Genomic DNA, 72,089 nt, shown 5'->3' on the forward strand with positions numbered 1-72,089 from the left:
CGTCTCATCGCCGTCCTTAGATACTTGCTGAACCAGCCCGGGATCATTGCTTCTTAGAAATGCATCCCTAACAGAACTAGAAGATATTTGAGACTGAAAAGTGGTTTCTCTTTTCTGGGTTCCCAGGGAATTGCAAGACTGGGCTTCAAAGTGCACAGAAAGTCAAACAACTTGCAAAAGTAGCATTCTGACCTCTGTCCTCGAAATGTATCATCGCCCCTGGGTTGGAAGTCAATAGAGGTCTGGCTCCCGTGACAACTCACCACGGAAAAGCTGCGCCAAAGCCGGTTCACGCCGTGCTGACTCTCCCGCCAAGCCAGGACCGAGGAATCCAGAGGCTGACCACATCCACACGCTTGCCGGCAACATATAACAAAGGGCCCGATGTGATTGGCTCCTGCAGCACCAGGGGCAGGAAGTTTTCCTAGGACGTAGGAAGTCTCTGGGATGTTTGCTGAACATAAATGTTCTTGTACTATGCCAGGGTTTTGTAATTTGGGTAGATGCCAACTGCAGCTCATTTTCTCACTGGGGAGACGGAAGGTGGCGGCACTGGTTCTACTCCAGCAACAGCCTGAAACTTATCCAAAACTTGCAAATGCAAATAGCTGGCTTGCAAGCCCCAACCACTATGCTGTAAATCCAAGAGTATGATCACCTGCCCATACCTGCTGACCTATGCCTAGCAATACTGCTTCCAGAAAAATCTTACTGGACTTGCTGAGGGTTCTGTGGCTTCCTTCATATATGGCACGTGTTCAGGCTGGGTCTCTCATTATGAATTATCAACAAGCAAATGGACTCGGTCAGCCTCTATCTCAACTTCTGCCTTGGCTGTGAGTCATCACAACGTCAGCTGGAGCTGGAAAAGGCCCGAATTGCTCTGTATAAATTATAGTCGTATATCCAGATGATGAAAGTCCCTGCATTGTTGGCTGTCGTCGATCCTAGCAGGGGGACCAAACAGCTAGAGGTGATCCCCTGATATTTAAAGTCGAAGTCCAATAGTGAGACAGACCAGGTACTCTTGCAGTGCCAACATCTCTGCTATAGATGCACAACTTTCCAGTCTCCAGGGCTGTCGACAAAGTGCTATTCCCTAGCATGAAATTCTTCTGATTTCTTTTAAAGTGGGCATATAACTGAGCACCCACATTTGAATGCAATTGCTGCACATGCCTTTTTAGCAACTCCATTGCAGTGACCTACATTATCCACTTAAGCGGTTGAGTGATTTTCTTATCCTAAGGAAAAGGCAGGAGCAGCACGTCCCAGAAAGAGAAGGGATCTTGCTATAATGGGACCCTTAAAATTACCAGTTGAACTGAAGTTCAAGTACTAGAGCCTGGGCGTGGCTCAGGAAACCAACTCCGGGGCCCAAGGAAAAGGAAAAGGAAAGCTAAAGTCATTTAGCAAACAAATCTCTAAACTACATCAGATGGCCTATGGTGAACTGCTTCCGAACGGCACAGCAAATGCTGGGTGAGATAAGCAAGGATCCACCAAGGTAGTGGAGTTAGCTCGTTGAGGAGTGGCAACATTAACATTTGCTAAGAGGTGGCATCCACGGGGATTAGGTGGCCCAGATGCAGCTGGCTGTATAGCCACTGTACCTTCAGTAAATAGCTATACCTATTGTTAATCCAGGCTTCCCTTAGCTAGACCCACAAGTAAGGAGGAGAAGGGTGTCAAGCCAAATTTGAACCTCTAATGTGCACGTATAACTCCTGCTAGACTTCTGGAGCTGGCAGGATCTCTCTTCGGTCAGAATTGGGCTCATTCAGTAAAATCCCAAGTGCTGCTCAGCACAGATGGCTCTTCACAGGAATAACAGATAAGTCATACTTATGTTTCTAAATAAAATTGGGGGGGGGGGTCATAGTGTATGAAATTCTTTGTCGGACTGCTGTAAAGATCATCAAAACAAGGAATAGTCTAGGACAGGAGTAGACAACTGTTGGCACAGGTGCCAGAGTGTGGCATGCAGAGGCCACATTTTGCTTGGCACTCGCATCTCAGAGTGGACGGTGGGAAAGGGGCCAAGCTGCGTGGCCACAACAAAGATCGGGCCTCTAGCAGCTCCCCTGCGGTCCAACCCTGGCACACCAATATCTTATAAGTTCAGGTTGTGGGTGATTTGGGCACTGTGCCCAACGTTGCCGACCCCTGGCCTAGGAGAACAAACATTGATAAGGCAAAGGCAGCAAACTTTTGCTTCCTTTAGTTGCCACTAATAGTGCTGAGACTATTTTAAACAGTGACAAGGGACATATTTTAAATGATCATTTTGTCCACAGAGGAACACAAAGCTGTGCCAGATCAGCAGCAGCTGATGAAAATTCAGGCCAACTGGGGCTGAGGTCTGTGGCCCGAGTAAAAGCTGAAAGGCTGCATTTGCTTGCTGACCTCTGCAACCGCAAGCCTGCTCTGCATAACTGAAAATGTGATCGCCCTTGGTTTTAGCTCAGCTGCGCTACATGGCACAACCTATTCCGGTTGAACAACATGTGCAGAAGTCTTGTGCACAGCACAACTGTTTTCATGTCCTCAGAGGGCCACAGGGCTAGGACAGTTTTCAGGCACAGCTGGTGATAGGGCAGGTGCAGTGAACCTTTGCTTTCTTTAGTTATGATTGCTATTGCTAAAGTTATTTAAAAAAACCAAAAAGGCTGTGCTGAAGCACTGACTTTAGAAACACGTGTGTATGCTCACTCTGTAGAGGGGTTACTTATGTGCCTACTAATTAAATGCATTATAGGTATGTATTTCATACATTAGAACAGCATTGCTAGGCATCCCACCACTGCGCAGAAACAGGTCTGCTGGGGACACAGGAATGTCTCTTTTCCAGGGTGGCATCTGCTGTCTAGAAAGCTTTCTCCATATGCCTCAAATCCTCTCCACAACCCACTAAACCATGAAAATGCAAAGAACTTGAAAGCAGAGGGAAGATGGGTGGATAGTGTAAATGTCTAAAGGGAGGGAAGGAAGGACGGATCCTGTCTTTGAGGTCTTTTCTTTTGCCCATTCCGCATTAAGCAGGAAGCAGTGCCCTTCCCAGTGTGCCATGGAAAAATTCTAGGGTAAAAAGTGGCCACCTTAAGGAATCCCAGATCAGGATCTGCTGCTGAAGTCCAGTGTGAACCACTAGTGAGTGTATGAACTAAATTACATGTGGTTGCTTTGCAAGTACATGTACGCAAAGGTGCCAACGCCAGATTGGAGTCATCTGCAGAGATTGTATTAGTAGGAAATGGAAGTGTCAGTCATACCCCTTGAAGCATATTGCCACTCACCTACCACCAACTACACTGTTGAAGCCCATGTGTGGATGCCACTTGCCACATATGACATGGGGCTTATGTATTGGGCATTGGGATACTCCCCGATGGTGAAGAGGCCACGAGGTCCTGGAGCCATTGGGAAGAAGCATTTTGTTTGCACGGGTCTCATCTGTGTGGAATAAGGTCTACACTAAACTACCTAAAGCTCCTGCCAATTTGATCAACAGGACAGGATGCGTAAGAGAGCAGGTTCTCATGTGCGCTCTACAGACAGAGGAGCTTAGGGGACCAGTGTCAAGGACTTCTCACTTATATGAAAACTAAGGAGGAAGGCATCAAAAGATAAAGGAACACAAATCTTACTGAGCACCAGTGCAAAATAATGTAAATGAAATCCTGGCCTTGCTGAAGTCGATAGTGAAGCTTCTGTTAGCTTCCATAGGACCAGGGTTTGACCCCTTAGACCTTTTTTTTTTTTAAAGAGGATTTTGGTTTCCTTATAAGTAATGACTCGCCTGATTTTGCAAGGCAAAGGTTCAGTAACTTGATTGTGCTGGAGACAGGCTGATGACTAGGACACTCAGGTAGGTAAAAACATGTCACTGTTGTCTACCAACTGCAGACTGCCACCTGCTTAGAAATCCAGACAGCTCTCTTAAAGACAGGCATCTTTCTCCAAGGCTCTTTGCTGGATTGGCAAAATGAGGTCCCAGTCCTGTAAGGTAAGCTGCCCTGAACTGCACCACAGCCGAGTGCTCAGTATCTTGCAGCATTGGCTCTGGCTAGCCACTTCCCTCCTCACTAAGAGCTGAATTTGATTATAAATACACTGACAGGTAGCGTTATTGAGAAAAGGGGTACATGACATCGGGATGTATTTTGAATGCATTTGTGGGGCATAAGTTACAAATATTTTTTTTGCTTTGTCTAGAATTTATTATACATAAATATGCCTAATGAACTAGATTCATACTTTATGAAGATAGAGACTTGTATTATAAAAATGGAAGAGCAAAAGTTTTTTTCCACTGGTGCCCTGCTTCTCAGATTAGTAGCATTTATCCTTTCAAAGAGAAAGACCAGCCCTGTTTATTACGCATGTGCTACTCCAAAGGAATAAGGGTTTTTCTAGCTGAGCAAAGCTGGCATGAGTAACACGTTATACCTTACACCCCCTAACATCAGCAAATGAGGTTATGCTCATGAGCCACCTCATGCACCAGGCACGGTATAGCTACAGCAGCGTGGAGCTCAACTCAGGCTGCAAAACCTACCACAAAAGTGATGCGCTTGGATTGGTAGTCCACACTCGGTTCCAAGCTACGAAGGCTAGACCATGGCCAGAGCCAAACCGGATATTATTAGTTTATAACTAGCTCAGATATGCCAGCGTGATGCTGCAGCAACTGTATGCTCACTCTGTAGAGGGGTTACTTATGTGCCTACTAATTAAATGCAATCTAAACATGGGCTCCAAACACTCACATCTGTCAAGACCGAGTGCCATCTTTAGACATTCACCTCTCCAGCTGGATCAGCTTTCTAGTTGAATTGCTTGGCGGGTCATATTAGATGCATTGAAAATACAGTTGAAAAGTATAATGCCCAGAAGTGACCCTGAACAAGCTGGCTATTTAGTGTTCCCATGGAATTTAAAGTTGAGCAGAGCCCTAAACAGGGTTTAAGGCTCTGCTCAACTTTACACAAGCAACGTGGATACTGTTAATGGAGAGTCAACAAAAAGCTTCCAGACCAAGACAGACAGGGGCTTGCTGCCCCATAGGCAGAAGACTGCTCAGGATGAAGTTCTCTCACTCCACTGAAACAGATTGTTTCGTATAGAATAAGTGTATATTCCTTTAAGTAGGGAGAAAAGAGTTAAGCACATGATGAGAACATGATAGCTACAGATGCATGATAACTCTGGAAGTTAAGTACACAAGGTCTAAATAAGGAATCATCATGGAAATGATTCAGAAAAACAATCCACACAAATGGTAAGAGAGCTGTAGGCTAATGTGCCTGAAAAGCAGAGGCATGCCAACCTATCTTAGATTGCATTAAAATCCAGCATTATCTGCTTAACAAAATCATTGGCTGGTTTGGTCAGAAACATTTAGAACAAAGGGTGCAATAAAAGCAATGTGACATCCATCTGTTTAAGTCAAATTTTAAATGCCAGCATGCAACATTCAGATTGCCACCTCTTGAAAGCAATTTGGTTAATGAGTCAAAATTCAGACTATAGAGAACAATCCCAAATGATGCACGTGTTAGGATGAATAGCCTTTTAGTGGCTTTTATCAGTTTACGTTACAAGCACTACAAAGAAACCTGTTAAGTAACACCCTTTAGTGCCTACTAGTCAGAAAAGCTTCCCATTTCAAACCAGCTGGGGTGGGAGGGGAGGGAAGAAAAAAGGAAGAGACCATTAGGGAAACAGCAGCACTATGTACAAAGAGAAATACAAAATTGCTGATTAAGCTATTCCTTTGGACTGAGTAAGCTGCAGAAAGCTGGAATCCACTGTTAGCTTATCCAAGCGTCTGAAACATTCAGTGTTAGGACACATCTTTTCAAGGCAAGCTGCAAAATGTTTTGTACTTCTATCTAGTTCCACAGAAAAATTGGACTACACCCTTTCCAATACCCTTCCCCCTCCCCTCAAACGCACAACTCTTCTTGATGGTCAGATTCAGGCAAGTATGTGCTTTGATGCCTTTGGAAAGAGACTGTCTTTTGGCGGCACTTTTGTGGGTAGCAAGACACTGAAAAGTATCTATGCGTCAACTTATTTTTCAGTCTATTTGGAAATGCCTACTCCAAGCACTGAACATATGGAAGCATACAAACCTAGATAGGCACCCAAATGAAGTCTTCTCTGATTTGGAGAGATTCATGTAAGATCATCTCTGGGGAGGAGGAATATGTTGGGTATAAAATGAGCTTAACACATCTTGATTTCTATTGTTATATGTAGCAAATGTTTTCCTTTCCTTGTGCGACTGAAGGCTGCTGTGCCGTAAGATGAACACAAGTAACAGGTGCATGAACAAGTCACAGGGGTGGAAGCTGTGGTATGAACGTACCAAAGTGAGAGGTAGACATTCTGTAAGTGCTTGTGCATGTATTTTTACCCCACAGTGGGCATGTCTACACGTGCCTAAACCTAACGAGCCTTGTGCGCATCTACGTATGGACGCACTAATGCGCATGAAATTTAGCCATGAATAGCCAAGTTGCATTAGTGCACATACAGACACACTAATACACATTAATGTGGTGTCTATCCACTGACACACACCACGTTGATGCGCATTGGCACGTATACACGTTTGCTAACGCAACATAGTTAATCACACATAAATATGATACCTGCTTAATGCAGGTATCAAATGTCGGCTCGAATAGCCTGAAATTGCCACGTTATAGGCACATTAAGGGCAAGCACGTGTAGACATGCGCCTTTAATGAGCCTTAAATTGGGCTAGTACACACTGTTCTACCACTGTAATCCTTCCTTCCGGTCTACTGAACCTTTCTGAAGCCCACCTTCCCTACACAAAGAATGCTTTCAGATGGTTTTCCTTTCCAAGTATTTTGAGCTTCAAAAGCAAGTGAGTAAAGCGTAGGACCTTTAGGGTTAAGTCTAATCTCTGTGGACATGCACCAGGACAGCAGCAGGGTACCACTGAAGAATATTTGCACCGATTCCTAAACAAAGCATCTTCAGTGGAAGTTTCAAAGTTGATTTCAGTAGAGGTGCTTCCATTTAGCCACACACACTCTCTGAACTTTCCAAATTGCACAAAAATGTTTATTGTTTTAGTTTAGTACATTCAGTCTTATACGGACTCGAATACAGTAGTTCAAAGTTTTTTGGCGAAGTCAAATCTTTAAAAACCCTTTTTCGCTTTTAAACAGAAGAAAAAGTTGCCATGACAATTAAAGATAATGGAACAAATGAAAGCAGATTTCATTTCTGATCAAAGCTTAACATTTATGTATATATTTTAGTGGTTTTTAATATTACTGCATTTAAACAGAATAGACGAACACACAGAAGTCAAAATATTAAAAGACATACATGTTAAAAAAAAAACTGAGGCATCCAGACATTTGAGACTTTTGGAATAGAAATGATCTGCCCAGTTGTCTCATTTGTATGCTTTTAGACCAGTGAACTGGTCTGGAATACCAGTGCTGTTTTCTGATCACCAGTTAATACTGAACGGCAACTCAGTTTCAATGCCTTGCTTTTAAAATTTCGCTGCTTCCTGCAAACAAATGTGCAGATTCTAAAATATGCAAACAACCAACTGATAAGTCTAGATGAGATATTAAATAGTCCCTCAAAACCATCCCTATTGTACTAGTCTATTGTTGAAGACAGGCAATATCCAGAACAAAATCTGAAAAAGGCAACACGTTTTGTTTTTAGTTTTGAAACACTGACATGAAAAACTGAGTAAATTAGAAAAAGGATAAAGTCAATCTTAATATAAGACATTCATAATATAGTGGGACAGGATACAATTAGTGAACAAACAATCAGCATTACAATGAGGCTTCTACATTTGGTTATTTAATGCACGTGTTCTACAATCATGACTTGCTACCACATTTTATTTTCCTGTACAGAAAATAGCAATACGTTTAAAGCCCTGTTTTGCTCTTTGTAAAGTCCCAGATCAAAAGAGGCGTTGTATCAAGTTCTTCAGGCTTCCCTCCCTAAAAGGCCATGTGTGAAGAACCATTAACAATACTTGTCAGCAATTGCAGTGTACCAATTTTTGCTGGGATTTTCAGAAGGGCATCCAGGAATTCAAGTCACACAACTCCCATGGGATGTCAGTGGAAATTGATGCCATGGTCCCTCGAGAGCCTTTTGAAAATTCCAGCCTATTTCAGCACCAATGGATATGAACACTTCTGGACAACTGCTGACTCTTCTTCAGTGTAATTTAGATGTTCGGATATATAATAGCTGGCCACCTTCCTTAATACTGCCGAGTTTTGAGAGGTCTGCACTCATTAATACAACTGTCTCTGTAGACAGCATGGGATGGGATAGGATTCTTAAAATATTTTACTGGTATTAATTATTTCTCTGAAGTACTTTTGCTTCTGTCTTTGATAAGCCAGGCTAAGTGTATTCTAGCAAGCAGAATGTTTTCACATTACAGCTTGGCAGAACTACCTTTTGAAATTCAATTGTCTTAAAACTTTCCATACAACTACACTTGTCCTAAAACCATTGGAAGAGGTATAATGTTTGCTTGTCAGTACATTATGTGGAATGTAACCAGTTGGTGCAAGGTTCTGCAATATGAATAACTGCATAGATGACAGCTGTGTGTTTTCAGTTTGAGAAATGTACTTTTAAAATTTATAAAACACAAAAAAGTTTCTATAAAAATCACGTTATATCAAGATGACGGGTGGTAAAACTAGATTTATCCGTCCATGATTCATGATTATTAAATGGCTAGTGGAAAAGTGATAGAAACCAACAAAAAAAAAAGGTACATCGTTGCTATTGCACTGACTTCACAACTTGAATCATTAATTTAGAAAATCCATGTATTAAAAACTAGATTTAAACTAGAATACAAAAATTCAGGTTTGTAAACATCAGGTAGCCAGTTCTCTAATGCGGAATGGACTATCTGTACTGTAGTACAGTATCTTGGTTATTTACAGTACTTGCTGTACGAAGAGCAATTCCAGGACACATTACACAATAGCAGTTCACAGTAAATGTGTTCAAGAACTACCAAAGTCAGTGCAGGTTTTCCTGTGCAATTTCTCAATTCCCCAGAATTCCTCAAGTCAAATAATACTGCTATACACACCTAGTGCAGGGTTAGTTTTTTTGTTTTGTATTTATCATAAATGGCGAATAATGTCTGCGGGGCTTCTGTAAAGGTATTTCCAAATGGCATAGTAATGAACTGCAGCGGCTGTGGCTACAAATATGTGCCAGATGGCATGGGCAAAGGGAATGATTCCATCGCTCTTGAAGAACACCACTCCTGTACAGTAAATTAAGCCTCCCCAGGCGAGCTCTTGAAGTCCATCAGTGTTGTTCTGTTAAATGGACAAGGAGAGGGTAAAAAAAAAAAAAAAAAAAGAGTTAGCCTCCAGGAAATGAAGCTGGACACAGAATTTCAAGAAGTCACCAAGCCTCATTAGTAAGAGGGGACTTCATAACATTCAGGAGGACAAACAGCATTATTTTGACACCTGGCTCCAGGCTACATAATATATTCTAGTTGTACAAGGGAAAGCTTCCAAGCCTTTCCAAGCAACAGCTAATGTGATTACAACAGCAGGGTAAACAGTCCTAACAGCTTATAATTTGGGCCTACCATGTCTTTCCACAGTCATCTGATTGCATTGCTCGTAAAAGATTTATACTGTTTCACCAAGTTCAGGAGTGACCATTTTTGCCTTTTCATTTATATTTAAAAATCTGTCTCTCCATATTTTTGGCAGTTTGAACAATAAGACAATCATAATAAAAATGTAGTGTTGTTGGAAGTTTTACAGTTTACTGCTATACAAACACTATCAGGGTGACATGATCAGAATTAAAGCAGGCTGAAAAAAGGCTGTGTGCCAGGGCCCCAGGAAGGTGCACATTATATTTAAGACCCAATTACAGTGTTAATTGTGCCATAAATAGTAACCTGGCCACAGGTTAAAGCCATTTTGTGGCATGTTAGTATAGCTAACGAGCCACAAAAATGTCGAACACTGCAGCTCACTTGCATCATGCCTTAAACTGAAAGGGACATAGCCATCCCATACCCAATCAATGCATTTAGGCTAGGGGCAGCATTAAATCCTGGACTCAAGAGCCCCTGCCAGATCCCTGGAGGGGGACAAGAGGGGTGCCATGAGCTTGACATCAGGGAGCATCTCCCTGATCTTGGTCTCACCATGTCTAGGAGTTTTAAGACGTGTGTGCACAGCAAGGAGCCCCAGCTACACCCCTGGTGTTTCATGCTCCCAGAGTGCCCATGGAGACAGCAGCTGAGGAGCTGGGCACTGTGCTCCATACCTGCAGGCACTGCTTTACAGCATGTAGTACAAGCAGCTGGGAAGTCAGGAGCTCCCAGCTTCTGGAACCCTGCACCACATGCAGAGCTTTAAAAAGCACTGCTGCTGCAGCTTTCCTGCCAGGGACTTTAAACTCTATGCCAGGCAGCTCTGGCCAAGCTACTGGGCATGTGGGGGTCAGAGGCCCCTAGCAGGGTTTAAAGTCTAGCAGGGGAAGCCCTTTGGCTGATCCCCCACTCCTGACAGCCTGACCTGAACATGGAATTTGACAGCCAGATGATTATCAGCTCTGATCTCAACGATCAGCTGATTGTCAGTCTGGGTCCCTGGTCTGTGTCCCCGGGCCCAGCTGACTGTTGGCTCTGCTGGACCTGCGGGAACTTCTCTTTCAACTTGATTGTTGATCCTGGGCTCCTCCTGCACTGGCATATAATAAAAGTGCGATTGAGATCTCATCTCTAATGCCAACGATCACACTGTAGGAGGCATGATTGTTGGGATTGGATCTGTTATCCAAATTTGATGTATGCAATGCTATTAACTACAGAAGTAGCATGTGCTAAGCTTTTTGCACCTCATTAAGGCTGGTTATATTGTTTCTCACAAGTCTGCATGGCTGTAATGGCAGCACTGATACTGGCAGGCTTTCGTCAGCTCAAGGCTACTTTAAAAGGCCTGGAAAAACTGACAGCTCTCAACCAGTTCCACCAATTATGCACTGGAAATTCAGTTAGGGTGCAGGGGGCACAGAAGCACCAGAGTGCCCATGTAATAAGCCAATGTAAAAATAATCAAATTTTGTTACAGTGTGAGCAATGAGTAACCACTTGAGGCTGATGTATTATTCACTCAAGCAAATTATGTACGTCTAATGGATACAAGCGGAGTATACTTTATTACAATTTCGATATAATTATTAATATGTACATAGCAAAAGTCTGGTACATGATTTTAGATATTCTCAGAGCACTGTGTCTATTAAATTTCGTAGAGTTACTCAAACCACAGACAGAGTTGTTGTGACCATTTTATAGGCCATATTGCACAACCCAGGAGGATGAAGGGGTTTTTGTTTTTAATAGATTTCCCAGTTGCCTGGTATAGGTACACTACAAACAGATCAGTCTTTAACCCATTGCATTCATTATCCTGGAGGTGCTTCTAATAAGAGCCAGAAAATCTTCCAAGTTATTTTTAGAATGGAATGAGGACCCTATTTGCATCTAGATTTTAAGCCAGACCAGGAAATAAATTGCTCAGACCTAAGACAGCTACTAAATAATCCAAACTGAAAGCACAGTGCCCTTTAGGAAGCTATAGTACCCTGTAGGAAGTCTACATTTCTAAATTAAAAGCTTTCTTCTGGCTTTCCAAGGGAAAAGAAAGCTTTAAAATAGGTTCATAAATATTAAGAGCCAAACACGTTTATGATAGAAGGTAATTGAAATACTTTGATTTTCTGCCACTCCAATACAAAAGTACCGTGTTTACATGATAATTATTTAGGAAAGAGTCTGTAAACTGGATGACATTTTACTGGACAGTTCTTAAGCTACAAGCTAAATGGATGACTTAAATACATTCGGTACTTCTGCACCTAGCATTTAGAATAGCTTGTTGGACTGAAATTAAAACCTATTCAGAAGAAAAGAAAAAAAAAAGGAACTTTAAGTCTGTTGCTACTTTTAAAAGAAAGCTCATGTTAACAGACAGATTCCTTACCATCGATGTCACAACCAAAGCAGGAGAAAATCCCATTGCTAAATAGAAAAAGAGCTCAACAATCTTATACCTGAAACAGAACAAATTAGGTAATTTAGGAAATAGACAAGGTGAACGTTTCAAGCACATTTAATCTTTTCTTCCAGACAAGATAAACATACACTTTTTACATTAACAGTTGCCTATTACCTACCAAAAAGTTTTGTACAAAGATGGATATTATCAAGGTTTCAATTAGCATAATATCAACATTCAATTTGCATAACAGCAGACTGATATTTTTCTAACTATTGGAGGAGGGCAGCATGCTAGAAACCTGGCAACACACTTTTCTAAACATTTGCCGAAGACAATGAAGTCTCTTCATCGTTTGGAGAGGTACTTGCAAGTACCAATCAGTCTCTTGCTTGGTGGGGGGGAAGAGGGGGGATGAAGGAACGCGGGGATATGAATTATTTAAAACCTTTTTCCAAATTTGCTGGAATAAGGTCAATGAGTGAGACTCAGTCAAGGAGGCAATTACAGCAGCTTGAGGAAACAACAGCGCAAACTAAGCAAACCACTAAATCAAATTGACCATTAGTAAAGTTCAAGAAGAGCTTAGCATTCTTGTGTATTGTTAGTATTCTTGCAGTTCAATCCACCTATAAAACTTAGTACTGCAATACAATCCTATCCAGAATGTTACACTAATTAATAAAGGCATCTCGATTGCCTCAATCTCTCTCTCAAATACCTCCATAAGATACTGAAGAGTAAAACATCTGTTCTAAAGATGTAGAGTTATAGTAAATTTGTGTCCACTTGATCATCTATAAAGCTCTATTGACAAGATGTAAGCTTGCATCCTTCTATTTATGTATTTCTATATTTTAATGAATTTAGTTCAATGTGAAAGATGAATAATGAACTGATGCATTGCTGCAGGAATACTTTTTTAAAAAAAAGCAAAAAGTTCAAATTGAGTGGAAAGTTAAATGCAAATTATAATTCTTACTTTTCATGGTAGAGAAATACATAAATGGTTCCTCCAGCCGCCATTAGCCAGATAAACCAACGCATATGAGATGCCAGAGGTCCAAGCTCACGAAGATTTAACCTGGAAGCGTGAAGATTACAATAAATAACAAAAGTGATGAATGTGTGGAATTTACTGATCTAAAAAAAGAGGTGTTTTTGTTTTGTATTTTTTAAATGATGTACAATTTGCTTAGATGCTAAAAAGGAAAAAGTCCTGAAAAAATCTTGGAGAGGTAGGCAGTTTTAGTTCAACTATTAGCTTACATTCTCAAATAAGGGAAGTCCATGTTCCAAAGAAGGTGTGGGTAGGGGAAGGAAGAGCACTTTCTTACTTCCAAAATCACTTTCTGCCATCCATTTAAGGATCAACAAATGGTACTGGGAGAGAGTCAATCAAAAGAATTTGGAGACGGGTATGTGTTTATTGAAGGATTTAAACCCATACCTGTGTAGCACCTTTCCCATCCACTTTTCAAACTCAAGTCCTTGCAAGATAGTCAAGTACCAATTTCAGGATGGGATTATGGAGGCATATCAGATGACTGCTCCATGCATGCAGGCAGTTAGCAAAAGAGCAGAAAAGCTGACAACAGAATTTAATACTCCTGAACCCAGGCTCCTGCTCTAGCCACCAGCTAGCTACCCTCTCCCCCACCCCCAAGCTATTTCTTGTCCCCAAGAAGTATTTCAAGAGTATTTGAGAGTATTTCAAGATTTGAACATTATATCTTTAGAGAGATTTTTTCACTGCAACATTAAGAACAGGCTACAGAAGCAGGGAGAGAAGCAGGGAGAGAGAATATGGCAATTCAGAATTTGGATAATTTGGTAACTGATAAACTGAAAAAAAAACATTATTTAATTCCTTTACTTCTGGCACTCAGAAATGTCCAAGTCTAAGAATGGGGGAACAGGGCAATCTGTGGCCCCACTTATATTCCTTATATAAGCACTGAAGTGTTGAATAAAACAGCAATGTAGTTCAAGTTCTGAGAATCTCTGTAAATGAGGATTATGAAAAAATATTAAGGAAAGTGAAAAAAAACTACATTCCCCTTGTATTACAAAAATATGGCAGTGACAGGATAGCTAGACCCTGAAGGTTTATGCCATATTCCATTTCATTCTGGCAGCGTGGTCAGTCTAATCAACTCCCCGCAAAGCTGTTAAGGATTATTTGGAAGTCACATTGATAAAACACTCAATGAAGCATTAGTTTTTGAAAATACACATCAGATTTCTTACCAAGGTGCATATGATGCCGCAATAAAGACATAGATCATCATTCTGTCACACATGTGAAAACAATGTTCCATTGTCCTAATAAAGAGAGAATAAATCACTAAGACAGAGGTTTTAGAATGATTTCATGATTCCTTTGATGAATACAAAATAGCAAGCAAGCCCTCTCTGGCATGAACAACATCAATGTTAGCTGCTTTTACTAATGGTAGGGTAACTTCCTGAGTGCCTTCCACCTCTTTTAGGACACTGGAACAGAAAGAGGACCTTCTGGCAGTACTCTGTGCCATGCTCTCCAGGCTGGGTCTGGCTCATAGCTGTACCATTTGTGCTCCACTGACTAAGGCCCCAGGAAGCTATATTCAGGCCAGTAAGAGCACGGCAGCATTTCAGCCAGGTCTTTCCCTCTCCCTACAGACTCCTTGTCAAAACACAGACGTAGAGAGCTGATGCACCATCTCTGCTACCCAGACTGACAGGTGGCAGGAAGAAATCTTAATGACAGTGCTTAATTTGTAGCCCTGTGACAGCACAGCCAAGAATCTACTCTGTTTTGCTGTTGGGAGACCAGCTTTGAAGTATTACTTTCATCTGGTCAACCATGCATTAGCCTGTAAGCATCTTGGCAAGTTATACATCTACCTCAGTATCTTGTAATGTGCCAGAGTCCCTGACAAACTCGCATTTCTATAACCAAGACTAAATCCACCTCACATTTAAACCTAGCAGTCCTCTCACACAACTCTGTATTTGCAATGCAAATTCCCATTCATGCCAGCATTACTTTCTGTTAATGTTGCTAGTGGTGTGGTTTTGTTGTACAGCCCTAGGAGGATGAACAACTGCCATGTTTCAGAGATGACAAAGATTTCATTATTTGGTTAAAAGCAATTTAGGACTGTGTGTTGGAAAGCGGTGTGTGTGTGTACACAGCTATTTTAAAAGAGTTGTTTTAAGCTTGCCCTTCTCCCAAAAGGACCATTGTTACAGGGTGTGAATGTAAAAACCTGACTAAATGTGACAGACTGATATTCTACATAAACGTCATCAAGACCTGAAGGCAGCAAAGTAATTCCTTCCCATCAAAGTAATGTCTTTAAACAACAATTACTGTTACAAGACATTTCTTGTTAATCAGCATGGCTATTTTAGGACTGTCACCTCGACATGGAAGGCTTGTGCAGAATAATAATTAATTAGGCACTGAAATGCAAACTGTCTGCAACAGAAGCAAGGTTTCCTAAAGAAAAAACAAAACCAAACACTCTGCAACAGGTAAAGGTGCTCCTACAATAGTCTGCAAGACACAGTGAATGTTAGGGAGGACCTACGGGGAGTTATCTGAGATACCAGTTTCATTCCTAGCCCACTTCCCAGGAGTGATGTGGGGTTACTGATTCAGAAGCATTTCAGCAGCAGAATGAACAACGCATTATGGACAGCACAAACACAGCATCTGAACATACCTTAAGTGACTCTTTTTCCAGGAAACTATGTGAAACACAGTCGAGACTATGAAGAGTGCGCAGAGGCCTATGCCGTACATCCATGCTGTTATCTTTTCCCAGCGATCATCTGAGAGCCGATGGAGGAGGGCACTACCCACAATGGCTGGGACAATGAGGAACTAGGAAAACAAGAACATGATTATTCTCTATCCTTAACCAATATGAAATATCACTGGCCATTTTAAACCCACTGCTGAACTATGGAGCTCTCTGGTTACAGTACTCGGGCAACAGAGCCAATGATACACCGTATTGTACTGGCACGTACATCTTTCTGCACATGCCCTCATCTTCATTTTACCCAGTATTTATTAGCTGTGTGGCAACTCTCTAATGGCAACACCTTCAAGAGGATACAAAACCCAATTTAGATGCCCAAATGTTTCGTGAGTTATCATTAGTAGGTACTAATTAATTCTACCCTCTCCTTGCATTCACGTTTAGAAACCATCTGTAGCCTCATTAGTCACAATGCAAGTGAAAGGACTCTCAGCCCAACTCTATTTACATGCCCACTTATACCCAAGCAGATGATATTTTGCCTTTACAATAGTTTTTCCAAGCCCAAAGCAATACAGTGTTAAAATTCATTTTTTTTAAATCAAAGTAGATGTTATCAAAATGGAGGGCTGGCTTCTGCCTTGAGATGTAGGCATAGCTGCCACTACCATCCAATGGAGTCCAATTCAGTACATGTATCCAACTGAGAGAAAAAAAGTTGCTCCTTTGCAAGCCAAGCAAGACACAGACTGAAGTCCTACTGAAGTCAGTAGGCTTCAGATACTCACTTAGCTGAGCTGGTGCCAAACAGGCTACTGACACTGAAATTATTGTATGGCAGAAACTTCCCTTTGCATAAATGAAGTGATAAATGCCATGCCAGTGTAACACTCTTTAAAGAGAAGGGGAATAAATGGTACCTTTAAAGCACCTTTATTCTATAAAACAAGAGCCATACTAATGGATGAATCAATACAATTATTTCAGTACCATTCTCTTCTGACCAAAATAGAGACATACCACTATAAAAACCTGTGCACAGACCAGACTTTCATAAGTACCAGTGGAAAATTTGTCACAGATGCAATTAAATATCTAAAAGGGTTTTCTTCCGTACTCTTGATAATAGAACAAATTAATCTGTTAGGCCAGCCTATATTAAGGCTTAGAAAATAATTCTCAATTCACAGCTCCAATAAGGCATAACCTATTTATGTCATTTTTCAAGGCTGAAGGAACAATCTGTATGAATGATCATTCAAGACATTTGAACTGTGGATTTGAAAAGGCATTTCAAAATCTGAGGAATGGAGTGTGCAATAATTTACAACACAAAGAATAGTGCCTGCTACACAAGTAGTCAGTTTGGCAAGGCAATATCTTTCATTAGGCCAACTAGATAGCTGCAAAAAATGTCTTTATTTGCAAGATAATAAAAGATATCACCTCCACCACACTGACTGCTTTTGCTTTTAGACCAGCACAGCTACCACCTTTATCCCTGGTAAATGAGTAACGATTCTTAAATAAACAGGTATTGTAACAATTGCATATAATATCTATAATACTTTGTGCCTTCTATCTGGAGGCTCCTTTAGAAAGATTAGTAATTTTAACCTAATATTTTAGGGCTCTGCAAGCTTATACTATTATATCCCTAATGCCACAGCCTTGTGGACACATTTCCCCGCTTTTGAGCTCACACTGAATGCAAATTCCACAAAATTAAGGATCGTCAGACCATCTAGTCATCAGTGTTCAACTTATTTATTACATGCCATTAAGTTTCACCCAGATATCCCAACGATTCCAGCTAAAGCCTTTCTTGAAGTCTGCAGGAGACTAAGCTGTGTGCCACAGGCAGAGAACAAGAGACGAGAGTGCTACCAGTGAGGCCCCTACAATCGCTCGAGGGAACCGATTAGGTGACTTCCCCCGTTCTTACAATTTAAATGAAAGTCCCATCTAAATTCCCTATTTTTATTAAAACCACACTAAGTTCAAACTCTGTATACTTCAGCCTACCAGTGTATCACCCGTGATATTAAGCTGTAGATGTCAGTATTTAAACAATAAGGCTTATTGTTTACACTTATTCAGGTAAATTACAGAGCATTTAAGACAGAGGATATTTCCAGTGGTGGGTTAGCCAGGTACTTTTTAAGTGACCAATATATTTACACTTACTGCTGCTAAAACAAAGTGCCAGTTGATTTTACTACATTTTCATTAAGGCTGTTTTAGGAAGAATGCAACTGCAGATCAGTGCACGGATGAAAGGTATGAACAATAAGTTGGTTACTGCCCTCTTTTTTCTCTCTCTGCTCCCCCCTGCCCCACCTGTTTTCTTCTTAGCTTAAAAGAAAATTTCCACTCCTACAAATGGATGAGCTGCACACAAGAAGGACTTACCCTTTCTTCTGCGTATTCCATTTAGAAAGAACCCTACTTCACCTTTGTGCCGTTACGGCTATCATGAGAACAGTTAGACTAAACAAAGGGTGTTTTATTACTTCGGGATTTTGTTTCAAGTTTTAATCTAGCTATTTTACGTCAAGCTCGCAATGAAATTCTGCTGTTTACTGGCCTACTAGAAAAAGGTTCTTTAATGGAAAACTTCTATTCCATACAGGCTCTAATAAAAACAAAGAAAGAAAGAATTACATGTATGTGGCTATTAACATCCCTCTTTTGAAAGCAGGATATCGCTGCCCTCACAGAACAGTGATAAAAATACACGTTTTCCACTAATGCCTTTAATCTTTGCCTTTGAGGATTGAGAAATTTGTAGCAAAGAACTGACAGGTCCTTCAAGTTGATGCATACTAACAAACTAATAAAAAGGAATTATTTCTGATGGAGAGTGATAGAAATGCTGCCTCATCTTAATCAACTGTAACACTGCTAAGTTGCCAGACAGTGTTCTTGGTGTTAAAATTTGCTGAAAGTTATACTTTATTTATGGAGTAAGCAAAATGGCTTGTGCTAGTGCTACAAAGACACCCACTTCTGACTATCCGAAACCAAGTCAGCATTAAGATACATTGATTTGCCTTTGGAAGTATTCCCTTTCCTAGTTTTAGCACTTTACCTAAAAATACTTGCTAAATAGGATAACATAGGGTTGAGAAGGAACTTTGGAGTAGAGACTTCTGCTCAGTTTTACAGAAAGAAAAGGCCAGAAAGGAGAGAAGATGTATTTGCTTATTTAATGGGTTGTTATTTTCAGATGCCTAAAAGATTTTAGGGGCTGAATTCCCTGTGTGCCTGGATGAGCTGTGGGCACTTAATTCTTGCACCCTGTTGAAAATGTCACCTTGCTATAATAAAGTCATTCATAATCACAACCCATGAAATCAAAAATTAAGTTAGTTTTCTGAAGTACTGGCTAAATATCATCTAGCAACTGTTAGGCACAGCACCAGCTGTAAGAAGGGCTATAGGACAAGGAAGGATATAGAAGCAATAAGTTTGAGTCATCAATGGAACCAGTAACCCCTAAATGTCCATAGAATCACATTGTCAGAACATGCATTTTTGCTGAAAACAACACTTTGCAAAACCTAGCTGACTTTGCTGGAATTTCCTTTTCAAAGAAAATTGTGGAGAGGCGGGGAATAGAAGACTCGGGGCTATCAAAACAACCCATTTCCCAATTTTTTGGAATGAAACATTTTAAAATTTAGCGTACAGTACAATGCATTCAAATCTAAAAGTAATGCTTTCTTTTGTCAAGATGAAATGTTTTGATTGGTCCAGAAGGGGAGGTTTTTCTCTCCTGTGAGTTGTTCCCTCACCAAATATCAAAACAGGAGGTTTGATTTCAAATCTGGAACAAACACAATATCAAAATTCTTTATAGCAGGATTGTCCAACTGGCAGCCGATAAGAGACCAGCGTGCAACCTCTCCCCTGGCTGTGTGACGGGGAGAGGGCATGCCTCCCCTGCAGCTTGCATGGTTGGCAGGGAGTGGGGAGGCAGGGATTCTGGAGAACTGCACATCAGTGAGGTGGGCAAACAATCCTGGCAGGGCTGCACACCGCCCACGCAGCAGCGGTGGGGAGTCCTAGGGGGCCTGCTCCCAGAGTGCAGGATGGGTGCATGCCAGCGCTGCACTGAAGTTGGGCAGCCCTGCTTTACAAACCAGGACTTCTGTCTTGTGCACAGCTGTAATGGGTCACTCACACTCAAGGTGAAATCCACACACCGCTTGTATTAGGAGGATGCAAACATCTTTATAGACTGTAGGAGCTGGGATCCGCTTTCTATCATTGCAGTGTAGCAAAGCTACAGGAACTGTCTGTCTCCATTACAGTTTACTTGGGTTCATCAGCAAGCTAAGGGGAATATTTTGCCCCATTTCTCCAGGCCAGCCCTTTAGCAGATCTGTGTGACACCATTTGTGACCTTTGTAGCTCAATCAGTGGCTATGCCAATGTGCACCCACTCATGAATTACCTCCTCTTCACCTCCAGCAAGGGAGGAAAGCTTCATGGAGCAGGGAATTAATAGCTTATGCTGTGTGTGTAAGCTGAAGTACAGGGAACAGTGGCTGTGTAGAAAGAAGGTACTTGGCTCCAGAAGCACATTTCACAGCCTGCATCAGTCCTTCCTTCCATCCAAGAAGTCAGCTGGGATCCCACAGCTTCTCTTGGACTTGTGCAACTTCTCTGCTTCTGCAGTACCAGCTCTGAGGTATGCAGACCAGGACTAATATTTTGAATGAAAGAATGCCTCCTTATATGACAGCAAAGCAAAGAGACTTCAAAAAATTAGCAAGAAGTAAGTTCTATTTACACTGTTGACCTCTGTGTAATTTAGTACAGCCCATGTTTTCTATTCAGTACATGAGAAAATTTCACTCCCACATCAAACAAAGCTTACCTTACAACTCAACTGTGACCGTCTCCTGCTTCACTCATACGCAGGTTCCTTCCTGTTCCTCTAACTACTGAGCTGTCTTTTCAGTGTTTCTACTTTCCTCTGTTTAGCTGCCCTTCCTGCATCTCAGGAGTCTAAAGACAACTTCAGTGTTTGAATTTAAGCTAAAAAAATCAAGACATTAAAAAAAGCCATTCCAAACAGCATTTTCTACATCTGACTATACTACATGCAGGTACCTTTTCATCTATTTGATTGTGTTCCATACGGCAATCTGCATCCTAACATTTTAAACATTATTTTAAAAATAGCTGCAACTAAAAGACACTTGCAAGTATTTAAAATATTGCACAGCAAAGGTATCTGAATGCATGTGACTCAGTTATTTCAAAGCGTATTAAGCCACCGTCAGGCCTGAGCAGGAAACTCTGAGAGACCAACCCTACACACAGCTTAGTACACGAGGGCATTTTCTGCTTTTGAAGTTATGAATAATGCTTTGTAGCACACATCTAGAGGGTTCTTGTACTATATGATATTTTGGGATAAGCAAGTGAACATTTAATGTCCACCAGAGGACTAACTTGTAACACGTCATTCAATATTTGGGACACTTGGTCTCCAAAGAGCAAGCCCGCACAGGGCAGCCAACAGTCCATGAAAAACTGATCACAGAAAGGAAAAGGCAGCAGTGGCTACAATGGGAAGAAAAAAAAAAAAAACACAAAAAACTTTCCCAGATGTTTCTTCACATGCTCAATTAAAGCTCTGAGTTTGAAATTTGGATTAAAAGATTATGCATATTTGAGGAACAACAGGCAGTAAGCTGAAACACTATACATACACATATATATCTATCTATCGCTACACCCCACTCTTGCCCTTTGGTTTATTGCAGCTCACTTATCTTAGCCTACTCAGCTCCGGACATTTTAACATTACACATCTACAACCTGATAAGGAGTTTGCAGTATTTCATGACATGCAGGCTGCAACTCTACCAGTAAATGTACACATATATTTTACTATAAACAGTGGCATTTCCCAGAACAAGAGTGACATGGTGACCACAGAGCAAATAAGCAGGCATATGACATGCCTGATACTCTACATACATGAAAAGGCAGCAAGACCTTTAGAAATTCAATTTGGCCAGTAAAGGATTTGGCAGAGGCATCAGGAATTAAGTTACATTACAGTTATGATAGGTAACATTCTGTTACCTCATCCCTTTGGATGAGTAAGTATGCATTACATAATTTTCTTCCATGTTAAGAAGATGTATAGCTTTAGCTAAAGAAATAAATCAAGGCCTCATTTTGTATTTGTCAATCAGAATAGGGAAGTCTAGTGATCCTAACAATGTAGAGTTCTATTTCAATAGTTTGATATACTGCAATTAGCATAACAAGGGATACATGAAAGGTGCTTACGAATAAAGATTCGTTAACTGCACAAGGCTTTGCTGTCTGTTAAGCACGCATCTGAGCATCACTCACAGAGGCATGCAAGAGGATGCACTGGTAAAATGGATGCAGAAGTCAACCATGCTTCAGACTCTGGGGTCAGGCAAACAAACAAATGGGCTTTAATAAGAGATTGACTACGAATATTTCTTAATGGCCTGATTTTAAGTTCTCCTTTTCCATAGGATTGGAAAGTTAGTTTTTCCTCCCAAAAGCCAAAACTATTGTTATATGTCAAATCTGTATACACTGTTAAATCCAGCACAGTATTTTAAGGTTATGAAAAAATGCGCATTTACTAGACAGTCCAGATTATGTGAAGCAGTTCAGAGTTTACATGTGGCACAAGGATTAGTGTGCCTTTCAGAATGGTTTCACTAACCAATTTACAAGCAGATTCTTTATCATGTCAATCTGTTCCATTTCCATCCAAACACAGCGTGTGCCACAGCCTCTTACACGTCTAAAATTTTACTGATAGATCTCCCTTGTCCCTCCACTGCTGCAAAACAATCCTTAATAATCATTAGCCTAGTAAAGAGCCATTTTCATGACACTTTAGTCATCCTTTGATTGGACACGGTTAAAAAAACTGCACACAAAGGACGCACTCAGACAAGCATGGACGTGCAGTATGTGGCAGCGCAGACCCGTCTGTGGAGCCATACGTGCTGCACATGAAGGCGTTCCCTGCTCCGTTAATTTGCAGCATGGGGACAGTTGACCCCAGGATATCCCAGGGTCAAAAAAATCTGTGCCTAAAGAAAGCGGGGTGGTGTATGAGGCTGCAGTGTGCACTGCCCAGAACTAGAGCCTGGCTGGCCGAAGCCATACCCCAGCTGCTGACCAGACTTTCTGCTGCAGGATTGCTGCAGCTGCAGCTCTTGGAGTCCCCCAGAACCCCAGGCAAGGCTGCTGGGACCAGCACAGTTGCTGGCCCCAACCTCCTCTACCCCACCTGGGGCAATGTGCTGCGTGCCAGACTGTAGATGGCACAGATGTTCTTTGGGAACAAGCAGCAGCACACATCCTGCTGCTTCTACTTCTCCCTGAGGAAACACGTTCCTGCACATGGGGATGAGCCCAGAGGGTGCAAAGCATTTAATGCAGGGGCAGGCAATTATTTTGGGCGGAAGGCCGCTTACCCTGTTTTGGCAGGCTGTGGAGGGCTGTATGGGTAGCCCCACCCCTTGACAGGTGCCCCACCACCGTCTTGGGACCAATGTCCCAGGGCCAGCACTGGTGGGGCCCAGAGCAGGGCACAGGCTGGCAGAGGTCTGCGGGGCTAGGCTGGGCTGCACCAGCAGGGAGGGGGGAGCTGGCCCGGTTCCACAGAACCCCTGCCGGCTGGGACCCCGCATTCCTGCCCCCCGGCAATGGCCCTGGGACACTTGTGCAGGCCCCATGCTGGCTCCCCGCCTGCTCACACCCAGTGCCCCCCAGCCCCGCGGTACAGGCGGGGGGCAGCGCTCAGCCCCGACCCCCTGCTCGCCAGCAAGGAAGCTGGAGCTGAGCATGGGGAAAAGTGGCCCCTCACCTGCCCCGAGGCCAAAGCTCCCTGCTACAGGTGCTCACAGCCCGCATGGGGCTGTCTGGAGCAGGCACAGGCAGCCTCATACGGGCTGCAGGAGGTTGCACCGCAGGGTGCTGGCCACAGGGCGGGCAAGGGGCCACTTTTCCCCACACTCAGCACCAGCTTGTAACCCACCCCACTGCCAGCCTGACAGTGAGGCTGGGTTACAAGCTGGTGCTGAATGCGCATGGGGGGCGGGGAGGGGCCAAGCAGCCCTTCCCCACCCCATGCCTGGCACCCTGTGCTGCAGCAGCTCGCAGCCCACCTGGGGCTGCGTGTGCCTGCTCTGGACAGCCCTATGTGGGCTGCGAGCGCCTGCAGCGTGGGGCGCTGGCCCTGGGGTGGGCGAGGGGCCGCTTTTCTCTGTGCGGGGAAGGAGCCCAGGGAAAAGCTAAGCATGGGAAGGAAGCAGCCCCTCCCCCACCCCACACACGGTGCCCCACACTGCAGGCACTTGCAGCCCGGAGCGGGGACAGACAGCCCCATGCAGGCTGCAAGCAGCTGCAGTGCAGGGCACCGGTTGTGGGCAGGGAGGGGCTGCTTCCCCTTACCCCATGCTCCTTCCCTACCTGGGCCCCCCCGCACTTACCTGAGATTCCCATGCTGGGGCAGCCACATGCTCCCAGCCCAGAAACCGTGGGCTTCCCCTGGGTCCTACTGCCCTTGACAGAGAAATATTAGTTTTCTACAATTTTTTAGGGGCCCCATGGGCCGGATAGAATGGCCTTGCGGGCCGGATTCAGCCCGTGGGCCATATTTTGCCCACCCCAATTTAATGTGTACTTATTTTTTTTAAGTGACCTTTTGAACCCTTGTACATGCAATTGAGCTACATGCATTTTAGGGTTGATACTTGTACCTTTTTAGATTTACAGATCTAAAACCATCTCACCGGCCTCTTATTCACTATTACATTCTCGTCCAAGCTTTCAGATCATTCCATTTATGTTAAAAGCGGCAATCATATATTTATATTATGCAAAGGGAAAAGACAACAGAATAGATTAACTGAAGCAAACTGGAAAGATGATTAAATTCACTTACTGCATGTGTGTAGCAGTTAGCAGCATGTTCATAGCAAGTAGGTTTGTAGCGGCTATTTGCTGGAGCTGGGTGGTTCATGAACCTGTTGAAATACATGAGGAAAAAAGGTCAACAATTATCTCAAAACAGTGCCTAAGCAAGAAGGTATGCCTTCAACCTAGTAGCATTAAAAACAGCAAGCCACATTTAAAATCTCTTGACGTAGATTCTTTAAAGATACAACTGAAAACTGAGGTCAAGAGAAAATGCATTAAACCAGTGGTTCTCAAACTGTTTTTTTCATGGACCCTTGAAAATTGCTGAGGGTCTTGGCGCACCACTTAATAAACATTTTTTTGTTCTACAAATCAAAGCACCCAACTCATATTTTAATATCAGTAGTCTTACCTTCCAAGTACAGCTATTCTCAATTGTTCCACAACCTTTCTGTGGACCACCTGAATGGCGCTTGCAGACCAGTGGTGGTCCGCAGACCGTGGTTTGAGAACCTCTACATTAAACAAATGTGTGTGCATGCGCCCAACTAATTAAAGAGAAGTAAATCCCCATGTATATACGGCTCTTCACGTTTAGTAGCCTTTGCATTCACAATCGGACTCTCACTGTTCCCTTGGATTATTCTAACAACAAGTAAATATTTCTTCTTTATTAACATATACAGGGGCAGCAGCTCCAAGGAAGGGCAAAAAGAAACCCTGACCCATATATAACTCTGATTTTAATATGTATCCTCTTCTCTACAGCCACAGCAGTTTTCTCTCATTATATGCAACTGTTAGAAATGAACCTTTTGGAACTAGGACAACTGGGATATTGCTGTTTCTATTCTTCTAAGGGGCTCCTGTTTTTTTGGTCCAAGTGATGCATGCTTAGGGTTTTCCTTTAAGGCTCTGTGCCACTTTCTGTCTATAACACCCTAAAAATAGATAGTGCTGCTTAAGGCAGTATTTAGATCACAAAAGCTTCAAGGGCAAGCAAACAGTAAAGATAAGACTGCAACTTGTTGCCCCGGCTGTATCTTTTATTTGAGAATTTCCTGGGATTACCAGGAAACAGCGGAATCTTCCTTAAATAGGTATGCAGAAGTTTAGAGGTCTCCCAAATGGAATCTTTAGCAAATTTAAGAAAAGAAAAAAAACTGGCCAACACAGAAAACTAGAAATACTTAAAAATCATGAATAATGTGAACATACAGACATGGACAACCACTATACAACTATATGGTGTATCGTTCTAACATTTTTTTAAACCACACACAAGAGTTAAAGTCAACACCATATCATTAGGATTGCTTAGTGATCAAAGCAAAGAGTCATACCAAAGAAGTGCAAAACCATATTGTACCAGTGACCAGCACTGCCCGCATACCCATGAAAACAATCTCTCATGCTCTCCCCAAAGTCCCAATTTCCTACACTTTTGAACTGGACCACTATTTAAAGCCATATTCTGAATGACTGAGTGTCTCAAAGGATCCCAAAAGGCCCCCCAGCAGGAAAGAGCCATGCATGCACTTTCATAATGCATGCAAACATTTGCTCAAAGCTCAGAACTACTTCGTAAATATGCCCTTTTATAAGCTTCTTGCCAACATTTGCGCTTTTTGCTGGGTTTCTTAAACCAACAACAGTCTTATTTTGATACCACAGATATTTCTATCTTTTGTTCTCAGACTAAATGCCGAAGTTGTGGCATTTGGAAGTTAATTCTTTTGACTAGAGAGACCCCTTTGTGAATCACAATAAATATTCAGCTCCATCCACAGATCAAAAAAAGTCAGAGCAAGTTTACCCTTAGCACTCATGTTCTTTTTTCACTGGTATAAAGATTTAAATTATACTACGCAGTAAGCTATCCAAATAAATGCAGTGCAATATCAAAATCTCTCCCCAGATTGGACCAGTTGAAATGTAATCTTTAGAGAAAGTTACATTTTTCCAAGTTCCCTGGAAAAGGATGATACAAAGCACTAAGGCAGGCGCTCACAAGTGAGCATTTGTGGCCACCTGTACTGAATATTTACTATTAAACCAACTACACTAATGCTGTAACAATGAAGGATTTAGCAGGTATACACACCTGTCGTGGTCCCTATCCTCCCTACTCGAACAAGACAATAACTGGACTGTCACATGTGCCTATTTACAGAACATTAAAAAGAGGAACTAATGCTTGGGTCTCTCTACCTTTATTCTTATGTTCAACAGCTGTTCAAGATTACTTCAATGTCCTGCAGAGATGGAGCAAAGTGTTCACTTAGCTTTCTTTCCCCGATCGGGAAAACTGTTAAAAATAAAGCATTTGTGGGCTTATTTGAGTGTGCAGAATTAAAGTGCTCTCTCACAGTTGAGTGGGTTCAAACCCACAGGAGACCCTTTCCACTGATTACATCTAGAATGATTTTACTAAATTTCTCCAAGGACCAGAGTGGTACCTTAGAGGCCTTATTACACGCAGAAACAAAAGTCAACTTTAAGGCTTTGTGTATTAGAAGAACTGCAATATTAACCACTGCAAAACAACCAAGCTATAAATGATTTACAGGATATTTATAAGTTTGAAATGGTACTCTAATATGGCATCCCATTATCAGTTGCAATCTGATCAACCAAATCAGTGGTTCTCAAGCTTTGCAGGCCTCAGAAAATACCAGGTCTGAGCTTTCACTATTTTTGTTTTAATACAGAGCAATAATAGAGCAATTCTGTTGCAAAGACCTCAGAAAGACCACAACAGCTCAGAAACCTTTTAACACCCTGGATTCCTATTTGAAATCCCTGGATTTATCTGGTGAATCATGTTTGCACACCTCAAGTGCTGTGCAACCTAGTTGAGAAAGGCTGACCTAGATGAAAGGAAGAGAACCATCTGCCTGGGAGATAATGGACCTCACAATGCATTCACCCAAAGAACTGAGGAAGATTTTCACTACGGCTTCATTTTTAGTAAAAAAGGATTTTCTAATGGGACTATTCCAGGATATGGCCCTAGTGGCAAGAGAGAACAGTTACAAGTGTTTTGCCAACAGAGCTTATTTCAGTTCTCTGACTGAATTCACCGGCAAAAGCACATTTTTTGCTGTTGGGTCTATATCTTCACAAGGGCATTTTACAACATTTTCAGACTACATGACAACTTTATGCTGATGGAATACCTTAATGCACACCTGGTCTCGGAGTTTAGAAATCTTCACAAGTATCTACTTTTTTCTACAAGGCTCTAGGAGCCTATCTGAAGTTTTTCAATCTAGCCCCTTCATCTATAGCTATTTGCAGCGCACACACAAAGTAAAAGTTCTCTGTAGCAAAACAGTTATAAGAGCAGCAGCCTTGGTGAACAGTGCGAGACAGGCCTGACCCTTCTCTTACCAGCAACAATTTTTATCTGCAGATTGTATCTTTAGGAAATAACAATCTATTTACATACATATTTACATCTTTCCTCCCCACCCCCAGTTAAACATCCGTATTTTCCTTTTACAGCTGCAAAATTTTAGAACCATTTCCAAATCTACTTTGAGACCCACAGACAATTTCAGGCATGGTTTATATGACACACTCTCATCCCTCCCTTTTACCAAATGACCTTTACGAGTCTATGACAAAGCTAAGATCAAAACCAGACCTAATAATGACTACTTGGTCCCATCACCTCCCAGTCTACATTTCTAGAAAGCCAAGATTTCACAACAATTTCCTTGTGCCTTCCATCCATAATTAAGCTTCTACTTAAAATGCATTCTTTCGGAGAAATTAAGCAGAAAGATGGTGCACCTACACATGTGGTTTACTGCAGCTGACAGTTCTGCAATAAAACAACCCAGTCTACACGTGTGTCTGTATTAGGGCATGGTAAATTAATCAACTCTGCTATAAGATAGATCTGTCCGGAACAAGCACTATCCTACAACAAGTAACTGCATATGCTCAAACACATATGTAGACTGTGACCAAAGCTGGCTGAGGCACAAGGGTGCTACAGTACAGGGGCTGCCTACCACCTAGCCCCGCACTGCAGCCCTCTCATGCCCCAGCCAGCCCCTCTGCCACCTGTCACTGCCATCATCCCCAGCTAGCCCAGGGCTACTTATCTTCAGCTCAAATTGCTGTGGTCCCGGATGCACGTAAAGATGCTGCGCCCAGGAAGGAACCAACTCTGGCATGAATTGTGCCTGAGTTCATTCAGGTACATTAATAGCACATGTAGCGACACCCAGAGTGTAGATATGTTAGCATCTAGATTTCATATTTTTACATGGGTCAATTAAGCTACTCCCCCTTCACAGTAAGGATCACCTCCAGCTCTCCCTGAAAAGCAGTACAATTTGAATGACACCTATTTGCTAGAAATCTGTCTTGCATCTGACAGGATCTCCATCTGTACCAAATTTAAGTCTGTTCCTCATCAGTAAGCTACAACTGTTAAGGGCTTAAGTTGCTGAAGATAGGCCTTTCTTTACAACATTATTGTGGCTCATCTATAGCAAGCTCTGAGGCAGCCCTGAGAAACAGCCAATGTTTAACTACAAGTTCGTTTCCTTTCCCTAATTTCATTAGGAGTTTGATGAGTTCTGTTATTTTAGTCAAGTGCAGGAAGAAAACAGACCTGAGGAGGGGAGTTTATTTTGAAGAAAACCAGGGCAAATGTTACTGATCACTGGAAAAGTCATTTCATCATCATGTAAGAGGCAGGCTCAGACAGCCATACCCGGTGCTTTCTGTGGAACGCCAACATTTTTTGTTGTCTGTAACAGAGATCTCCTACATGTTGCAATATGACAAAATCTGCCTTTCCTGCTAACTTTCTCTCGAACATCATTTTTTACCCTTTTTTTTAAGTGGAAAACTAGGGTCTGGAAGAATCTCTCACTCTTCTCTTTAAATTAAAACTTTATGCAATCTGGTCAACCTAAATCTGATCCTAAATCAGAATCAGGAGTGGTATGAATTTATTACACCTCTATTTAAGGGAACTTTCCTGAACTGAATGTGTAGATTTCCCCGACACAAAAGCCAGACACATGAAAAATCAAGGGATACACAGCAATGGTTCACAAAACCAGGTAGTTCCAATTATCAATCCAGTAATGAAAGACTCTTTTTAAAGAGGCAGATTTTGGCACAATATACTTATAATTCCTTCAAGGAATCAGAACCTACTATGATAAGAAAGTGTTATATAGTGGAAACTTCAACAAAAGCACTGTTTGAGCATAGTATTTTCAGTGTTAGACTGCTATTTGGTTCATTCCCTCCATACAGCACAGAAGTGGCACACAACAAAGCATTTGATCTACCAACTTCTCTCACACAGCTCCTTTGAACTCTGTATAAACATCAGCGCCAAGTGGGATCCCATCAAGAAAAAGCAGTGTGGGATAGGATTCCCATTTTCTTGACTGCTGAATTTTACTAAAACTTAGTATTTATGAAGTTAATGGACCATTAATTTAGAGACAGACATTGCATATTCAGGGTAGGGAAGTTTTCCCAGTTGGCTCTCCTGAAGGAAATTAATCCCCATATAAGACTCCCTCCAATCTGGTACCAGTCAACTGCATCAATCAAAGAAATGTGAAAGCATTACAGCACACACTACATATTTCATGATAACTGAATTATAAAATGAGTATTTCTCCAATGAAAATGGTCTTGCACCAAAGGAAAAATTAAGGGCTTTGTCTCTGAAGAGTACTAAAGAATCACACATGAGAGCAAGTACTGTCATTTTTTCAGGTGGGGACAGAAATGCAGATGGAACAAGGAACTTCTGTTCTTATGCATGCAGGCACAGACCCACCTATCCCCCTGAACGTAGGGTTTAAGATGTGTACTAGAGGCTTTTAATAAAGAACAGATTAACTTATTGTATTAGTTGGGGGGGAGAATTGAGAGAGAAAAAGGGCATCTAGAGTTAGCATATTTTTTTTCATTCCCTGAGACACCAAAACGTATGCTGTAAAATTAATTTTAAGGATGACTAATCTAGAATAGCTGTCCTAATATTACAAGAAAAATGGGGGTTTTTAATTGTACAGTGTGTCATGATGGGTTCATGGAGTGTGAACACCGGGGTATCCCAAAGCAATACTTCACTAACTAAAAGGGTTTTAAAAAAATTAAAATCAAACCTAGGTCATTTTCATGCATCCAATATGCTAGCAGTGGGTTATAGACAAATCTGTAATAAGAAAAAAAAAATCCACAAGACACCTGTGAATTTCAGTTGATTCCTGACTCCATTTAAACATGGAATTATGCCTTGAAGCCTGACGCAACAGCCCTTGTAAGCTTTCACCTTCATTAATAACGGCAAATGCTTTTCACAAGAAACAGACTTTAAAAATCTTTTACAGGTAACTATTTTTGGCCTTAATTACACAGACTGAACCACTCTAAACCTAATGCATTTCCTTCTATCCATTTAAAATGTGTTCTTTTGTGCTTTCTTATAGAGCAAGAATAGAAGGGCACAAAGTGCAAGAGAAGGAAGAGATCTGAAGTGACTTTTCCAAAAAACACTGATTGACAAAACGCTAGAAAAATACGCCAAAGGGACAGACAAACCTGCCTCAGCAACCAAGTGGATTAAATGGGATTACACATGCCAATACCAAAGAAATAGGCAGAAGACACCAAAAGCAACCAGGACAACCCAACAGGAAGAAATAAAACCCAACTCTAAACAAACCAGTTCTGTAGCAATTAGTCTCTAAGGTGCCACCCTACCCTGCCTTCCACCTAAAAAAAACCCATTCACATGGGATTATAAATTTAAAAAGATAAGTTATACGTAAAGTTCAAGATACACAGTCTAGTGGCCCATTACTTCCTGTCCAGAATACAGAGGATAAATACATTCCCGTCACAAAATAAAGCCCCCAAACATCTGCAAGTGTAACTACCATTGTTTACAATTGTTCACAGAAACATAATGGACAATCAGACAGCACTGATTTAAGTCAAAAGAACAAAACCAGCTTTTCAATCCATTTACAGATACAGAATTTGGATACATAGAAGTGACCTCTCAGCAATTAAACAGATGATATTCTGGTCACATCTCAGGCAACTGTATAAACTCAAGCATAATGATGCGCTCAAAGTTTTCTCAAAATAGCCAGATGCTGAAGATTAACAGAAGCCCACAATATCGCAAAAATAGTTGGGAGATGCTTAGAGATTTTCCATTACCTAACCTAAAGTTTACATCTCCCCGATGTCCTCACAGAACATCCCCAGATTTCTGTATAACACAGGGAGACGAAAAGGCAAAGTTCAAACTGAGGAGAAAACGAAGAGGAACGGAAAGAAAAGCAAAACTCGGGCAATACTACAGCACGTGTCTGAGCAAGGGAGCGGACCAGCACTGTTTCTTTTAAGATATTATTTTCACTGCATAGTGGAGTTCAACTAAAGTAATTGTTTGAGCTGTTTTTTAGCTTGGGTCGTCTCTGCTTTTTTCCCCATCCTGGACCCGAGAAAGACCACTCTTTTTGTGCAGTGCCCTAACCTCTCGCTCACCTACATAGTTGGTCTAATGAGAGAAAGACACAGAGAAAGAGAGAGAGAAGAAAAGGGGGTTGGCACACAGATATGCACATATGTATGTATATGCATCTATATCGACGGATAGCTGGATAGACATGGATATCAATGGATAGATAGACATATAGGTAGCAATGGATAGACATGGCTATAGACATAGATAGCAATGGATAGATAGATATATAGGCATGCCCTTCTATAAAATCCCCCACCCTTTTCTACTAGGATATCGCAGCTCACTGATTTATACACACACACGCGCGCGTATACTAGAGTGTGTGTGTGTGTGTGTCGAGAGAGAGAGAGAGAGAGAGAGAGAGATAAAAACCAACCCCCCTCCCCTTTTCTACTAACATATCCCGGGAAGAAACACCAAAAAAAAGAAAGCCATCCACTGGACCACACTGGGTGGGATCCTTACCCTCTGTCTCCTTCCAGTTTTACCTCTTTGGCCTTTTCTTGGCTCAAAAGTCAGTCCAGACCCATCTGAACTCTGCAGCCGCAGACCCCGCGCGCCTTCCTGGGCAGACACAGAAGTAACCGCCCCCACGACCCACCCTCCCATCCCCCACGGCAGATGCTCCCTCAGGTTTAAACCGTGTAAAAACCAAACGTTGTCCCAGGGGCCCCTGGCGGGGCCTGAGCTGCCCCCCGGGGCGGCATCCCCCGGTCCCGGCGCTGCGGCATGTGGAGCCGGACAGCCCCGGAGCCGCCTGCGGGGCCGGGTACGGGGGGCCGGGCCGGCCGCACGTGCCTCACCTCCTGAAGCGCTCCTGGAGCCGCCGCATGGGGCCTGGCCGCCGGCTCGGTCCCGAGGCGGCTCCGCGCCCTCGTGCGCGGCAGAGCGGGGCCGCCGCCGCCGCCGCCGCCGCCCGCTCAGCTCCGCCGCGCCCCGCCCCGCTGCGGGCCTAGTGCCGCCTCGGGGCGCGGCCTAGAGCGCGGGCGGAGCCTCCGCTGAGCCGGGCCCTGCTCCGCCCCGCCCCGCCGCCTTTGTTCCTGGGCGCCGGGGCACCCCGCACGGCCGCCCCAGGCCTGAGCGGTGTCGGGGCGCGGGCAAGAGAGCCCTTAAGCGATTGCGATGACAGAGAAGCACGTTTGTTGGGAGCAAAATCGTATCTGGGGGCCCTGGCGTGTGGGGAGTCCTTGAGGGGATCCTTAGCGGTGTAACTGCGATGAACAATAAGCACGTCGGATATGTGTTGCAGGCAGAATCGCTTGCTGCAGTGCTGGGGGCCCTAACGTGTGGAGAATCACGGTGGGGGGGGGGTCCTTAGAAGCATAATTGCGATGTGTGAGAAGCATGTCGGATGTTTGTTGCAAGCAAAATCGTGGGGAGTCCTTGGGGGGTGTCCTTAGAGGCATAATTACAATGAGAAGCCCATCTGATATTTGTTGCCAGCAAATGGCTTGCTGCAGTATTGGGGGGGGGTAAAGTGTGGGGCCGTGGGCAGGGGCCGGGTTTCCGTCAGCTAGGGATGCCGCTGGCTCATGCTTTCCGAGAGAGAAGAGACCAGGGCTAAGTACAGTCAAGAAGCTGGAGGTTGAATGGTCATGAGACTAATTTGGCAGACGAAGTTCCACCGCCTTCTCTGCAATACCACCATGCTTGGCTTCTGTTGCTTCTCCCACTTGCTTTTAAGAAAGTTGAGGAAATTATCATGACATGCGCTGGCGTGTCATCAGATTTTGGGTGAAAATCGGGCAGATTAACGCACAGGCCCATGGGGTGGGCAGCACACGCCTCCTCCCCTCCTGGGCCAGAGCCAGGGATGGGTGCAAGGCTCGCTGCAGGCAGTGATGGCTTCCTGGGGCCGTCGGGGGCCCTGCGAGCAGCCCTGCTCCCACTTCTGCCAGCACGACCACCACTGGGACAGGCCTGTCCTGCCCTGCCCTGCTTGGGCTAGCGGAGCGGGGGGCAGCCGGGGGTGGAGGTTGTGCTCCCCCCCAGCCCCTGAAGCCAGCCCTGGCCGCAGGTGGCCCCAGCAGGCACAGAGGGAACCTGCCCTCACCTGGTGGGGGGCCTCCAATTTTCTGTTCACCCAGGGCCCCAGTAAATTTTAATCCACCACTGCTGAAAAGCACAGCATGTACGGGCCCAAGGGGCATAGGTAAAAGCATGAATGAGTTCTTGCAAGTCATTACTCTGCACCCATGCCAGCACAACCAGAATCATTCTCTTTTGCCCATATCATCTCTCACTGCTGTTCTTCAGTCTATTCTCCCTCAGCCATTTCGTAGCCCACCATCAACATCTTCCACCTTGCCTCCAAATGTTTAGACTGGTCTTTAACATGCTTTTTTCTTCCCAGCTTTTCCAAAAAAAACAAAAAACCAAAAAAAAAACAAACCCCTTCCCCCTAAAAAGCCTCCTATCTTCTGCAATCACACATCTTTTTCATGTTACTTTTATTTACCAGTGAACCCAAAGGAGGACAGTTCTGTTGTACTGAACACTGTGCAAACAAATGTGCTGTACATGGGCCTGGCCCCTGTTCTCCCAATGCTGAGACACAAAACTATATGAATGATGGAGAATAGGGTGAAGGTGGGGTATCAGGAGAAGACACACTCACATTTAGTCCTTCTTTACAGTTACAGAGTTGCCAGAGTTCTTATTTTCCTGCTGTGCACTCGTCTGATTTCTTATGCGTTGCGGTTCCCTAGTTTTCAGGGATGCAGATTATTTTGCACAGATTCATTAGGTAAGAAACTTTGACATGCAAGATTGACTTACCCCTGTGCTCCAAAACCCTGCTCCTCATTATTGTTTCTGAAATACAATGTGGTCATTTCATTAAAGAAGTGTTCTTGGCATTGAAAACCATGGTGCTTAGAGCAGATGAGTCAGAATTGCAACAATTTCAGACAGTTGGTTACTGAATATTCCCCTAGTTGATGTATGATGATGTAGTTTGTCCATTTGAAAAGGAAAGAGCCACATGTTGATGACAGATGGGCAAGGGATTGATAAGACATCAAAGCTTTCATTTCTAATTGTGTAGCTAGAATACAGCCCTCCACTGCTTGTAGTGAGTGCCAGCTTATCAGATGATCAATTGCATGAAGTAGCCCCAGTCCAGCTCTTAGTAAGGAGGTGCACGCTTAGCCAAAATTGCTACTAACTGTTCTTATTGGCAGCCTCAGCAGAGAAGACAATGAATGAATGAACAAACAAACACAGGGGCCACTTGGGTTGATTTCTCTTTTCATTAGTAGTTCAGGCTTTTAATATGAGGGAGAGGAAGAATGTACAAAACTTGCACTGGTGTTGTCTACCTGTCTGTGGAGGGAAGACTTCCTTGTAGATGATTCATGTAGCCTTTTGTATGAGCACAGACCTCAAGTACAGTGATGGGATTGTGTGAACAGAAACAATGGAGGAACCTATACTTATACCACACAACACTAATTCATGGGTCACTCAGAAGTGAGAAGGACTTGTTTAGGAATTACCCCTTGCAAGATTAACTTGTCTTGGTGTCTGACCAAGCAGCAATGTTAGGCCAGAATCAAGTCACAAAATTTACTGACAAAAGCTATCATGCAAGAGCAGAATTTCTTTGATTTATTTTGGCAATACAGATGTTGCTATCATGAGTATACCAGACGCAGCCTGTGTTCATATGATAGATCAGTGATAAACATCCTGCAACAACTGTGATTGCTCCTGGCTTTTGACAACACACATAGCTGACAAGCCAAAGCCCCTAAAATATAAGATGTACAGCTCACTTCTTGCTTTAATGATGACATTGTACCTGACAGTTAGGGTCTTCTGCTCAGGTTCCCCAATACCCATCAGAAATAGCTGGATTTCCTTGTGTTGCTTTGGGAGTTATTTGCTTCTTAAAGGTTAACAGAAGCTAGCCGAGCAGAGCAGAGCACGGTCTTTTTGCCAAGATGTTCCCATTGCTCCCACCAAGACTAGATTCACAAGAGAAGAGGAAGCTAAAGCCTAGAAGGAAAGGTCTTTATTCCCTTGCTAGTGACAAGACAGATGTAGGAGTGGCCATAACTGAATGATGGCCTTCTTCATATTATTCATGTAGAATTATTACTGTGTAAATATCTAAAAAGGCAACTGTACATTTTCTCTCTATTCCCTTAAAAAAAATTCTTCCAATAAACTGGATTCTTACTAACCCAGGGGATCAATTTCTTCTTTGGCTCTTTAATATGAAACCCAGTTTTGCAAGAATGAGAACTATGCAGCAAGATAGGTTTTTAGTTTCTTTTTTTAAACCAAGTTTCCCTCCCTTATCTGACACCCGTTTTTAAACGCAGTTATAAAAAAACCCCAAATTTAAATTTATTTTGCATACACGCTAGTCTATAGGCTATTGCAAAATAAGCAGCACCTGCTCAGCCTTACCCAATTTGAATGAATAAGTTCATCTCACTAAAGGCAGACTTAAAAATAGCTTTCCCAGGTCTAACAGAGTTAGTTCTGGCCCAGACAATTTTTCCAGGCCAACAGGTAGATGCATCAGTGAAGGACTGGCAGCTTGGCATAGACCCATGTACACTGAAAGCTATGAGCAAATACAGACCTGAGGTTACAGCACTCCCGTTGCCAGTATGAGATTTAAAAGTAGATTGTAGAACTCCTGGCTAATATAATGTTACAGATTTGCTACTGGTAAAACAAGTTGTTTAAGAAAGGTGGGGCTCAGATTAGATTAGATAATTAAATTTAAACAACAAAAACCTTTTAATAGAAGTTATCTCAAAGTTTTTTTCAGGAAGCTGTCCCCCCCCCCCCCCCCGATGAAGATTATAAGTTTCTGTATCAACATTGGGCAATCATTTCAGGGCCTGATCCAAAGGCCTCTGAAGTCACTAGGAACCTCTAATGTTATTAATATAATTACTACAGCTCAGCTGGTTAAACTGCAAAAAAATGCCAGAGGGCAGCTGTAATTGTAAGTTATTATTCTGATTATTTAAATGGTCTAAGGTGAACTGACCTGTTGTATCCCTCTCTGAGCAGAGGGTTAAAATATTTATATTTCAAAGTTTAGCATGTGGTCCAGGATCTCTGAAGAATATATGGGCGTATTAGCAGAAGGAGAGAGGTGTCAGAGATGCACACACCCTTCACTTAGGGCCTTGATCTTCCACATGCATTTCTTGCAGTGTCCATACAGTGCCCCATGGTCATTGTCCAAACAAGGCCATGTTTAAAGAATCTAGTATTACTATCAAGGCTTCAGGTAGATAAATGGCCCATGGAAGCACAAAAGGCCACCTACTTCCTCCCTTCAAAATCCTGTTGATTATAAAATATAATTGTAAACAGTGCACAACACCACTTTCCCCCTTATTCCTTTAGCTACATAGGAATTCTTGAACAAATCTTTCTCCATGATCACAAGTAGTACAACAGCCGCAGTGCTGTGCATTTTCGTACAACTCCGAAGTCTGTAATAATGAAGATTTTTCCACACTTTTGTTTGCTGTCTATTTACATAACACCTGTATGTGTCAGGCAGTTTTAAGGGGAGTCAACCCAAGATGCACAAAGCTCATCTGACAGTAAAATTGTGCTCACTCTTTAGAAGGAGAAAAAGGAAAAAACTAGTAAGCTATCAAGAGCAAGACTCCCCATGTTTTCTTACTCCCAGGCAGATCTAGTAGCCTTTTCATTAGCTTGTCAACTTTTCAGTTAGACTTCTATGGCACCTACCTCCATAGCAAGAATAATGTATTTACCCTACAACACCTCTGTAAAGTTGAAATGCCATCATCCCCGCTGTTTCTGTCTCCCCAGCTTTTAACTGTGGCATATTATTGAGTGTTTTTGTGTTTTGGGTACCATTCCTAGCCATGTGGGTGAGGGTTCCATGTAGCAATTCTTTTACTTAATAACAACCTGTAAATAGGGAAAGGGGTGGGGGATCCTGGGAGAGGGGCTGGACTCAATGGCCTAGAAGTCCCCAGGTTCTTATGATCCATTTTACAGACTTGAAACCAAGACACAACATCTCCAATAACTAGACAGGAAGACAATATTACAGAAGAACCTTTGCACTCAGGAGACTTGAGCTCAGTTGTGAGAGTCAGGCCCCCAAAAGCATCTCAAGGGCCTGTGCTTACTTGCTCCCCAGTAGCACAGGTACATGCAAACTCGAGGGGAATGCTGGGTTTATAGTCCGTCTCATCAGAGAGGGATGATAGCTGACCTCAGCTTTGAGAGGGTTCTAGAACTAGTCCCTCTTTACTTTAGCTTGCACGAGTAACTTGCAAACCCACATGGATAAGAAATACCTGCATGCAAGTTTAAACAAACAGATACCTGCATGCTCTGCTCCCTCCCTGCTCTTCAGCACTCGGCTTAGGCCAAATCCAGAATCCTTTTTGCCCTTGCATGTGACCTTTCCCCCAAATCACACACACCAAGTAGGCCTGTCTCTTCTTGTGCACCCTCCATTCTCAACTGGCCCTATGATTAGGCCAGCCACTGCTCCTATAAAAGCATGCTTCTTTTTCCATATTCCCAGCCCAGGAGTCTTATATTTCTGTGAATCCCTTGGAGTCTGTGGCATTTAAGGCCTCCTGTTTTTATTCTGCTTCAGGGGAAATACCATTGCTCAGAAAAGACACTTCTTTCTAGACAAAGATGCTTGAACTGGTTTTCCCAGGCATTAGTCATTGGTTCAGCATAAGGTACTGCCACTTAGGTAAAGCCTTCAGAGTTAAAGGTCCCTTCACTTTCCTTGACCTGGGAGATAAGTCTCATAACCCTGATATCACGCAGCTGGTTCCCAAAACACTGAGATGTACAAGGCTAAACAATACTGGAACCAGGATTCATAAGCTGTAACTACGGTCCCCAGATGGTTATAACCTGGACAGAGGATTCCTCCTTGTTGTGAAATCCCTTGTCAAGCCAGGAGAAGGTGTCTGGGTGGAGTTGCCACCATGTGGGTCAAAGAAAGTCGTTAAGTCATGAAATTTTTCTTTGGGTTCTTCATCATAGGAGGTGCAACCTCTATTATAGGCAATTTGCAAATGGCAGTTGACCCTCAGCTTTCATTGGTCTATTAAGTGCCATAGTATTGCACTACCTGCATTTCTGCCTTACCATTACTGGAAGATTTTAATGTACATTGTATTAGTTATTCTAATACTAAAATATCAAATTAATTATACCAGGTACCAATAGCAGAATGTGGCAACATGGGGCTCCCTGCCTAGCCACAATGCCTTTGGGCATGTCATCCACCTGACTTACCTGCCATGCCTTGTTCTTAATTTGGATGTTAATTAAGGTGGGAGGCTGCCCATTCTTGCCCTGATGCCAGGGGGCACTATCTGCACCTCCATACCTTCTCTATACCACAGCCCATGCCTTGCAGATGGTATCTAGCTGTTAATCTTGCCAGCCCCACACTAGGCCCCAGAATCCTCCAGTTCAGACCCCTCTAAGATCCCTCCATTCTAGTAGCATACCCCACCTCCACTTGGGCTGCCTAGCTCCCTGAAGCTATTTCCCCCTCTCAGGCATGGTCGCCCCAGGACCTTTGGCCACACAGGCCCTGGCCTCACCTCCAAGGCCAGTTGGGAACCCCAGGCCCTCACCTCTAGGTGTCCCTCACAGTGGGCCTTTCTGGTCCTGGCCCCAGCATTGACCAGTTGAGGGTATTCTATATCAGGCCTGTCTCCTGGCCCTGTGGTCTGCCTTCTGGCCCTACTAGCAGGTGACCCACCTGGTTGTGGGAGCTGGGGTGACTCACACTACAGCTGGTGTTCCAGGGCCTCTCCCCACCCCGAGCAGCAGGTCATTGTGCTCTCTATATTCTGCCCCCCTCACTTGGCCCTGAGTGAAGGGGGCAGAGATGAGCAGCCCTATGAAGCTTCCTTTCTGGGGCTCCTCACACCACTTGCTCTGGGACTGGGGTCAATACACCCCAAATGCTGCACCCTCTCTGGTGCTGGGGTCCCCACACTACCATGGAGCCCCTGTGAGGCCTCCTTCAACCCCTAATAACCTCACCTGCTCCTCCAGTGTAACAACAACAACAAAAGCAATAACACAAGCCAATCGGCTACAACACAAATCTAAGCCTCCTGGCTAAAACATTCTCCAAACCATACCACATCTCTCACCCGTGTAACTAGCAGCTTGTACATCCAGGCTTTTTCCCTTTCCCACCTTCAGGGCTGGGCTGTTTTCCTTAGTCAAGCAGTACTCCTTTCTGGCTGCCAGTTGAAAGAGAGCACTCGTAGCCTCCAGTCTGCATTTTATAGTGGTCAGCCCTGCCCCTTCTGGTCAGCTGACTCACCAGATATGGGCCCTTAGCTCCTCCTGGTTGCCCCTAGCAACCAGCACCTGAGCCCATACTGCTGCTTTTCAAGTAGCAGGCACCTTAGTGCCCTGCTACATACCCCTTCTCACCTTTCACCAGGATGATAACTGGCCTGGCATTTCCTGGGGGCTCCCACACCACTGAGAGCCCCACCAGGCCATCCACTCCCAGCAGGGTGCAGTTTTAGGTCATGCCCAGGACCAGGAGCCTCCTGACCATCCCCTACAGCTCCTCCCTTACCGCCAGGAGGATACATGAAGCCTTGCAACCAGACAATGTTGCTGCTAGCAGAGAACTGCCCTATTTATATAGGCAACTAGGGATCTAAAATGGCCACCGCAGTCAAGCACCTGCTGGCTGCTTAGCTCGGGTCTTAAAGTGGCAGGCACCAACAGTGCCCTGCCACACACCTCCCCCCTTAAAATGGTACCTGAGGGAGGTTTCCCCTGCTGCTCCCCCAAAAGCAGGCTCCCCTTGGAGCCTGTGAGAGCCCTCAAGTGGTGAGCACCCCAAAGGTGCTCTGCCACAGAGCCACACTGCACTGCTGTGATCTGCATTATTGTACAGACAGATCAACTAAGGCTCAAAGATATTAATTCCAGGCTGATAAAGACATTTAGACATCACCTGTGACTGATTTCAAATGCTTTTAAAGAGTTGGACCAAAGCGACCTGGCGAAGTTTAGTGGCAGAACAAAGGAAACAATGAAAAAGCTGCTATGCAGTTCCTCTGCTCAAAGCACTAGTCAGTAGTACGCTCACCATACATTATGTTTAAAGAAAAGCATACACTTGTAGGAAATAAACACAGGTTTTTAAATGCGAATAGGAAACAGAAATAAAGATAGGTCAAACATGGGGCTTTTTAATCTTCCCCAACAAAAGAAATGTAAAGAAAGAGGGCAGTTGTTTGTTTTAATCCACTTATTCTAGGTAAAGCATGATGAATCTTAAAACCAGGGGTCAGCAACCTTTTAAAGCACCGGACCATTTGCTTGTGACCTGGCTATGCTGTGGCCTGCCACCTGACTGCTCTAATCCCCTCCCTGCTCTGTTCCCCTCTTTGCTCACCAGGTGCTGCTGAAAGCTATGGCAAATGCCAACAGAGAATAAAAAACGTGGAATGAGGGCAAAGAGCAGTGGCTGCTTTAACACTCCCCCTTTAAGTCAACCTGTTACCTACCCCCCACCTCCTTTCCCTGCTGAATTAGACCTTTGCAAACTGGATCCAAATTCTTGGCAGGCTGGATCTGGCCCGTGGGGGCATAGGTTGCTAAATCCTGCAGGCACAGTATCTAGGTTTCTGTCAAGTGTTGATGCCATCTTACCATTTGTCATCTTCACAGAAAAACAGGACTAGAAGGGATTTCACATCAGGAGATCACCTGAGCCAACCTCCTGCTCAGAGCAGGATTATCCCTGTTTAAACCATCCCAGACAAATGTTTTCTAACCTACCTTTAAGCAGCCATTTAATTTTTCCTTACACTGATTAGAGAACTCAAGTTCTTCCGGACTCCTTACGTTCCAAAGCCGACTATATTTATCATCTGCATTTTGTTAGTAATATTTCCAATATTCTCCTTGGTACAGAAAGGAGTTTTGCTATCTGAATGGAAAAACAAATTCCTCTTTGTGAGTAGGGTAGAATTACACCATTTTCTTCCCCCTCATCCTCTCTCTAAAGTAAAGTTTGCACCAGGCCAGTAGGTATCTGATCTAACTGAAACAATTGATATCTTTAGAGATCGAGGAGTGAGGAATAACTCTTCTGAGCCCAGGCCTGGATCAGGACCAACTGCCCACAGTACTGAGTCATCAGATGAATCAAGTCCCTAAATGAGAGTAAAGAACTTTTCGTTTAGAAGTTGCAGGTGCCTTCTGCTTTCACAAACTCAAGCTTGTAAGACTTTAGTCACAGAGATACTAAAATTCAAGATTAACTTGGAATGAACAGGTATGAGGTTGTTTAGGCTTTTAACATTTATAACGTAAAAAGATGAGCAGGATTTTTTATCCTGCTTTTATGACTCAGTGCTGCATGTCCTTTTCCTTCTTTGGACTGCCTCTAAATTTCTTTTTGGCAGACAGCAATGATATATATTTGAATGCCAGTACAGCACATATATGGGCATTTGTGAATGTGCAAGGGTGACATTGTTGCAGGGGCTCTCCATACAAGGCACAGATAAAGGCTTGATGATGACGAACATAAATGCTGACAACCTGCAGCTTCCCTCAGCTTCTCCAAGGGTTGTCAAAACTGAAAGTCAGGCAAAGCTGACTGGCAAAACCTTCCATTAGGGGGTACATTTCAGTGCATTATGATGAGCCCAGGCTGCAGTTCATACTGTCTGATGCTTACATTGAATTCTGTTACAGGGAAGTCTGTCCTAGCAGATTTGCTGAGTTTCCGACAACCCGGACTATAATTATCTCAGTGGGCTCGACTGGCATCTGAGTACTATGAGCACCTCCCCTAAAAAGAGGTATAGTCACCATCAGTTGCCCTGAAATGTTGGATTCTTGCATCCACACCAAATGGAGACTGGGCAGGATCGAATGCCACAGCTTGTACTCTATGCAGGCAGGGGTGTACAGCTGCTGCTCATTATATTTCCATATACCTAGGCCTGACCTCTGCAAATCTAGTGTCAGGTCAGAAAAACCTGTACCTCTATTTCTATTTGTCACCAGGCCCTTTTTAACCCCCTAATATGAATCTCTACTTTAACACACACATTGCAGTTTAAATCATTTATTTCATTGAAACACCACCATACTTTCCCTTTAAAATCTGGTCTCTCACAGATCAGTTGCTAAGATTGTTAGTCTCCTGGCTGGTGTTGTCAGGACACTATATCTCTACAAATGGTCATCTCTAGAGATGTTTTCCCCAATGTATTGGAGCAACTCTTATGATGCCCTTTCTTAATATACCACTCTCATATGGTGCCAGACTGTAATACCCTTACTCCATTTGCTTCTGATATGAGGTGCTATTCAGAATCACAGAAAAGTCAGGCTGGAAGGGACCTTAGGGGGTCATCTAGTCCAACACCCTGCCTAAGGCAAGATCCCTATCAAATCATCCTAGACAAGTATTTTTCTAACCGATTCTTAAAAACTCCACAAACAACTTTCTGGTACAACTATTAGGCCCAGCAAGAGATTTAAGGAGGAGGCCAATACCCACGGGTATGGTCATACTACAGAGGAAGGCAAAAACTCCCACAATCAAAACCAGTCTAACAGTGGGGTAAAATTCCTTCCTGATCTCAAATGTGATGATAGGTCTGCATGGAGGAGCACAAGACCCTTAATCCAGGAACCTCCAGGTTTTATGTCCCAGCAGAAACCTTACCACACCCACGTCAAAATCTCCAGGATCGACTTCAGCCAACACTCAATGCTTCTGAGGAAGGCAAAAAAACCCCTTGATATATGTAGCAAGAGAAGGGGAAAAAATTCCTTCTGGCCTCATATGAGGACCAGCGAAGCCCAGAAGCATACGATAAACAGAAGCATGTAATAACCAACTTCGTGATTTAGTGAGGCTATCACAACCTGGACTAAAGCTGCCAGGCAGTTTTCACTCTCCAAAGGAGAGACATCTCCCTAAGCCAGAGTCGAGACTCCTACCGCTCCACGGTGGAAGAGTTTACTGGCAGGGAATACTGTTAGTTTCCATAGTGCATGAGAAATCACTACATGAGAAAGATAGCTATCAGGACCATCTTCCTGCAGCCCAGTGGATATTGGCTTTTCACAAGCTTTGGTAGGTTTTCTGAACCATGCGACATCCACTCAGAAAAATCTTTTCTCCTGGGCACTGATATTTGATTTCTGGTTCAGCTTTTGTCTCATTAGGAACAAGATTTTTACCCTTATGTTATAATCCGTTATTAAATGCATCCATATTCAAGGCTCTCTGACAAAGGAGAGCTCATCCGGAATGGTATCTTGTGTGTTGGGAAGTAACATGGGCTTTGTAGCTTCCTTCCAGTACTGCAGGTTTCTTTCATGAATATTTAAGCTCCAGCCTGATGCGGGACTACTGCTAAAAGAGCATGGAGCGGATCATATCACTCTATAAATGATATCTACCATATTATTTGGGACAGGGGGACCCAACTGAGATCAGGCCTCTGTATGCCACTGCCCAGAAGAACTTCCCGAGGCACAGACGGGAAGTGAGGGGGGTCTGAAGCTGCATATTGCCTCCCAGAACTGGAGCAATAAGAATATTTTACTGGGAACAAGGCATCTGCCTAGATTTACGAATACAACATTTATTTTTCCCATTGGGTCCTTTAGGATGCTTTCATGGGATAATTATTAATTACTAGTTGTATTGTGATAGCACATATGAGCTCCTGTCATAGACCAGGACTGTTTCCCATGCTAGGCTCTGAACACACATAGAACAAAAGGAGGGTCCCTGCTCTGAGGCACTTACAATCTGAGTGGGACTTAATTTTAATATAAAATCTTAGCAACATTGGAAATGGGGAAGGAAGGAATGGGTGAGCCAAAGAACAGCCATGCAGTCATCTGATGTGAGATGACTAAGGATGTCACTCTCTCTCCAGAGCGTGTGGCAGAAACGTGACACACCAAGAGGTGACACACCTGTGCTCCAATTAGGGTTTCAGCTGAATTAATGGAGCCTCCAAACCTCCTCTTCAGCATTATTATACATCACTTACTGATGAGGAAATGGAGTCACTGAAAATTATGTGACTTATTCTTTGTTTCACAAAATCAATGGCCAAAAGAGTTTCCAGATTCCTAGTCTTGCTGCTCTCACCAGGACTGGAGGCATGTCTGCATCAGCTCTGAACAAGCCCTGACCAGCTGCTCCCATCTTGCATGTATCCAGGACTGATAATGAGGTCAAGTAGGTGGTTTAAAATAGGTCCTGACTGCCTGGTCAACGATGCTGTCAGGCTGTCTGTCTTGGAAAAACCCAAGAACAATACTGACACCGTGTCCTCGACTTAATTGCTAGGCTTGGTCATGCGCAGAGCCCGAAGAAACCGGCAAGGCTGGATTCCCAGGTGAGTCCTGGGCTGAGCAGGTAGGTGGTATAACCATTCCCCAGGTAACTGCAAGAAATGCTCCCACTATTAATAACACTTGCCACCTGTGCTTTTCTTTTCCATCTACTTAATTTTCACCACACCCTTATGAAGAAGGGTGGTACTGATTGATTAACCATCACTATCTCTGACTTACAGAGGAGGACACTGGGGTTTGAGAAGAGCTGAGCCCTGGCTTCCCTTATGTTGTGGGAATGGACTGCAGAAGAAATCTTGAGGACCTGCACCTCTTGACTACCTGCTTGATACTTTTGTTTTATGGCAGGAGCCAGATCCTTTGTCTGGTATGCACAAGCAGCATCCTTCTGACTTCACCCGAACTACACTGATTTATACCAGCTGAGGAACTAACCTGTGATGTAGGTTGTAGGAATGGCTCAGCAGAAAAAAAATCCTCCTAGCCCAGAAACTGTTCTAGTTGAACATCCTCTGTTGAACATGCTGGAGAGCCATGTTATCATAACCCAAAGCACCAACGTGATGGGATGTTGTTACTTTTAATCATTTACCTTTGAAAAATCCCACTGGCTTAGACCTGACAGGCCACTCTGTGAGCTATTGTAGACTGAAGGCTGGAAGAATTTAAATAGATGTGGTGGGTTCTCCATCACATAAAATCTTTAAAGCAAACCTGGATACATCCTTACAAATGTTGTCAGAGCTCCAGCAGTGGTTATGGCCCAGTACAGAAGTTATTTGATTCAGTAGCCTCTCATGCCGGAGGTCAGACTAGATGATTATAATGGCCCTTCCATCCTTAAAAACGATGACTCTGTTAAATGGATGTATCTCCTTTGACATGAATGGAGCTCCTCTCATTTATACCTACTGCAGGGCTATACTTAGGAATTGTCCTTTCCCTGTCATAACTAGCCACCTGGTAAATAAGATCTCAGATGGACACAAGGAGGTAATTAGCAATGAGCTCTGTCTAACACAGCCCTTTGTAGGAGATCCTGAAATAAAAGTGTAGACAAATAAATTATTGATGTGGCCTGGAACAACTGGATAAATGTAACCCATAAGGACATTCACAGCCACTGTTAATAACCTGTCAGACTTAATTTAGGAGAAAGGATCCACTATGACCACAGGACTTAAATCTGCTTGGCAGCTCCTTAATTCAGCACCAGCCCTATCTCAAGGAACAGCATGGAGAGAGTTTCCTTACTACAGCTGTGGAGCTAAGGTTTCTGTAACTGTTATTGGGGAGGCCCTTTGAGAAGGGATATTTAGAAGCTGTCCTTCAGTTTTAAAGAGCTATAAAATATTTTGCAAAGGGAAGCAAGAGAAGCTGACACACATTTTCAATATTTAAGGGCAAACCTGGAAAAATAACAGTCTTGGAAGAATTATACTGTATACATATTGGAAGAATGATATTTTAGAGGACAATCTACAGGAAGCTGGAGTAGGGGATATAACGGATCTTTCTCATTCTTTCCACAACTGGGGGTAGCACTAGTCTCTCCCCCAGTTGAGCAATACAAAGTACTTACATATCATGTTGAACAGCTAATTGTGGTTTCATTTAAGGTAAATTAGGGAAAGAAACTCTTCATTTGAGCATAAAAGTGTAATTATTAGACAGTTATTACTGAAGGCGGAATTAAACCTGATGTATCATGACTAAAGTGGGGTTAGAATTTTTTCTTGTTTTGTGGAGAATTTATATGAAAATAAGGAGGAAAAAAACAATGATACTAATTCCAACTTTTTGGGTGAAAAACCAAACCCGTGAATTTTTTAGCCAAAAAGCAGGGGGTGAGGGAAGTGATGACTTGAGAAGCAATTTTTTTCATGCAGCTTTGGAGCTTGGGAACCTGTCTCGTAAGGAGGAAAGGTACCTGACTTACAGCTTCCCTTGATGCATAAAGTATTTGACCAAAAGTTACCAGTGCTTTTATCTAAAAACTGTCATTTGATTAAAAAAAACTAACAACAACAAAACATTTCCTGTAATTTTGGTGATTACTTTCTTTAAGAAAGTTTGGTCAAGTTGAAATCCAAATTTCTATCAGCGGAAAAAACAAGAGTTTCAACTAAAAATTGTCAGCTAGTCTCTATTTTCCTCTGCATTCAAAAAGAGGAAGAAAAAAAGAGCTTTCCTGGTGCTATGGAGGACTATTATGGCCCAGCGCATCTGATTTACTAGTGAAATCACCTTGTCAGAGCATTTGCACTAGTGCAAAGGGATCTGATAGTGTTTGTACTCTTATGTCCCACCCACTCTGTTTCATGGCAATGGCTGTACAAACTTCAGAGCAGTAATGCTGTGCATTAGGCCTTGTGACCTCCTTCCCATGCTTGAAAACTTGAAAGTGAAAATAAAAGGTCCCAGAAGCATTGGGCACAGCAGTTCACTTTCTGCGGCTTTCAGTCATCAGAGCATTGCTATTTAAGGATGACTGAACCTCTTAAATTTCCATATTATGCATGCTAAAAGAATGCTTCTCCTTCGTTTGAGATGCCATGCTATAATGCAAACACCCCCACAATTAATATGCTCTTGAATCTTCTTTATGTCTCCAGATAAATTGACACTAATGTGGAAATTATGAAAAACAGGTCCCTGCATCTTCCTGTACTTCAACTTTGAAAATATGCATATCGCATTACAGTGATGATCCAGCTCCTCTGTGACACTGTCAGAGGGAATTAAAGCTGAAATTCTTAGCTGAGGGGGTGGCATCTTCAAGTACGCGGTGTTTCAACTTTACAGTGATTATTTTTAGTCAAGCAGAGCCTGCAGGCCCCATTTGAGATCAGGACTCTGTTCTGTTAAGGGCTGTACACAGATATAATTCCACCCACAAAATTAATTAAAAAAACAGTCTCAAGGTTGCAAAATCAAGCACTCAAAAAATTAGGAAAGGGCAGAATTAAGGTTGCCTGCAACCTAAGTTGGTCCTTTGGTGCGTATGCATCACGGGGCATCTTTAACTATACCAGTGGGGGGAAACCCTTGTGGCAGGGCTGCCATAAAATAGCTCCGCGTCCTCTTCGAGCACCACACTGAACTGCTTCCTCTGCCCAATCTGCTGCTCTTTCTGCTTTCTGCTCTACCTGCTACTGCGCTGTCTGTTCCCTCCCTGATCGACTGCATGCCACATGCGCAGGCTGCCCATGCCACTTGTGGTACGTGCTCTACAACCTGGCCAGCCCTGAACTACACAATGACATGCCACCATCATCTTCCACAGGAGCCCTGCTTCATTCAGTGCACAGGATGGAAAAATGTCACTTAATGAGCAGTTCTTTAATATCCTATTTTCTCATTGTTCAGTGCTTGGCCTCAGGTTTTTTACTGTTCATCCACTATTCAAACTCTCCTCCCAAGGAAGAATGACTAATTTCCTCATTGCCTTTTCTGTGGTGCTCATCACTATTATAGCCAAATGCTTCATCAGTATTAATTAGTCCAGTTTCATGACACCCCTGGGATGTGAGATGGCTAGTATTAGCCAAACTTGCCAGCTGGGGCACCGAGGCACAGAGATTAGGGATAAAAGTTTCCGTGAATGATAAGCCTCCAGTTTGAAAGAGGGAGAACTAGATGTTTTCCACATATCTGACATCATATTCAAAGCATGGTTCTTAATGACTTCACTTTGTAGCTGCACATGCGCAGCAATTCTGCAAATTAGGATAGGAAGGTGGGCAACAAGAAAATGAAGACCATGTTCTTACAGTCATTGGCTGGATGTGGGTGGAGAGGTCTCCTTAAGCTGGTTGGAGCAAATATTTAAGAAAAAGAAAGAAAAACCTAATACTTGAATACCTCGGGCCTGAAGTCCATTGTTCAAGTGTCACTGTTTCAGACAGCATGAGAGAGCAGAGACTGCAATGGGTTTCTGAGCCACTGCCTTTAAAATGTTACCTGACCCACCTCCTACAAAGAGGAAGACCACAAAGTCCAGAACAAAAGAAAAATGGCATTTACCAATTTCATCCTTTAAAACAAGTGACTGGGACCATAAACAGGACGGCTGATCACACACATCCTTTTGCTGTTAAGCAGCTGAGCACAAATATTTATATGACCATGAGCACGTATCCAAGTCCCATCAATCCTACACTTCCACGGAAAACAAAACGTTGCCAAAAAAGGTTGTTAAACTTTGCTGCATGCGATAAGGTCACCATGAAACAGACCCAATTAAGAGAAACTTGCTCCATCATACCCAGTCCAGCATGAGAGGAGAGAACCTGCAGTTCTACTACATTTAATGACTCAGACACTAAGCTGATGTTAATATTCATAACTCCCTTAAAGCTGGTGCAAACAGGCACTCCTGTATTTACTTGTGCACTAGCTGAGAATATGCCCTAGTTCTACCTCCCGAATATTTGACGCACCGGTGGGCATTTACAAATACGATATGTTCTTTACTCAGGCCAACAGGATGGTATTTTTGGTTACGGTCCTAAAGAGAATATGGTGAATCTTGGTCCTGTCCCTCAAATAACTTTCTCCCCCTGCTACAGGCACCCTCCTAAAGCTGTGTGGAAGGATGAGAAAAGTGTTAGCTCTTTTGGGACTCTCTCCTATTGTGTTGCCTGTGCAGTGCACGGTTACTCACTCCGCTCTTTGTGTGTCACTGTAAATGAGCATGACAGGAAGGGATTTAAAGTGTGGCTTGGGCTAAGTACATCACGATGCAGAAAGCCACTGCATGTGTTTCCCCTACACTCAGTTCTGACCAGAGACTGCCCCTTGCTCCTCCAACACACAAAGTTTTGACAGATGCTTTGTCTTCACCGCTGAAGACAGGTGTGCTATTAGAGCAAGGTAACAAATGGGCATTAACTAGCTATCCAGCTGTGCAGTCCATCAGAGCAACAGCTGATAATATTTTGGTCATCTCATGGAAAACCCACCAACTTTCACCAAAAGACAAAGCCAGCGATGATCCATTGGGTCGAACTGAGTAGCAATTTTGTGACACAGGCAGATGGGAAATCACAGTCACCTCTTTTCTTTCTGGGCCCTAAGCCAGGAGGCAAGGGATCAACACAGATGGGGAGATCTTCTGTCCTGACGGGTGCAAAGCAGCTTTAACGACATCTAATGTTGCTGGCGCAGGACTCTGTGCTCAGTCAGGGAGTCTGAAAGTGGTGCAGAGCCACTGGGAGGGCGAGTACACGGTGCTTGGCCAAAGGAAGGTCTGCTCCCCGGCAGCTCCATGCAGGTGTCAGCCCTGGTGCCTGAACTAATGCACCCATTTTTAATCCTGGGCCGTGCCTGCAGCTAAACTGTGTTTGGCCTCGGTTTGGTGGCATCCTTGCAGAAAGCAATGAAGCAAAAAGTTATCCAGTTGCCACTAATTTATTCCACGCTTCAGTATGATTTACGGTCTCTTTTCTTCATCATCCATTTGTACTAATAAAATCTGGGAATATAAATATGGAGCTGGCCTGCTTTATGTGTATACTTGACACTGATAAACTAGAATAAATTGCCTTTCTTGGAGATTTGCAGTAATATATCAACCTCTATTATGAGCTGCCTAACATGAGCACAAGAAGGAAAACTTTTGCAATTACAGCCCTTTGCAAACATGCCTTTTCTCCAGGCTTTGTGTTTTGTCTGAATAAATATGTTTGCAAGATTAAGTAGGGAGATACCACGACAAAAGAGCATTGTTTACATAACGTCCAAAGCCTATAATAAATCCCATGTACCAGAATACTTCCATGCAGCAAGCACTTCCATTACGGAAGAGAAATGCCCTTCTTATTTTAGATTTTTTTTAAAAAAGACAAATAAAATTCATGCACAAGAGAGGCTCCACAGAGTAGAGTCTAAGAGTCTAAGATGGTAATTGTATGGTCAATTGAAAACACTTTATTTCTGGAGAGAAACATTTATCTCAGCCAGGGATGTTAACCTATTTTCACACACGTATACACTTCAAGGCACAAAGGCCAATTAATTGCCTGATCCCTACTGGAAGTCAATGAGAACTGGATGGCTGTAAAAATCTCTGCTAAAAAACCCAGAATATCCCAGAAAAAATATATTGTTTCTTTTACTAACTCACCCACCTTGAGGCCCCTGGAAACTAGACTACAGTCCTTCACATCCAGCTAATCATTTATTTGATGGTATTGGCCATTCTGCATTCAAATCAGCAGTGTATCAGGTAGCATAACTTAGAATCCCTTATAGTAATGCAGACTGCCCTTGACTTAGTTACAGCAGCTCTACAGCAGTGCAAGTGAGTTGAGGCTGGTTTAAGTCAAGGCCAGCCAATGGCATTTGACATTTAAGGGGTTAAACAGCAACCTCCCCCCACCCCGCCAGCTCCTGGTGTGGGTGCTGTGCCCCACACTGCTCCTCCTGCCACTGGCACCATCACCACAGTTGCCAAGTTTCCCTTCTTTCCTCCATCTTCTGCTGTCTTCCTCCACCCCTGTGGGACCAAGGGACCTGCGGCTGGGAGGCTCAGGGGACTTGAGATGCCATATGGCACCTTGGGGATGGGGGGCACCAACCATGTGGCACATGGGGGGCGGGAGCTGTGTGGCGTGGTGCAATACAGCAGGGGGCTGCCCACAGCGGACCTGGGGGACATGCAGCTTGTATGGCATGTGGTGGAGGGCCTGCAGCTCCAACCACTCAGAAGTCAGGCAACCCTGGTCTAAGTTACATATCCAAAGGCCCAAACAAAGCCCAAGTTGTAAAGAGCGAGGGTTATTTTAGCTTTCACTTTTAAAACTATTCTCAGCAATCTTCCCATTGGGTTAATTGGGTCCAGCTCCATTAGTTAGGCCAACTAGGACTCTGCTAACAAATGGGAAGAATAGCTATCATTGGTCTGGAGTCTAAAGGTCTAGCTAAAGCTCCCATATTACTGAGAAGTGTAAGTACAAGGGGATGAAGGAGCCTCGGTTACTGTGGGGGAGTCTAATGTGCATCACTACAGGACACGTACAGGTACACCTATATAGGGCTTCTGGTTTTGACCTTTCCTCTCGCATTCCACTTCTCTTAGTTAATACTGTGTTTTCATGATTATTAATGGCTATAATTCATACTCATGCATACAGTTGAGCATTAACTATAATTGTTTTGTGTATGTATGTATCATTTAATACATCCCTTACCCCTCTTTCAATGAAAATTATTCCTTGCTGATTTAAAAAAATTTTTTTTTTTGGTATTAGCATTGCCTTTTTGACACCCCCGGCTGGGCGTGTTCTCATTTGTGTAGAATTCCTTTGGAAATAACAACCGTGTGTTGAACCCTAAGGGCAAGAGCTGAACCCTGTCAAATACTGCAAACCAATGCGCTCTCCATAAAACTGAAACGCATGGGGGAAAAAAAAAGAGGTTTGCATAATGTATGACCTCCAGGGAGGGGTAAATGTGATTAACCAATAAGTTTAGCTGCATGCAGTAAACTCCACATTCCTTACATGTATCGTCTAGTTTTATAAGAGGTGCAGAGGAGTTGTGAGAGGAGGTGGTTAACTTGCTAGAGGGCCTGTACTATTTTTTTGTTTGCTTGTTTTATGGCCATGCAGTTAGCAGCCCTTTCTTCCCACCCTTACATGTCAGCGAGTTCTGAAGAGTCAGAAGTAGTTGAGCCTATATCGAGTTGTCTTTCAAAGGGAACGTGGTAATAGGGTTCATGGAGTGAGATCTTTCATTGCTATTTCCCTCTTCAAGACAAAATAAATAAAACGCAAGTTGGTAACTGAATTCTCAGTGAATTCACAGAGCCAGCCAGCATCTTCATATACCCTGTCACATGAAGCATTGCATATCCTTTCTACTGCATCCGTAGCAAACATCTGCATATAATGGACACATATACCATCTGTCAAGTTAACTCAAGGTAGCTTGAATTCATAGGGATTCGTAGTGCAATGCTATTGACACTTCTGTAAACTTATGGTTATGAGTTTGTTGCATTCATAATAAGCTCTGGATCTCAGCCTTATCTTTCCAGACAGTTGAATTAGATCTCAAACACAGGAATGTGTACAGCAGAGTTGTAAAGAATTTATATTCAGAACAATGATTTTCAAAGTCCCTTGCATATATCGTCCAGATTTATAAAAGATCAAAGGTCATTCATAATTCAAATTTTCATCTAGATGCATCTCAACAATATGTGAGTGAAGTTTTCTAGCTCTGGATGTCTCTAAGCAATCATAACTCTGAAGTGCTATTACCATCAGTAACAGTTCTAGAAATAACTTTAGTAGAACCTAATAGAGCTGATTGTCCAGGCACAGAGGCTCAAAAGGAGGCTTCTGGAGTTTTCATTATGATTTATCCACTGGTCCCTAAGGCTAGGGACAGACATTACACATAAATCAGTTTAAGTGATCCGAAACTGGATTAAACCTGTAACAGAGCAGATGTTCAGTGCACATAAACCCATTTAAAAATGGCCAAAACTGGTTTGAGATAAACCTGGTTGAATGTAGTATATCAGACTTAACTGATTTGGGTCAAACTGGTTTATGCAATGTCTGCCCCAGACCCCTTCCTGGTTTAAGTTAAATCAGACTACCGCAGCATCCCAGCATGCTCCCTGGGCTGGATGGGGCTCTCTGCTCCACAGCAGGGCTAGCCCCTACCTTCTGCTCCCTGGCTGCAGCTCCTGCAGAGGCTGCCAGCTCTGCCTGCTCCCTCCCCTCCCTTCTCCACCCCCTCTGCCTTACATAGACACCTAGCATTAGGTAGCAGACCACATGTTGGCTACAGTCTGTGCCGTGGCAGACGGGACAAGGGCAGAATCAACAGGTAGCTGGTAATGTCCCTCGGTTGTTTTTTTAATGGGGTGATAAACACTGTGTTATCAATTCCCTGCTGGGCTGGTCAGAAGAGGGGGGAATGCCTCCCTAATCAGAGCCTCCTGCCCAGGCCTGGCCATGCCCCCCTCAGCTCAGCACTATCTAAGGGAAGGGAGGGCTGCTCTAGTGCCCCCCAGCTTTTAGCCTGAGCCACTGCAGGCATGTGCCTGCATGTCTGGGATGTCTGTACAGTTACAAACTGATTTAGCCTAGCTAGGTTAGACTAACCTGCAAAGATTGAATCAATTCAGGCTCAGGCTGTTTGAATGTCTGTCCCTAGCTTAAGAGGAAAATTCATGGACAGTGTATACTGCAAGAGCTATTACTCCATTCATGCGAAGAACATACAGACACCAGCAAAACCTGAGAGAGTGCCAAACAACTGAAGAGCATAAAGCAACAAAAGCCTCTTTTAGTCTTGCTCAGGCTGTTTTTTGTTCCTCAACTTAACAGAAGTGAGCGGGCCCCAGCTCTTATGTAAGGAAAGAGTGCTTGCACAGTTACGCAATTATGCGTCTGCTCAACTCATTCTCACTGTTGCACTGGGGATGTAATAAGGGCAGTTAGCATGGTACAGCCAGAGCACTGAATCCCAGCGCAGGCAAAGTTGGAAGTATGGCTGTCCTCAGCATGAGGTGGAAGGTCCTTGGAGATGTAAGGAGAGAAGAGAATAGCATTTCAGTATTTTTTTTAAACTCCTGTTTTAGTCCTGAAGTATCTCTCACTCTTTCCTAGTGAGTTTCATTTCATTTTGCTCTTATGATTGTCATGGTTGTCATTTTATATGTGCCTTGTACAACAACCTGGCACCCTTGGGCAAGGGATACAACATATTAGTCAGTTAAAAAGAGTCTGAAATCTGGGCCTGACAAACAGAGAACCAGAGGCTGTGATGATCTGAGGATCTGGCTCATATATCAGGATACATCGTCTCACGTGAAATACACACAGCATTGCATCATGAAGCTATTCCTGAGCCAACAAGCACAGTAAAGGACAGGAGGCAAAGTACAAGTCATTTCAAAAGCAATTCACCTAGAAACATCTCCTGATATGTTGAGAGAAGGAAGTCAGGTAGTCTTTGAACCTTATACTTTTCCTTTACAATTCCCTGTTCCCCTCAGCTAATTAAAATCAAACTAGCCTAATTTCCATGATGAGTCACTGGGGGGAGAAGAGTCAGAGAGGAACTCCTTTTTAATCCAGATCCTCCAGCTCCAAAGCAGAGGAAGCATTTTCACATGCGTATCATTTTCTGCAACGGGCCCAGTTTCCATATCATTAACGATGTGTTTGAACGCTGCTGCGTCATCAACAAACGGTGTGCAGCGCAGTATGAAAAGGGGAAATTAGAGCCTATGTGCAAGTCTTATTTGCTGTCCAGTGCTCAGAAATCACACTGAGTCAACCAAAAGAAGGAGTGCCGGTGCGAGGGGAGGGAGCAGCTTGTGTTGCTCTATCAACAGTGTTATGCACTTCTTTCACCTTCCAAAGCTGCTCAGTCAGATCTTTTTAGAGATCCCCCCACCAAATGGTAGAGGTATGAAGTGCACAAAGCCACTTACAGTCCCAGCATCTCTAGAAGAACATCCTTTCTAGTCAGATGTTCCTTTTGTGATAGGGCCAAATCCCGAGTAATGCAGATTTCCCACCGTTCCCATTGAAACCACTAAAAATTACAGTTGTTCAACCTCTCTCAGGCCTTGACTCAAGTTTGAAGACCTCAGTAATTGGTTGCTACCCTGTGTTTTGCATTTTAGTTTTTTTGTGGATGTCCCTTGGAGGAAAGAGAATCAAAACGAACAAACAAAAAACCCGAAGTATTTTACAAGTACATTTCTGGCCTTGTTAAGGTCAATAAGAGTTTTACTATTGACTTAAGTAGGGTCAGGATTTCACTCCTGTTTGTGACTAGGTCTGTGTGACTACTTCCTTTTTTGGCTTGGCTGACAGGCTGAAATCCTGAAAAAGTTACCGGTTTGGACTGAATCAAATGTAAAAAGAACCAGGCATGACAAATCCAGAGGATCTGGGTTTAGCACTACCCGTCTCCTCCCCAGGTTTCTTTCAAAATATTTGGTGAACTCACAGCGAGCTTTTAGATAAATGCATGCTATAATTTTGACACATTTGCCATTTGAAAAGAGAGTTTCTGTCGGCTCTTTTTGGTGTCCGTGCGTTTTTGGGTCCCACTGTTCAAAATGGTGCTGTCATAAATGTCTCACTGCCATGTTCGCTTCAGAAATCAACCTCCTTCCCCAAGCTATGCACCAGTCTAATAAGTCCTGAATCACAAGGAACTGAAGTTAGTTAACTGTGGCAATGAGTGCTTATATTGTGGGATACAAAATTATATAGGCCTGGAAATTAGCACACACAAGAGAGCTGTTTCGCTGTTGAAATCATGCAAATGGCAGGAAGTGGCTGCTAGCAGCTAGGCCAGCCAAGCAGCATCTTGATATGTTTTCTAAAGATTAAGAGGCAAATTCAGATCATAGTTATGCCCCCACAGGTCTGGACTAACTCCACTGCCCTGCATTTTGACCTCAGCAATGCTACTGTAGCTCCAAGTAAATCCACCGAATCCTTGGGAGTAGTTCCCTCTAGTCACCCGAGGTCTAACTGGGGCTATGGCCCACCGACTTCTGTAAAGACACCCCACATTTACATCTGCTTAGATGGCACCAGACTTTGACCTATTTATTCAAAACCAAGGGCACAAGAATGCAGACAACGTGTGGAGAGAAATGTGTATCTTATTACCTAAAAGTGCCTGTGATACCTTGGGCACAAATTCCAGATCTTTCCTTGAAAGGCGATCCTCAGAGGAACAATGCTGTCTGAGGACGAACGTCAAAGTACCTGCTGCTATACAGGAGGAAAATGCAGCTGGGGAGGGTAAAAAGGTCATTAAAAGTTCAGCTGAGTTAAGTCCATGTAGGCTGAATATCTGAAGGAGTTTTGTGACTGAATTTAAGGTACTGCAAGACAGGGTGAAATTGGAAAATCATCATGAACCCTAGTGCAACAATCTATGTCCACACATGCATAGATATCATATATCCGGTGGTTCTCAACCTTTTGCACCTTACGTCCTGCCAACCATGATGGGACCAGGGCATTTGTCAAAATGCCCTGGTCCCATCATGATAAAAACAAAACCCCACTTTTTCCAAGAAGTGTATGTTTACATCAACATGCGATTTAGCATTATATTAATCATTAATGGACATTTTCAGATGAGTTGAAGTCCCACCTACATGACCTTCGCATCCCACTGGTTGAGAAACACTGGTATATATATATATAAAAAATAAAAGGACCAAAGAATTATTGTATCTGCCCCTTTCCTGTCTTCTGCAATCAAAATTATTACAACTTTGTTATTATTGCTCCATCAGTAAATCATTTACATTAAATCATACAGTCTTTGGAGTCAGTGGTATTTAAGCACATACTTCATGTTAACCATGAAGAGGAATTTCCCCTAGCCTACCTGAAGATCTCAGAAACTCGTAGGTAGGTAAGGGGGAACACTGAAATCAGATCTGGTTAAAAACGTCTGAGCTCCAAAATAGCTGCAGATCCCGCAGCTGCTCCTTCAGTGACTTCTGCCTTCCCACAGAACTCATGGGGTCTCCACTGCAACTGAATCCAATCATGTTTCATGTAGTTTTCCTAATACTTCCCCTTCGAGATTGCAGTGCTTCGAATTCCCATTTTCCAATGGGCAGAGAGGCACAGAAAATGGGAGAACTGACCAAGATCACACCGGAAGCCTGTATCGGAGACCAGGTGTAGCATCTCACTCTAACTGCTGGCCTCTGTTTCCTTTCCACCGGAAAGCTTGCCAAGAACTTTTTTCCAACTGCTCAGTCGATCTGACAAAAGATATCCCATCAACTTAAAGAGCCTTGCCTGCCTTTCCACCAGATGTTTTTCTTCTCCTCCTCAGCTGCTCCATGAAAGGCACCGTGGCTGCCTGCGCATAGAGGGTGCATTCAAAACAGTGCATTTGCTTTCCAATGCAACAAAGCATTTTCAATTTTCATCCCTTGCCCCCTTTCCCAGCCCTCTGCCCTGGCCAAGGTGGCTGTTATTTGTAACAGTAAGAGGAGATGATTCTGTTCAGGCAGCAAGCACATGCAATGAATCATCTCTTTGAACTCAGAAAGCTTGGCTGAGTCCTTTTTACCCTGTTGCAGGTTTCTCTGTGTTTGAAAAATGGGCAGAATCCATCACATGGCGATTCATCCTTTAAGACAGAAAAGCCGGTGTCTTCTTATAGCATAGCTAATCAAGGTGGCATGCACTCAAGTCAAGCAGGAGCAGGGAGAATATTTAGAGGCAAGCCACTAACCAGCGCCTTTTAACACAGAGCTGCCTGCGGCCGGGTGGTCAGAAGATGGTGCTCAAGGCACTGGTAGAAAATGGTGCTGCAACTGAGATCTGTGTTATGGAAACATGAACCTCCTCCTGCTCCCCTCTTGCCCTGGTATGGGGCAAGTTACTCCAGACCTAGAAAAGTTGGCTTGGCCAGGAGGTAGTTGTGATGGAAGTAGGGTTCATCTCCCTCCCCATCCAGGTACTCACAACAGGAGGTAGGCAGAGACGGATTGGGTTGTACCTGAGCGTCAGAGGCAAGCTTTGCATTACATGTGATGAAAACTAACAACGACTATCAGCTCTTCTACACCACTTTTCATTGTCAGACCTGGAAGTACTTTACAAAGGAGCCAAACACCAACAAAAGTTTTCGTGAACATTTTCGCATGCCGAAGTTCAGACCAACTTTTTTGACTGGCTCTGGTTCAGAGGGGCCTGTCTTAGCTCAGCGTGGAGAGACAGGCTTTATTTCTTTTGCGTGGCCAAAATTAAACAAGGGCGCAGTGTAGTGCTAGGGTATTTGTTTCATTCTTTTCATCCAGCCTTCCAGTAAATATGCACCGACTTCTGTTCAACACAGTCTGGCTCCTCAGAGAAGTGGAACGGGACCTGCATCTACAATTATTGTTTGCTTTCACAACAACATTATCCTGTGCACTTCCCAGCACAAACCCCACTGTCACGAAATCTCTCATCCCAGTCCAAGCAGCTGGGAAAATGAAACAACACAGGAAATGGAAGGGCTAAAATGTGACCCTGCTGCCTTGAAGTTCTGCCATTGTGGGTGCTTTTTTGAAATTTTTGGAGGAGGTGAGACTTGATCCATCCTGTGCTGGAGCCTGTTTCTCCGTCCTTCTTGCTGAAACAACATACTTATCCATTCTTCGACAATTCTGGGGTCACTGTATGCTGTTTCTCAAAATCCTTCCAAGAACCATTGCCTGTGCATGCTATCTTTACAAGGAAGGCCATAAGGAAATGAACTTAAACCGTGTTTTCACTTTGAGAGAATTGTGCTCTACTCAGATAACCCATGCAAAGCACGTTGTATGCAGGAGATTCAAAACAGATGGATGCAAATCCATCTACACCACTGCCACTGGATACGAGATCAGCGATACCATCTTAAAATTTCCTAATGACCAGTGTACCTACCACCACCAAGAACGGCCTGGAGTATTTTTTTTTCTTCAGTGGAAATGTTGATGCAGGCAGGGGTGGATCCAGGTGGGGTTCAGTGCTGCAGTTGCTCACCTAAAGTTTACAGCCCACCACCTGGCAGTGGCAGCAGCATTTCTGTTCAGGCAGCAATGGGTGAGTCACATGACTCATTATAATCTACCTGATTCCTTCTAAACTCTTCATTCCCCGGGTGTAACAACCCTTTCTCCTTTTTTAACGGTCTTAATGTTCCACTAAGCAGCTAGTCTTTTTTCTGCAATTCTGCCATCTGTGAGCTGTTCCTGGTAACGTAGCTCCTATTTTATAGTCCCGCAGACTTTTTAACGCTAGCTAAAAACATTAACTCAAGTGTGGAAATAACTTTCAGGGAAGCATTGGGTGCACTGTCCAGATGCTTAATAAGGTTTGATTTTGTTTCATGAATCTGAAAGAGAGTCAATTTAGTTCTAATGATTACAGAACAAAGGAAACTATATCTTTCAATTATTTTTGGCTAATTTGTTGGGTTTCACTACAATTGATATAACAAATCAATGCACGTTCCAATAAAGTGATATTTGTTTTGGTTTTGATCTTCAATGGAAACATATAGCCCTAGGTCCCTAGCATTATTAAAGCTTTTAGGTTTTTTTTTTTACCTGGAGAAAAATGTGTTGTGCTTTATGTGATAATGCACCACACCATCTGCACCCCCCCTTTTGAAAATCCCATGGATGCAGATGTAATTTTGCCTGAAAAACAAACATACTCAGCTTTGAGGTGTTTGGTCTTCCAATGGGAAAAACAATCAACTTTTTTGCGACTTTCTATCTCCTCTACGTGAAGATGTTGGTTTTCACGAAATGGTAAACTACCCCCCACAAAACGCCCCCCAACAATTAGAAACCAGCCTTGTCTTTTTTCATCCATAAATCACAATATACAATGGGTGTGTCGACATGTGATGCTTTAATGCACATTAAGGACACGCATCTACATGCGCACGCCCTTAATGTGCGTTAAAATGTCAAATTTAGGTTAGTCGCACCTAAATTTCATATCTGCAAATACAGGCATCAAATTTAGGCATGAATAGTTGAAGTGCATTAACACACGTGTAGACATATTAAAGCACATTAATGCCATGTGTGTGGACTGATGTGGGACTAACTTTAGTCTCACATCAGTCCACACACGGTGTTAATGTGCTTTAACACCTTCACATTAAATTTAGGTGTGCTTAAATGCACGTGTAGACATACCCACTGATGTTAGGATTTACGTCACCTCCTAATCCACATCAGTATGTTTAAAATAGACTAAAGGCCAGATACCTATACCCTCACTCAATCTCATTGCTCTTCAGGCAAGACCATTTGGAGTTTCTCCCTCCACTTATGAAATATGAATAAGGGCATGAAGAAAGGCACCCAGATCCGGCCCTTTGGTTAAAATTTGTGCACCATAATAACCATGAATATATGTATATGGAATATAAGGGGAAACCTTGTGCCTTACAGAGTTGCAAATAAGGCAAAACAAAATTAATACAAAAAGAAGAAGCCTTTGTCTCTACTGGTTTAAGGGGTTTAAAATGCAATGTCTCTGTGTATCTGTGGAGACAGAATAACAGACCTGGAATGGATCAGTTCAGTCACTGAGTTATTTCCCTTCCAGTGGCGACGTCAGGCAATAATCATAGGTCCAGAAAGCGTCCCCAAACCATTCATTTTGGTCCTTCCTGCACACTAGTGCCACAACACACCCCTCACCACTCTGTAGCAAACTTCAAACCATATGCCACAGAACAAGGCAAGTGCAACATTCCCGGTCTATAGCATTAAGGTAAATCGACTACCTAAGAAGTTTTACAAAAGCAAGACAAATCACTTTTGCCCTCCAACTAGCTTTGAGTAAGAGTTCTGGCTTATATAAAAAATATAACACCATAAATCCTTATCCTTTTGAGAGATGTTTGAATATAAGCTTTTACTGCTCAGTGTCCCAGTGACAACATGTTAACATTTTATAACTCTCTGGCTTTTTTTGTCCAAGCCAGAATGAGTTAAGGCTGGAGCCCCTACTTTGGGTTTGAATTTCCTGCCTTACTCTGGTTCATGTCACTACATCAATTCTTTCCAACCAGCCACTCCTCAGAGGTTCAGGGTTAGGGGTGGGATCCATACCAATCTTCCTCCCAAAAGAACCATAATCCCTCCTTTGGCCAGAGAGTTACCAGTCATTTAAGGGACTAAACTACATGCATCTTATTTCAAGATAGGTGCATTATTACAAATGAAAAGGTATATGTTTATAAGCTTTGTCCCCACTGGCAATTTTTTTTCCCCAATGTAACTATACCAGCAAATTTTCCTTGTGTGAGAAGAGACTCTTCTAGCAGGATGGCTCTGACTAGACGGGCAACGAAAATAAGCCATGCTGTTTGCAAAAGCATCTTTTTTTCCCTGCAGGTATAAGTGCATCTAGAGTTGTTTTTTATATAAAAATGTTGCCTATGCCTATGCCTCTAAAGGCCATTATATCAGTGAGACTTTCTACTGTTGGCCTAACCTAAAGCTAATGTTGCTTTCCAGACTTGGAAAAAAATATTAAAAGCAACACGTCAAATACTTTCCCTCTTCTTCATGGGACTGGGATAACAGCTCATTGGGTATGATAACACCTTCAGGGAGGCCTGCAGCACCGCACTGTTTCTGGAAGAGCTTAGCATTGCCTGGTCTTAACGTAGACCCCATGGAGAGGGAAGGAGATTGCTGTGTTGTCCCCAGACCAGACAGAGAAACTAACTGCGACTCTGAGAATCAGACTCTACCTCTGGTTCCTCCACACCCCTAACTGAAGGGCAGGGGGGTTTACCCTATTTTAGCTCTGTCCCACATGCAGTGTGCACCTTCTAGCACGTTGGTGATGCTGCAATGGCCAGAAAATCGAGATATCCCAGGATTCTCCCCATGTCCGACCCATTCCTCTCCACTCCTATCTTGAGAGAAAAGAGGCTGCTTCTTCCACCCCGCCCAGTGTGGTAATTGGTGCAGGTAAAGAATGGCAAACCCTTCAGTGCCTGACCAGACTTGCAGGAAGAGCCGGTCTGGCATGGATTAGAACTGGGTTGTGTGCAAGAGGGTACCCTGACCTCCATTTCTTAGCAGTTTACCGTGTCCTGAGTCAACTGAAACTAGATGCTCCACTGCACACACTTCTCCCCCTGGGGACCAGATAAGAGAAGACATAACATATGACAGATGGCAGTCATCCTGCTTAATGCACCACTGGAAAGTGATGAGGATGGGAGAAGAGAAGAGAAATCATCTCCAGTAAACCCCATCAGTATTCATTCATCAGATCCATCTTTGTCTGGTTTCCCTTTGGATTAAATGGGAAACAAGATGTTCTCCAGAAATGCTACAGAAGAAATCACTTTTTTTGTTACTACTCAGATTGCTTAAATCTATGGAATATAATATTTATTATTATCCAGGAGTTTGGAGGAAACTCATATTTATCCCCCCCCAGACTTGAAGGTGGTGAGTTGTGTGTCACTCTGAAGAATGCACCTCTGGGAACATGATGAATCAGGTCCTTCTCCCAGCTGAACTTCCCAATGAAAACCCACAGACAAAAAGATTAAACTGCGTTATATACATTTCCTTTCTTGTCTTGTGTTTAAAGACTGGGGGGTTGTGGAGGAAGGGTGTTGTTCAAAAATAAATTCAGATATTATAAATAAAACTGGATCAATTTTTGTGTTCTTATTTAAACAATATCACCAGGGATGGGTGTCAATTCTGTATTCTTTGAATAGCTGAAACTCCCACCAAGTTTCTCTGGAGCTCAGAGGATACACGGGGACTGAGGATAATTAGCTGTAGAGTTAATTTTTGAAAGGCAGCTACTTAACCAGCACATTCAATTCCCATGTAAGTGCATGGAATAGACATGAATAAATAATAAGAGTAATTAATAATTAACATCTCTTCCTGCTTTTATAGGGCTGCCCATGCAAAGCTCTCATATTGCTTTATGAATTTTAATTAGGCAACTCAACATCCATGTTACATATGTATTATCATCACCATTTGGCAAATGAAGCAACTAGGGCACAGATGCATTGTCCACAGAGAACATCTCTTGGATGGGTAGGAATAGATTGACCCATGTAGGGCCCAGGTTGAGTGATCAGATACTGGACTCAGATGGCTCATGATAGTATTTACATAGGAAATTAGGCCCATACTATCTCATTAAGGCGGTAATGCCATTTTGAAAGATTAACATTGAATATGGCATGCTAATGGAGTGCAAGTCAGTGGGAGATGTATCTGGGAAAATCAGCACAGACAAGAAAGGGCAAAGCATGAAGACAAAAAAGATTAACGTAAGAAAAGAGAGTTGATGCCACTTGTAGTTTCCACATTGTGGACACTTATGCTATCATAGATTCATAGAAGTCGGGTCGGAAGGGACCTTGTAGATCTTCAAATCCGATCCCCTGCCTGGGCAGGAGAAAAACTGGGCTCAAATAATCCCAGCCAGGTAGGCATCAAGCCTCCTCCTAAAGACCCCCAGGGTAGGAGCCAGCACCACTTCCCTTGGAAGCTGGTTCCAGATCCTAGCCGCCCTGACCGTGAAGTAGTTCTTACAGATGTCTAATCTAAACCTCCTCTCCAAAACTTATGGCCATTATTCCTTGTTATGCCAGGAGGCGCGAGGGGAAACAAGGTCTCTCCAAGACCCTTCTGGTCCCCCCCAGTGAGTTTATAGACGGTCACCAGGTCCCCCCTCAGCCTTCTCTTTTGGAGGCTGAACAGAGTCAGGTCCCATCGCCTCTCCTCGTAGGGCCTGCCCTGCTGCCCCCTGATCATGCGAGTGGCCTCCTCCGGACCCTCTCCGTGTTGGCCACATCCCTCCTGAAGTGCGGCGCCCAGACCTGGACACAGGACTCCAGCTGCGGCCTGACCATAGAGGGGGAGGATCGCCTCCTTGAGATGCACCTGTGGATGCACGACAAGGTCTGGCTAGCCCTGCCAACCGTGACCTCGCATTGTCGGCCCATGTTCATCTGGAGTCAGTAATGACTCCAAGATCCCTTTCTGCCTCCATGCTCTCAAGAAGGGAGTTTCCCATTTTATAAGTGTGCTGCTGGTGACTACTGCCCCAGTGCAGCACCCTGCACTTGTCACTATTGAAGCGCATCCTGTTTTTGTTAGCCCACCCCTGTAAAGTAATGCTATGTTTCTGATCTGACACAATACTATGTCTTTAGTCTTTAGTAGTACTTTTCAGTGGAATGAGTCAGAGCGTTGAACAAACAGTTAATTTAGCTTCTCTCCACTCATAGATGATGGAAGAAATATAAAGAGATGACATCACCTACTGCTGAAATGCAGCCTTCTCTGAAACAGAGGCAGTGGCTATTTATTTAAAAGTCTGAGCCCATGCGATGTGAGTGCAGCTACTATCTTTGAGTCCAATGCAGTGGAATAATACTACAAAATGAGGTTAGGACAGGAAGTGAAAAATCTTGGGGACTGTCATTACTTTAACTCATGTCTGCTGGCCATATTCTAATGCATGCTTTTACCCTTACAAAAAGCTCAAGGATATCTTAAATTACCACTACATCTAGCAGCATGGTGACCATTAGCACTGTGGTGGTGGGAGGGATTGAGTAGTGACTCAGAAGAAAGAGTGCCCCTCACTAATGAATCAATATCACTTTTCATACTGCTTGGCGCTCCATTTAAGTACTAAGCACAGCTTAGGTGATGAGAACTGCATGGCTCCAAAGAAGATACCCGGCTTCCATGTAGATGATTACAAAAACATTTTTATAACAAGGGAGTCTTTCTCAGACTTACAAAATCAACAAAAACTAGGGCTGGACGGGACCTGGGCAGGTCATCTGAGTCCCAACTCCCTGCTTGAGGAAGGCTAATCCTTGGCTAAACCATCCTGGATAAGTGTTTGTCTAACCTGCTCTTAAAATCTTTCAAGGATGGAGATTCTACAACCTCTCTGTAGTCTGTTCCAGTACCTAAGTACCATCGTAAAGGGAGTGAGAAAGTGGATCTGAAGTGTATCTTCAATATGCTACTACATTTAAAAATAGAAATGGATGATTAACTATTGTAAGAGAGAAATGCACTGATAAAAATTATGGTGGAGACATCATAATCAAAACTGCCAGTGCAACATGAGATCCTCCTACTTTTCTGAATGAGGTTCAGTCTGTCTGGACTAATCGAAATAGAGCAGCTTATCAGTCATTTAATACAATCATTAGACTTCGATGGTGTATTTACAATGGCATCACATACGATAGAAACACAGTCCCTTCCAATCACGACGTGAACTACACATTTGGTTTGAATTAATGCTGTAGAAATGTAGTGGGTGAAATGCTAACATTGTGTTTCTATGGAAACTGGAAAAAAATCTTCCAAACATGCAATAATATATAGCTTGCAAAATGTAGATCGGCATAATTAAGAAGATTTGGTATAGAGTCATCCAGCATAAACAATAAATACTACTAGGCCTGACCAACACTCTTCAAACCACACAGCCACAAAATGCTGGAAAAACACCCCTCAGGAGTACAAGCCTATTTGAGGTAGAAAACTGAAATCTTCCCAGTCAGTGATTTCCACATATTCACAATAGCTTGTTAATTTACCTCCTTGCTCTACCCCATTCGATCCTTATTTTTTACGTTGCTTAAAAATATCTATGGAGTATGTTTTACATTCTTCAGTCAAGTAAAAGCTCCTTCATTAGGGTGATTTTCATGCCAATGCAGAGGACCACTTGTAAAGCCCTATGCACTGTGCAACATATTATTTATGTGGCTAAAAGTAGTTCTTAACCTCTTTTAGACTCACGGCACCTCTGAACAGACTCAAGGCACCCCTTGGAAAACACCAGGTCTTAGTTTTCACTCTTTTTTGCCTACTCTTTTCCCTACTCTTTTTTTTTTTTTTTTTGCCATGGCACCCTGGTTGAGAATCACTGACCTGGAGGCCTTAGACAGCACCAGGAGCTGAGTGTGTACTGTACAAACACACAGTAAGATACAGCTTCTGCCCTGACATGTCTTTTATCCAAGTCAACAAAGCTAATGGTGAAATACAGAGACAGAGAGAAGTGTCTTGCTCAGTGTCCCATGGCAAGTCAGCGGGACAGTTGGGGATAGAAGAAAGCTTCCAGTGCTTGCACTAAACCATACTGCCTCCTGCCAAATAATCTAGTGGTCAAATTTACCTTCTTTTTGTTTTCATGGATACCACAGAAAGAGCTAAAGCTATTCCTTCCCAAAGAGCACTTACCCCCCAAGTAGCAGTGCCAGTGCTAGACATCAACCTGAAGGCTTAAAACAGTATCTGATCAACATACCCTAGGCATAACCACAACAAAGTAAAGACCCCTTATCAGTAAGCTAGTAGTGGAAAAGCAGGATACCTGCTGTACATGCAAAGAGCTACACAGCTGTTGTTTCCACATGCTATATTTCTGGGCAATTATATCCTAATTAGTTCCTTACCGAAAGAGGCATTGAACAGTGCCAGGGCACGCTCCTCTGTCTCACCCGACTGGCCTAAAGCAAAGATGAGGATTCAGCCTCCAAGACTTATGCAATCGCTGGGTTCTCTGCTAAGCCTCTCTGCAAGAATGGCAATGAGGGCCAGATGAGCTGGTGCTTTATGAAGGAAGTGGGCAGCCGCCAGTGGGATCTAAATTGAGACTGCTGCTTAGAAAGTATTGAAAATATTTAAAAGGAAATCATCTTGAGCAGGGAGCCAGACAACATGACCCCACGAGGTCCCTTCCAGACTCGAGTTTCTACACTTCTAAGATACTTCATAGCATCTTTGGATGTGACACAAGTGCTTCCACCTGATACAATCCTCGGTGGCATAAAGGAAGCCTGGTTTGCCATACACTTTTGCACTGATTTGTTTCATGTTGGTACCACTGCATCCACTCTAGAGGAAGAAGAGTGCTTTAATTCCACCAGCTTAATTACTGCAATAATTTCGGGTGTAGGCAACTCTAAAAAACCCCTTAGCTTGTGGATGCCAAATCCTGATACCATATCTAATCTTGCAGAATTTCACTTAGTTTTTAGCAAAGTCCTATTAGTGTTACGTGATTTACTGCTCCTGGTTCCACCTGTCGGGGCAGAGTTCACAACCCGCGCTGTCGGTGGTTACGTCCCTTGTTTTCAAGCACTCTGTTCCTATCGACTGTTATCGTAAGAAATACAAGGGCATAGTTTGTCTCTGTTTAACCCACGCAATCCTTTTTATGTCCTTGGAGATCCACAAACAACGTGACATCCAGGGCGCCAGGGTGAAATCCTGCCCTCGCTGACGTTGATGGGAGTTTTGCCATTGATTTGGATGGAGCCAGGATTTCACTGTGGGTGCTGAGATGCCGAACGCAATCTATGTAATGTGTTTCTGAAGGATTTCTGCCATCTAGAAACATACATAGACCTAGTAGCCTTGCAAGCCTTTATCTCTGCATATTGTAACAGAGAGCCTAGGGCTGTCTGCTACTTTAAGGGAGAAAGGGCCCAGGGAAAGCCCCAGATCTGGGGAGACGGCAAGGGGAGAAAGCTGCCAGAGAGCTGACCCAGGGAAACAGCGGCTGTGAGTGCTCTGGTTGCTCTGCAGTAGTACAATAGGATGCAGCTCAGGAGCTGGGGCAGGGCTAGCAGTGTTTAGGGTGGACCTGCTGGTTAGTAAATAGAATAAGGCTCATTTTTAGACTCAAAGTAGCCTCCCTTTCAATTCAATAATTGCATCAAGGCATGGCGGATGAGATGGGGGGGGTGCTACCACAGAGGCAGAGCAGGGCATGGGTTGTGGAGCCACTACACTATATACTCTCTCTACCCAGCATGCTACACTATATAGTTACTCACTCTTTTAGTTGGGGTGGCAGACATAGTGAGCATGTCGTCACAATATTTGCATGACCTGTATAAAACAGTGACGGGTCTTCTGCTGTGCCAGCACCACGGCACTCTTTTATGGGGCCCCAACAGCAAACACAAATACATCTGGTAGGATTGTACTCCCTATCCTAGGTTTTTGTGTATAATGATTCCCAGAAAAGATTATAATGGCTCTTGTCATCTATTTATTTACATCTTTTTATTTCCTTAGTGCCTAGTAGTCCTTGGTCTGAACTGATACTCCATTGCTTCAGGTGCCATTCAAACACCAAGCACAAAGACAGTGCATGTCCCAAATGGCTTACATGTCTCAAATGGCTTACAGCGGGACAATGAGACAACGGATGGAGAAGCGTATGGGAAACACGAGACAAAGCAGGTGAAGTAGTGGTTGTAGCATGTCAGCAGTCCAACTTGTCAGGATTTTGGTAGGCACCATGGCAGGGACATTTCTAACAAGGGATTTGAAGGAAGATAATAAGGTAATTTATGCTGTCTTTATAGAGAGGTCCTTCCAGGTGTGAGGGGCAGCCTGAGAGAAAGCACCAAGGGGCTTGTTTGACACTAACAAGTGGGTGGTGAAGCCTGGTGTACTGTGTTGGCCGGAGGTGGGAGTCAAACTTCACTCAATACTGAATGAAGACAGCGAATGGCTTTGACAACCCGAACAGGGAGCTAAAGGTTGATGCAACGGAGATGGGGGAGCTAGGCGGGGGATGGTTACAGAGTAAGACATGGTCAGAATAATAGGCCAGGGGAATGATCTTCATGGCAGCATTTTGGATGGATACGAGTAGGGCAAGTTCATGATGGCCAACAGAAAGGATGTTATAGTCACTGAGACATGAAATGGCGAGAACCCAGGCAAAAGTCTTAGCTATGTGCATGGGCAGGAAAGGCTGCATCTTGGGGTATGTCTGTCCTGAAGATACACAAGTGGCTGCAAGGGAATGTGGTGACCGCTGAGCTACCTTTCCTTTAGCTAGCTCAGGTATTAGTTACACAGTGTATGGCTAGCTTGGGCTAGCTTACCCTGCCTCTCCGCTTCTGCATATCAGGTGAATGCAGGGAGTATCTTACCTTCTCCTTAAAAGATGCCTGAACTGAAGTTCAGTAAAAGCCACAGGCGCCCCTGCTAGATTAGTTCACAAAGACTAACTTGGGTGTCAGTTTTACCTGCTTCTTCTCCTTCAGCTGTAGGACAAGAACTGCTTGTGGTTCTGCAAGGTGCTTTGTGGCCTGTGGTATGCATGGGAGTCTGCAGCGGAAAGTATTAGGAAATATCTGGATAAATGGTTACCTGTAAATGGAAGGCACTGGAAATCCCCTCCTAGTCTTATATACTTGTGTTACCAGGTGCAGAGGAGATCAAGGTCTCGGTACAGTATGGTTTTATAGCCACAATAACAACAAATGGAAGTCTTGTTTTTTATCTTGTACCAGCTCTAAATTAGCAATATTGTGAGGTAAGTGGTAAAGCTCCCGTATCTTTATTGCAATACTTGCATTAGCTGCTAAACAAATGTAGGCCATCATAAATAGGTTTTATGTCCATTTACATGTAATTCAAGTTACTTCTGGATGCATGAAATATTTGAAGATGTCTGGCACTGATTGAAGTTTCAGAAAGAGAAGGGTATCTCTAATTAGATTTTGCTCTTGGTCAAAACAGATCTACAAATTGGTGGCAATAGTTACTTTTCCCTTGAAGTCCCCATCTGGACTCTCTTAGAAATGAGGCGCTCTTTCTCGCAAGAACTCCCCTGTTACTAGTATCTATTTGTTTCTAGTCTACTGAGATTCTCACATGTCCTACTTCACACCAGTACTCAAGTGCCTGCCAAATTACATCAAGCAACATGACTATCACGTGCTGTCCTTTCTGCTTCCTCTACCCAGAGTGAACCTGAGTTTAGAAAAACAATTCACAATTGTACATGGTTCTGGGTGAAATGGAAGTTGATGAGGTTCCTGGTCTCCTTTTGACTCGGCTCAGCCCAGCAGACATCCAGATATTTCCTAAAACTAGCTGGACTTTTCCACTACAGACTCATGGGCCACAAAACACGCTGCAGAACCACAAGCAGTTCTTGTCATACAGTTGAAGAAGAAAAAAAGAGGTGGGTAAAGCTGACAACTAAGTTAGTCTTCGTGAATTGTCTAGCAGGGGCACCTGTGGCTTTTATTCCAATTCAGGCATTTTTTAGGCTACAGTACAGAAATTATACACAAACTAGTTTAAGTCATGAGAAACCGGTTTAAATCTGGAACAGAACAGAAGTTCAGTGCAGCACATAAAGCAGTTTCAAAATGGCTGAAACTGGTTTAAGATAAATGTGGCTGAATGTAGTTGCAGGGTAAAACTGGTTTATGAAACTACTGTCCCAGACCCCTTCCTGGTTCAAATTAAATCACAGTCCCCCAGCATGCTTTGCAGTGCTGGGCTGGGTTGTGGTGTCTGCTCCAGCAGAAAAGGGTTGGGGTGGGTGGGAGGAGGGAGGCAGGGACTGCCCCCTCTGCCCCCCAGGTAAACCCTGGCTGGGGTGTGGGGCCAGGAAGGGGGTTAAACTTCTCTTCCCCTGAGTACAGACCTGCCTTGCTTAAAACTTACTGCTGGATGTGACCGTGGACTGCAAATCCCAGAGGCACCTGGAAGCAGGAAGAAGAAGTGATGGTGAGCAACCCTGCAGAGTCCTGCCGCTATGTTCCAAACTGCAAATCCCAGGGACCTCAGGGGCAGCAGGAAGAGGAAGCAAATACACAGCCCATGCATGACTCTCTGACACGTAGCCAGCACTAGCACCCCCTGACTTCTGGTTTGAGCCACTGCAGGCATGTGGCTGCATTTCCTGAATCAAAAGTGAATGTCTGTTCAGTTGTTTCTCAGCTTAATCTCTGCAGTTTAGATTAACCTGCAAGGACTGAATTGATTCAGCCTTGGGCTTTTTGACTGTCTGTACTTAGCCTTAGGGAGCAAATTAGATATTC

At 43.4% G+C, this 72,089-nt stretch overlaps 1 protein-coding gene across 2 annotated transcripts; it reads right to left on the reverse strand.

The window, feature by feature from the left end:
• Nucleotides 1–7,085: 7,085 nt before the first annotated feature.
• MMD (monocyte to macrophage differentiation associated) lies at nucleotides 7,086–33,267 on the reverse strand. Of its 2 annotated transcripts, XM_090060347.1 has the most exons (7): nucleotides 33,113–33,267; nucleotides 24,807–24,888; nucleotides 15,800–15,960; nucleotides 14,337–14,411; nucleotides 13,069–13,170; nucleotides 12,072–12,141; nucleotides 7,086–9,374 (listed from the first exon to the last, which is right to left on the reverse strand). In XM_090060347.1, the coding sequence occupies exons 1-7, from the start codon at nucleotides 33,139–33,141 to the stop codon at nucleotides 9,174–9,176; spliced, it is 720 nt and encodes a 239-aa protein (XP_089916473.1). In that variant the 5' UTR covers nucleotides 33,142–33,267; the 3' UTR covers nucleotides 7,086–9,173. The 2 variants fall into 2 exon arrangements, with proteins under 2 accessions (XP_089916473.1, XP_089916474.1); XM_090060348.1 differs by lacking the exon at nucleotides 13,069–13,170.
• Nucleotides 33,268–72,089: the final 38,822 nt, after the last annotated feature.

The sequence above is a fragment of the Crocodylus siamensis genome, chromosome 8 (assembly GCF_052110815.1).
Source record: "Crocodylus siamensis isolate JL-2025a chromosome 8, ASM5211081v1, whole genome shotgun sequence".
In the NCBI taxonomy this organism is placed as follows: Eukaryota; Metazoa; Chordata; order Crocodylia; family Crocodylidae; genus Crocodylus; species Crocodylus siamensis.

Bases quoted from the DNA above. Each gene is read 5' to 3' on its own strand.
- MMD (XM_090060347.1), bottom strand. From the start codon at position 33,141: ATGCGGCGGCTCCAGGAGCGCTTCAGGAG. The intron at 12,142-13,068 runs GTAAGAATTATA...GTTCTGTTTCAG, and splicing joins GTATTTCTCTACCATGAAAA to GTATAAGATTGTTGAGCTCT. The intron at 9,375-12,071 runs GTAAGGAATCTG...TCCATTTAACAG, and splicing joins CTTTGGTTGTGACATCGATG to AACAACACTGATGGACTTCA.